Genomic DNA, 72089 nt, shown 5'->3' with positions numbered 1-72089 from the left:
GAGGAAGGAGCCCCATTACCGGCGAATCTCCGACCATTCGTAGGCGTCAAGGGCCCCTCGAGCATCTCCTTTCACGAAAGTTGGGAGGAGCGTCACCAGTCTGCACCCCTCTGCGACGGACGTCTCCGGCCACCGGAAAACCACCATAAGAGGTACGGGTCCCCTCTTGTGAAAATGGGTGAGAAATCGAATTCAGGTTCGATTTTGTGTTTTTTTTTTTGGGATTTTCCCTGGGTTAGGAAAACTACAAACCCAGCCGACTAGGATCGACTGGGCTTGATGGATACCCCAACCGACTGGGTCTATTTGAAACCCCAATCGACTGCGCCTGACTGGGCTTGGTGGAAACCCTAGCCAACTGGGTCGGCTAGGTGAAAAAAAAGGGATTTGGCAGCTTATGGGGTAGGGTCTATTGTGTTGTTGAGGGGTATCGTCCAAGGATAACATGGTTGCAATACAACCCCTATGAATGGACTACAGTTGTGCAAAACCTTGGTTCGGTGTTTACTGATTATCGAAAAAGTTTTTTTTTTATATATTGATTTTTAAGAATCCCAAATTTTTATCCTCTGCCCATTCCATTGGAGTGTGCTGGACCTTGTATGCATAATATGGATTACTTGATTTTTTTTGGTCTTGCATGTTCGGTTGTTTCAAGTAGGCTGTAGTTATATGTTTCAACTGCTGTCGGTGAAGAGATGGATAATAGTGGCTTATGATTATTATGCTTGTAAGCTGAAAACCTGATTGGTATGCTAATGTTCACTCTTACTTTTGCTCATTGGGTTTGGAAGTTTAAATAACCTGTTTTTGAGCTGTTACATTAAACCATATAACCTGTATATTACATTCCACCAATCTAGTTAAAATACAACATGTTATGTAAATCCCTCTAAGTAAGAACACAAAACACTTTTGTTTTACTTGTAAAAGAGCATGTGAGATGTCCATTAGGTGAAAGCAAGATTTACCTGTTTAGTGGTCGGGGTTGGGATAAAAATCAGTCTCTATGAAATTCTTTTCAAATGTGATAGTTGTGGAAAAACTAGTTGCTACACAAGGTAACACCTGCCTGAGTTTGACTGCTTCCTGTGGAAGAGCTGTATGACATATTAAAGAAATGTCCTTCTTTGAAATCGGTTGTGGCATGTAGTCAAGTTAACTGCTGAATGACCAATGGCTGGTAAAGAGCCTGGTAGCCACAAGGGTGTAGGAAACAGTGTGGTTTTATTACTTGGATGGGTCGTGTGCATGGGCATATGATAGGGGTTGTTTGATACAAAAAAAAAGAATTTCATAAAAGGGGATTTTCTCTATGCTGTAGGTCTTGACAGCATACACAGGCCCAGACCGGGCCTGTGCATATGCTGTCAGACCCAGCCGACAGAGTCGGCTGGGCTGGATTTGTTTATAAAAAAAAAACACATGCTTATGATTGACCTTGTTTTGTATGGGTGCACATACATTTAGCACAATAGTTTGATGTTATATAACACATCATTTTGGTTTTGTTGTGTGATGCATCTATGGCCGTATGAATCATCACCGGCCTGAAGAGCCGTGAACTTGGTTGTGTTCTTATATGTTTAAATTGCACTACTTTAACCACACAAGTTGGTAGAGCACACTACTACAGTGTTCCCGTTGTCCTCACGGGCTGGAGTCCCGTAAGGGTTCTCGCAAGGGAGGATGCGGGTTTTCACTTTACTTTTGCATATGGTGTTGCAAACTTAAAGAATCGACTTTAATAAAAATATAAGAAATAAGAACAATGTAACTTATATTCTGGGATCTTCCATCTGGAGAATTGAGATCTTAGAAATCCGGTCTTGGGGAGACTGTGAGGATACAAAAACTCTGTGTGCTTAAATTTGGTCCCCTGAACCCGATATTGAGGTTCCTTCTCCTGGCCACGGTGGTGTGTTTGTCGCAGCTGTGATTGTTATGGTACCAAAGAAGTGGCACTTGTGGGCGTGGGGTGTCCCTTGTGTCCCCGACATTAGATGTGGAGGTCTAATGTTCCGAAGGTGATTCGGTTGAGGGCTAAGTTAGAACCCAATAATAAAATACCAATTGTGTGCTAAGCTACCCTGGAAACCTAACTTGACTTCGAGGATTTTACCCGTTTGGTGTATCCGCGGGCGATGAAAATTAAAAAAAAAAGCTGAACTTAAATTGTATGTATTTAATAGGGCATGCATATGGAAACATGAACTTAAATGAAAGAAAATAAGGCGTTTATACATTACACATATACCATGCATAACCTTGCTATGCATTAGATCATGCATGATCTGCTTCTCTTCATTGATATATGTTGTTGGATGAGTGATGATTACTCTTTAATGTATGTGGAATGCCCTGCTTACTCAAAGTGAATGCCTGTTATTGATTGAAGTTTTTTGCATACTTAAAAGATGTTGCATGAATGCTTAAGTTGGATTGAGTAAATGTAATAATTGCTTTTCCTCAATGAGAATTTCATAAAATTGTACTTATGTTCTTTATGCTCATTTATTTTCATTAGAGGGATCTGTACTAGGGTTACCGGAAGCGCCTAGCTAAAAGGGGAAGCGCGCTTCCCCGAAGCGCACTTCGGAAGTGCGAAACGTCGCGCTTCCGAAGCGTGGGGGGAAGCGTCCCCCTTTTTTGGGAAGTGCATTTCCCTTTAATGGGGGATGCACTTCCCTTTCATGGGAAGCACACTTCCCATCACGCTTCCCCCTCGCTTCTCCCTCGCTTCCCCACGCTTCCCCCTCGCTTCCCCTATTTTTTTCAATTTTTTGTATTTTGTATTTTTATTTTTTTCGCTTCCCCCTCGCTTCTGAGACGCTTCCTAGGTCGCTTCCGAGACACTTCCCGAATCGCTCCTAAGTGGTCCCACGCTTCCTAAAATTTTGAAAGTGCCTCGCTTCCCGCTTCTGCTTCCTCAACTGGCAACCATGATTTGTACACAGAAATCCTTCGGATTTTTGTCCCCTCCTTTTTATGTTTTTTCACAGGCGCAGGAACTCAGTGAAGCGACTGGTGTCTGGGCAAGTCACGGGTGTCACACACTTGCTGGATAAATCACAGAGGGACTTCATGGCTCTACTTTTGTTTTCCCTTTTTGTTTATTTAATTGTTATTGCACTCTGAATAATTCATTTATGCAAGTGTCTCTAGATATATTTATTAGTATTTCAATAAATGAATAATGAATTGTTTTGGTATGGAAGATAAGTGTAAGCTCTATTGTGGTGTGTGGTTATTCAGCGATGAGTGGAACCGTAAATACCCCAGGTCTTTGGGAATATTTTCACATCTAGAAAAAAAATCCGCATTTTCGAGGGGCATGAGTTGGGGTCGTTACAGTTTCTTAAATAACATTTTTTTGTTTATCCACTTAATATTGGTTGACATTTCGATTCGTGATTGAAGGCTCTATAATTGCATTATTTGATGGTTTCCTTGGCTTGAAAATTTTTGTTTTTTCAGTTTTATTTCTTACAATGTGTCTTTTAAGGTTTTTATTATTTGGCTTTGTAAGTCCATCACTCTTCTTTCAATACATCCATTATTATTTGTTTGGCCTTATTGACATTATATATATATATATACTATGTCACAGGGACTCGGCAAGGTGGGTGCCGCACCCGCGTCGATTCAACACAGGTGCGGCACCCAGTGCGGTCAACCTGACCCTGGGTGTGTTGACCGCACCCAGGGTCATTTATGTCCAACTTTTGGACTATATATATTTATATATTTTTGCCGCACCCCTGCACCCAAGTTTTTTGAAAGTGCCGCAGCCCCGCACCCGCACCCATGTGACATAGTATATATATATATATATATATTAAGATTGATGTTTGGTCCTTTGTGTTTATGCTCATTATATGTTGTGTGAATGAATCCTAATGAGTTGTGATCTGTGAGATTGCTCTTTTTCATTACTATGTGCATTAAGTATGCTTTAATTGCATATTGGATATATGTGTTTCATATTAATTATCTTGTTCACATGAATTTAATTCTCTCTCTTTTCTTGAAGGCTCTTTTGAATTGCTATATTTTATATGCATGTTGTCAGTGATAATTTGTTATTTCATTCGAAATGCTTTTCTAAAAATCCTTGGGATATTATTTATGCACAATTGTTTATCTTTTTTTTTATGATTTATAAGTCCTTTAGCGATCAAATTCTCTTATATTCAATATTTATGTTTTTTTTGAAAAAATATGTTGATTTTGGGTTTATAATTCGATTTCATAAAAATTTGTCCTTGAGGTATGCTCCTCTTATTTTTCTTAATGATTTTCTAATGTTTCTCTTGTTCAAAAATATATTTGTTTTAAAAACTTTATAACTATTAGGTTAGGATATTTTTCTTTGTGTAGTTGGAACCTTTTGTTTTGTTCTCTCTGTAGGTTCTTAAAGATGCGATGGATTTAGAAAGAAATATCTTAGATGCATCATATCATAAAGGCATTTGGGAACGATCACCAATGAAGACATTCATAGACTTTTATTTGCAAAATTCTTTGATGCGACATAAAGATGGAGACTTTCAATGAAGACACTTGAAGACTTTAGTCCTTCCCGTTGATTCTTTTTGTATTTTAAACTTACGGTATATCACACCGTAAATTCGAGAAAGTGTGTTAAGTTGTACATGTGTATATATATTATTTATAATGATGTAATAGGTAAATATCCATTAGGAGCATTTTGGTCATTTCAGTATTTGTAATAGGTTATGCCCATTAGGGGGCACATTAGTATTTTTACTTTATTCTTTTTCTTTTTTTTTTGTTTTTATAGGGACTATTTGGTCAAATACCAAATAGAGTTGTTGGGTACAGTCCAACAACTCTATTGAGGTCTTGATCTCTCTTGTATGTGTATAAATAGGGGGTTTTATCCCTTTCCATTTTCTAATGCTTCTCTTAAGCATTCATGCTCAATAAGATGTATTTTTTTTATATTTTTGTGATCTTCTTTTAATTCATTTATGTCTTGTATGCACTTAGTGCTTATGTAGTGCCTTAGTGCTTTTGGATTGTCTCTTAGTTGGACTTGTGTATATGCATGTACACTTTGTGTTTATGATCATGAAAGCTCTTAGAGGCCTTTGTTTTGTATTTTTGTATATTTCATTACAAGACATACCACTAGTTTTGAACAATATTCTAGAATAGAAAATTTTGAACAAAACACTATTTGGAAATAAGAAAGAATATATAGGCCTCTAAATAGGTTTGTATCCTATGAAAAATTTACTACTCAATATAGAGTTTGTCTAGCCAAAATTTTCTCATACTTTAAACCCCTCCCCTACAAGGAGGCCAAGAATTATTTTGAATATATGAATGATTTGAATGATGAAATACTAGCCTTAAACTTGGATATAAAAGATCTTACTCATGGAAAGAAGACGATAAGCCACAGATGAATGTTTAAAATTAAAATCAAAAGTAATGAAAATTTAAAAAGGCATAAGGTTAGATTAGTAGCCAAGGATTAATTTCAGGAGTATGGCATAGATTATAATGAAACTTTTGTTCCAGTAGCTAGAATGACTTTTGGTAGAACCTTTATAGCTATAGCTGTGCCTATTTATCAATTGGATGTCAAGAATGCCTTTCTCAATGGTAAATTGAACGAAGAAGTTTATATGGACTCACCATCTGGATATGAGGTTCTTGTTGGAAAGGTGTTTCATTTAAGAAAAGCCGTGTATGGTTTGAAACAGGTGCCTAAAGTATGCTTTGATCGTTTTAGTTCTGTTATGGTTAAACTTGGCTTTACTTCCTTTATTCTGACAATGCTATGTTTATTAAGAGATTTGATGTAGGTATTGTTATCCTCCTCCTCTATGTTGACATGATCATCCCTGGTGGAGATAAACAAGGAGTTAGTTTTATTAAAAATGTTTTGAAAAAAAGCTTTGAAATGACTGATTTAGGTTTTCTTAGATATTTTTTAGGGATTGAGGTTGTATATCCCGTTTGTGACTATTTTCTAACTCAATCCAAGTTTGCTTCTGACATCATAGGCAGGTGGACATTCCTGAAGTAATAAATGCAAAAAATGAAGATAGATAATGGCACACCACTGGATGATCATACTCCTTACCACCAAATGATTAGGGTCCTCACATACTTGACCATTACGAGACCTGATATCTCACATGCAGTTCATACTGCCAGTCAATTCCTGCATTCCCCTACCACCGTACACATGAGTGTCGTTATACATATCATTACATATTTACAAAATTTTGTTTTTAAGGAGATTGTTTTGTCTTTTTTCTCCCCACTCGAATTAATTGCTTATATTGACTTTAGTTGGAGAAGAGATCCTAATGATAGACACTCAACTACAGGTTTATGTGTGTTTGTAGGTGAGTCGTTAGTGTCTTGGAAACGCAAGAAGCATGAGAAGGTGTCGTTGTCGTCCAATGAATCTGAGTATTGTGCCATGCCCACCATAACATCTAAAATCACGTGGTTGAGAAGATTACTGAAAGACATGAGGGGTGCATATGTTCTCACCCTCAAGGTTATGTTGTGACAATAAAAGCGCCATTTACATAGTTGGCAATCTCATGTTTCATGAGTGCACCAAACATATTGAAATGGACTGCCACTATGTTCGTGAAGAGTATCTGAAGAAGACCATCATCCTGCCTTATGTAGTATCAAAATTTCAATTGAACGAATTCTTTGCGAAAGCTCTTCCTTCTCCCTGGTTTCATTTTTTGCTAGACAAACTTTTTGTGATTACACTCTCAGTTTGAGGGGGTGTTAAAGTATATATACATTAAGTAATTACTGGTGTTCCTAGAGGGCACTTTAGGGTTTTCTTTTTTAATGTATTTTTTTCAAGGGCATTATAGTCCTTATAATGCCCTTGGAATATAGCTCTTGGGACAACAGTTATATTTCTGGCTGTTGGAAAGTGCTCCCATAAGTTATATTTTAGTTGTTAGGAGCACTTCCCAATGACTCTTCTTTGCTTCCTTTTGTGTATAAATAGGGGGTGTAACTCTTCTTGTATGTTAAGCTTGTTCACAAGCATTCTCTTAAATAATATTTTTATATTTTTTACTTGTGTTTTAGCCCTTAAATCGCTTGTGTGGTTGTGCTCTTGTATTGATCCATGAGTGGTCTTGATGGTGTATGTTTTTGTGCCATAAGAGGCACCCACTTGTACTATTTTTGTATTTTCGTTACAATATTGTCTACTTAAAGCATCAATGCATATATTTATATTAATAAACAAAAATGATATTCAGTCCCACAAACCAAATATGAAAATAAACAGTCAAATGGAAACACAAACCAAATTTACCTAGAAAAAAATATGACATAGTAATAATGCATGCCTATATGCTAGCAAAAGAAATTTTTCAATAGTTATGATCCGTAACAAATGATGATTAAGGTAGCTCCCTTAGTTCTTCAACAACTTTGCATACAGTTTGATTGTTGATATTTATGAAATACAAATTATATTATAGCCAAGAGTAGAGAATTTGCATGGATGAAAATTCCAAAACACCAGCCAAAGGAACCATAGCAGGACACTTACCGGGCCAAATTTCTAGATCTGGCATATCCATGATGCATGTATTCCATAATGTATTCACGTGTTCCCAATATGAACACATAAGCCAGATGGTTCAAATTTGCAATAATCATGATAAAAAAAGGCCTTACAATATTCGGATGGCTTTGGATTTTAAATATATAACAAGCACAAACAACATATGTGCATATCGAAACAAATATATGCACAACTAGGCCGATGAAATAACATATTAAATAAAGGGATGATTCTTCAATGTTATGCAAGTATTGTCAACCCATTACAGATACCAGCACTAGTCCCCACAAGGAGTTCACATATGTTAAGCAGACTGACATATTCAATTAAGACTAATCCCTACCAAATCCCATAATGCATTCTCAGGTTCAACCTTCTCCAAGCTTCATGGCATGTTGAATCATAAGAACCAAAATGAGCATTGAACCTTAATGTAACATAATGTACCACATTGTAGAGACTATATTATAAATTTCTAAACAAGCAATTAACAAAAACAAAAGTAACCTAATTCAATCATCATTAATCAGTGGATAAGTGAACCCATAAGATAATATGTATTTTAAAAAAATAACACATGAATCTAACAATAATAATTAGTTGTTGTATACATTACTCAATCTCAAGCAAGTACTTTATAAATTCCAAGGATATGGTTTCACTATTGCCATTAGAACGTACAATATTGAGTTAGTAAAATTTTTGTTCTATGTAGGTTTGTAGAAAAACTCAATTTCGACTTCCCGAAGTGTATCCAAGAAATGGGCACAAATTAATAACACATAACACGTGATATCTTGGGTTATGACCCTATACATCACCCAAACATTCCATACAAATAGGAAACCCTTCTATGAACGGAAAAGAATGTTCATGGCTTTCACACATGCAAAAATCAAGAATTTTGACACCATTATGTAAATCAGAAAAATAATCATGGCGACTTTTTTACTTTTTGAAGGTAAAATAATCATCACAACAATTACCCAAGAGAATAACTCAAATCATCAATTTGCTCCCCCTTAGTTAATGGATCTCTTTGCTGGTTTGCTACAATAAATAACTTTGCATCCTCTTTCCTCTGGCATTGATCATTAGAGTCAGAATAAGAAAACACCTATGAAGCAAGGTTCATAGTCTCAAATCAGTAGATCTAATGTCTATTCCCACCTCTTCTTTGCCCCTGGAGCATATTGGAAGTCAAGTTAGTCTATATAGGGAGACTATCCTACTCCTCTCTCTCCCATTACCACTTTCTTTCCTCTCAGACCAATTTCCTGAAACATGTTGTTACTCAACTCATTAATATGTATACAAGAAAGCAGAATTTTTCCTTAGTAGCTTAGCAGTAGAGAGGTATGCTGTTAAGAGACTGATCATAGGTTCAAATCCTAATTCAGGAGATTGATTCAAGGCTTGTTGCTATTTTGACCAAACACATGCTCAGAAGAATGTAAAGCCTTCCTGCATGCAATGCCTAGCCTTTGTCCACTATGATGCAACTTGCACACCATGAACCTCAACATGTGCAATCTATGCTACGCAAGTTGTAACCACAAGTGATAAGAACTCTTCTACATCTGACATCCTACTGATACACAAGCTTAGCATGGACATTGAGATGCACACTATTCAAGCGGCAATCTAGAAAGAAAAAAGCACAAGTAGGTAGTCAAACAAGCACTAGAACATGTATGTATCCCATTGAGTAACAAGAAACCTCACTTAACCAAGAAGGATAGTGCCACAAAAAAATGTTTTATTAACACACTAACATGGAAAGCTAAATGATTAGACAGATTCAAAGGCTTTCACATTTAAAGCAACCACATCATCCAAGGCAGAGAGTTCACATCTCTTTCCTTCAACAAACATTTATTTTACGCATAGATCATGCACAAATATAGTCACTGGACAAAAAATAATATTAGACTGGGTTTAATGACATAAAAGCTTAAACTAAGTTACACTTAATTTGTGGCGTAAATAAGGTATTGACCACAATTGTTTAAAATTAAAATTTTAATTACTGACTTTTCAAAGAATTTTTTAATAAAATAAGGGTGAAAATATCTCCATAAATTGGGACAAGAAAAACTAAGCTTGCCCTTACTATTATCCCAACATTTTACCAAGAAATTTGCTTTAATTTTCAATTTTTTATATGTAAAGAATTTTCGAAGTGTTACCAAGAAAAACCACTTGCTTTTATATTTTCTTGAGAAAAGGCTTTGCCAATATTGTCATGAGAACAATATTGGTGACTATGAATAAGATATTCTTTAGTTATTTGAGAAGACTACATGGAAGAGCAATTGCATATCGAACATTAGAGATTTGATCCAACCTCACTTAAATTCACAATGGCATATACAGTACGCAATAATCTCGAACATTTTCACAGGGGCAATAGCAAAGGCACCATAATTAGATATAGAATACATATTTTAACATCAAAATCAGATAGGGGTCTACACCTATTATGACAATCGGCATTTTGGAGCAATGATATCAGACATGCAAGAAACTTAGAGATTGATACTTCTTCAGTTACCCCCACCTCAAAAAACAAAAACATGCTCGTTCAAATGCACCTATTTGAAATAGGTTTCCACATAGAGGTGGAAAAAAACATCAAGTAGATTTAAGAATCCGTCAGACACGCTAAGCACAATTGGTGGTTACAATACATTTTTTGCATTGTATGATTTAACACACTTTGCTATACAAAGATCAACATATAAATATGCAATATCATTGAAATCAATCACAAGCATTGTTCTATAAAAAATAGATCAAAGAATCTTAAACTTCAATGGAGATTGCATTTAATTATAACCTGGAGTTTGCAAGAGGAAAATTCGCCTTAGTCCTGATAAATGGATGAACAATACATGTTACTTATAGTACACTGCTCCAACCCCATGCAGCCAGTGGGATGCATCAAATATACAAATTACCACTTTCCCTCACAATTTGACAAAGATGAGTCATGAAATTCAGTTATGGTAACAATCATTCTACGACAAAATTGATTTTCTGCTGAATGAGCAGGTCGTATTCATACTACACCATTCCCTTGAGAATTAATAATTTAGTTGTGTGTATGGGAAAGTTGGGTGGGGTAGCTTAGCAATCTTGAGATTCTTATTTTTTTACTTTTTCATCAGCAATTTTCTTTATCAAGAATTTGTATGTTCGAGGATCTTGTGGACAACCCTTTTTCTCCATCATACGTAACATATCAGAACATCTATCTACATGTCCTCTCTTAATCATTCTATCAATCAAAATTGTCCACGCAATCTCATCTTTATTGTATTCGCTTTCAAGCAAACCACAAAACAACATTTTGGCTGTATCAATATTCCCTTCATCACAAAGACCACAGATAAGCAACTTGTATGTTAGCAAATGTGGCAAATGACCAAATGCAACCATCTTATCCACAAATTTCAATGCTTTGTTGTATAGTCTAACTCCACATGAGCAATTGATGAGAGAGATGTAAATATTTTCATTGGGAGACAAAGAGTTATCAGTCATATGACTCACCAACTTTTCTTTTAACCGACCCTCACCGCAAAATCCTACTACGAGGGCACATTATCGATATTCATCGTCTACCAAAAGCTACCTAATTCTGTGGCATCCAAGGTAGAGGAGTTGTCAAACATATGCACCAGTGCATCACTTAGCAATTTGTGGAAGAGATGTTTGATGAGAAACTCATATGTCTGATGAATAGGCTTGCATCTAGCTTGCATCATATTTTTTAGAGAAAAAAAAGCATGATGGATCAAACCCATTTTTCCATATCCATCTATTACGGTGTTATATCATTCTTCATTTTAAGCATCATGTCCTCTACTTCTTCCACCTTTCGTTCATTGAAATATGCTGCATCTAGCTGGCATCCTCTAGAAACCAACAAACAAAAAAATCCTAATGCATGCTCCAATTTACCTTCTTTGAATAACTTATCTATAAGGATAGTATAAGTGATGACCATAGGCTTTTTACTTAAACCCACCATCTTTTGCAATAACGCATAAGCATCTTCCAGTTTGTTTTCCTTGCACAGTCCACCTATCAGGACATTGTATATATAAGAGTTGGAATACAACCATCGACGATCATTCTCTCTAGCAGTAGTAAAGCATTAACTAACTTATCCACCTTACTGTTGCCATCAATTAGTGCAGTGTAGATCACTTCATTCACCTTTATATTTTTCTCTGGCAGAGAAAGAAAGAGACTGTGTGGTTCTTCCATCCGTCCAAATTTGCAAAGAGCATCTATCAATGTAGAGTATGTCCACTGATCAGCATAAATGCCATTTCCAGCCATCAAACTCAGCAACCGGAGAGCACTATCAACATGACACTCCTTACACTACCCATGAATTAAAGAGTTAAATGTCACTGCATTGGGATTCAAGCCAATTTCAAGCATTTTACTGAAAAGACCCATCGCCTTGTGCACGTTTTGCACTTTGCATAGTCCACATATTAAATGGACTCACAACCATTCAATCCCATCATTTCAAGAATCTTAAATGCCTCAAGTCTTGCTTCCTGACAGTAACCATAGATCACATCATTGTAAGTAACAACGCCTGGTGTCAAGCCATTCTTTGCGATCGCATCTAATAATTTTCTTGCATCATCGAGTTTATTATCCCTGCAAAGGCTATCAACAAGCATCGTATACATATGAAGATTCGGTTTGACTCCCTTCTCAACCATTTTTTCAACAATTCGAATGGACCATCCGTCCTCGACAAATCACACATTGTTGCCATGAGAATCGTATAGGTTCTAACATTGGGCTGGCATCCTTCTTCCACCATCCGTGAAAATAAAGTAAAAGACTCATTGATTTCACCCGCATCGTATAAACCGTGAAAATAAAGTTGTCTCCCTTGCCAAAAAAGGCCCAAGCCCCTTTTCGATGATCTTCTTGGCGCTCGATGATGAATCGGGCTCTAGTAGGATGGATTAGGGTTCTGATCGGGTAGATCGAGGTGATTTCTTCTCGATTTTGTGATCTTGTGGATTTTTATTGCAATGTAGGGGATTTTAGACCGGTTCTCAGTTTTTTTCTTTTGTTCTGTGTTCCCCCTCATCTCTCGCCAACGTCCGATCATTTTTTCTGTTTTTTTTCTCTCTTTCCCTCTCTCTCTCTCGGCTGTTGTTCTTTCCCTCTATTTCTTACTTTCTGACGATGGTGGAAAGATGAAGGCAGTGTGCGGGTGTTATCTCTGTTTCTTTGATTTTGGGGGATCTATTGTGGATTGATACTAGATTAAAAAGGAAATTTCGAATTTTGTCAAGAATCATCAGTTAAGATTCAAAAATTTCCAGTTAGACATTCTGTTTTTTTTTTTGGCAAACTTACAGAATTTCAGTGGGAACACGGGCTTAGAAATTGCTCAAATTTGTTCTGCTGAATCTTGAAAATATTTAGATGCTTTCAGAACCAAAATTTGGATATGTGATATCTGGATTAAAATTTTGGGTTTTAGTTATAATTTGGACTCATATTATATTAGGTTTTTCCAATTTGCTCTATAATATTCATTGTAGAGATTGAATGAGGATGGATGATTGAATTATTGAGTTATTTTAATTTAGTTTTCTGCCATTTTCATTATTGGATTTTGTATTTTCTTTTTCAACTATGTTTTTCTTTTTTGGCCTTTATGCATGTTCTTGCAGTTCTGATGAAGTTTAGAAGTTACTGTTTGAAACATGGATCGATTTTATGTTAATTATTGTGTTGCTTATTTGCTCTGATGGGGAATCCTTATTTCTTTGATTTGGTTCCCGTGGGACTTCTCTGTTGGGAAAATGATATTGATTAGGTTGAATTTGGAAGTCGTTGGTGGATGGGAATCGAGGAGGAATTCGGCTTGACAGTGGTTCAGTGAAATGTTGGTTCAGCTGGGATGTATGATAATTGTAGTTTTGGTTGTTAATCTTTTGATGTTATAATTGAAAGTTTAAAGGAAACACTCGATATTCACTTGTCTACCGTGAATCGAGTGGTAATAGATATTCTCAATAAATACATGTTTACAGATTGAGGTGTCTCTTATGATAGACGTCCAGCTGTATAACTGAAAAAAAGCTTACACTTACATTTTATGGAAACGTGATCGCATGGATCATTTGCCCTTGCGTTTCCTAACAATCAGCTGAGATTGTTGAAGACCGCGTGATGGCCTCTCTTTATCACACACGTTATTGATTTGGATAGAGGCAACTGTGGACGTTGTTCCTTCTTTGTAGGGTGGATCGGATCCTTCTGTGGGGCATGGATCAGTGCCCTTAACAATAATGTTTAAGTAACGAGAACTTGGTTGAACTATTATCGAACTCATACTTGTGTTATTTCTAAGCCCATAAGAGGCATTTCTTATGTGTTATCCTTTAGTTGTTTAAATCGATTGTGCCATCATTTGATTATGTCCATATAAACATTGAATAATGTTAGCTTGATTGGCAATAAGATGAAAAATAACATCTATTTGTGTCTGATGGTGTTACTCTCATCCCTCAAGGGTACATGTTACTTTGTGTCTGATGGTGTTACTCTCATCCCTCAAGAGTACATGTTACTTTGTGTCTGATGGTGTTACTCTCATCCCTCAAAGAGTACTTGACATTAAATTTGATTGTTTCTTTTGTCACTTTTTTGTGTGATGATACTCATTTCTCCAGCGTACATGAAATTGAATTTATATATTTGAACAGAAACAATTTCATTTGAAAGTGATGATTTTATCACGTTACTCATTTCTCAAGTGCATCTCTCTCTCTCTCTCTCTCTCTCTCATTGGATAATGGTGTGCATTGTTAGTTTCTGTCATGTAAACGAGACAGAACTTAGCCTACAATGAAATAGAGAGAATACAAGTGGAGAAGTATGTGTGCCTTCTTCCCGTTGAAGTTTTGAAAAGCAATCATTGAGCCAATTCAAATGGCGTCAAAATTACTTTATTTTCTTTCTTTTTTATATGAAACCACTATGGGCGTATTTGCATGTCATGAAAAAGGACGTTTTTCTGTGGAATGGCATTAAAAACCCACGCCTTTTCCGTGGGTTCGTGATGCAAACACATCCTAGCTATATGGCTTCAAAAGATAGAATGCCATCTTTCTTGGCTACTAATTCAAATTCTAATAAACCTATTTTCAATGAGACTTAAGTTTGATCAATTCATGTCCAGTTTGAAACATCTTTAGCAGTATGGTGAATCAGAAAATGATTGGAGCCTGACATTACAAGACCAGCTTGAATAGTATGGAACACACGATTTTCAGCCTGTGGTTGTATTTGGTTAGGGCATCATGAATCAAGGAAGCATAGTGCTCTTTCTGGAAGTTGGATGCTTTGGACTTAGGAAGATGCATAATCTGTCAAATGACCTATTATGGAAGTTGAATCAAACATAAGGACTTGATCACTTGACTCAAATAATACATTTTCATGATCATGCGCATATGATCTTTCAGCTACCATTGCTAGCACGCTTGGGCAAAAATCAAAGCTGCAACAGGAAGACGTATACCGATCTGCAACGCCAAAGCCTAATCTAATCACCATGAATTCTGTATTTCTAGAACTATTTTCACTTTATCTTTCACCGAGTACATTTGGGCACCTTTGTAACATGTAAAAGAGTCTGAGGGGTCAGAAACGAAATAAGCTCAATAACAACTGACAGCAAAATAACAAGAGAGGTCAAGCATTAAAAGAGAGAGAGAGCTAAAAAAACTAGCATCGCAGGATCAAGCTTTATTTATTTCACCAATCCATCAATATGCATTCATACCATCCATCAATATGGATTGATGGTTCATTTCCATCATGTTGCTGCATCGCAGGATAGACATCATTTATCCAATCAGAACTTGAATCATGCATTCATACCATTCAAGGGATCAAACTGCAGGCATCTGATGCGAATATCAACATACACAAGTTTGAATTGTCACGTGGCTACCATTCAGTGAATTCAACCGGTCATTGATCTCTGCGTAATAGCATAGGCAGATCAATGAATGACCACCATATCCGACTTAGTTAGAGGGTGAAACTGTTCCCGGGGCTCATTTCTGCAGTTGCCTGTAAGCTGTTGGCCACCATAATTTTCATGTATACTTAGTCTGCAATTTTGTGGAGTGGAGACACTGGTGGAGCTTGGATATGTTTTTAAAAGAAATACCATAAGAATTAAGGCCCTTGAACAATTAAGGGGACTGCAGCCTTGAGGTCCCATTCATGGCCTATACAAATATGATCCACCCAACATCATCTCTATGCATCAATAATATCCAAAATCCCCTACATTGCAACAAATGAATGAGCATGTCTAAAAAACACCAGAGGAACCGACTCCCAAATCACCAACAACAAAAAAACACAAATGAATGATGGCATCTGGTCTTGGGTAAGGAGACGTCCTTCCGATGCAAGGAAAAGAGTGATGGCAGCCCTTGGATAGTGAACCTTGCACCAAATGAATGACATGAGAAAGTTTAGGGTAGTGAGAACGACATACTTGCCAAGTTGTCCTGGTTGAAGCTGAGGAAGAAACACCCAATGATATGGAATCTTGAACATCATTTTGGAGCAGCGAAGAAGTGAGATGGAGCCCAACATTGATAAGAGATTGAACCACATTTTGGGGAATATCCAGGTAACTATCTGAGTCATGAGATAGGACATCATCAACATGTAGAGAAAGAAGGAATTGAATCAAGGATTTGGAGACCGGCATAATAAGTTGCTCAATCAAAGGCTTGGGGTCAGCCCATGGATCCAACCAGAAAGAAAACTGTTTTCCATTTCCCAATCGCCTGGTACACTTTGCAATCCATGAGTTAGGGCTCTTCCATCCATGAGAGCTTCTGGAGACAACTTTAGGAAACCAAATAAAAGTATATTGGAGGTACTTTCTATGAATGAAGTGAAACCAAGGATCTGGTTCCGCCTGCATGACCTTCTATCCATGTTTGTAGAGTTGTGTTTATACAGAGGTTTGATGCCAAATTCTCTCTTTTTTTTGTCCCAGCAAGCAGATGGATGTGGTTCTTAGTGGGAGAGTAATACCACAAAAATTGGTTCATAATTTTCTCCATATGATAAATCACAGAACTCGGCAAAATAAATTATGACAATCAATAAATAGGAAAAGAGGCCAGAACAGATTTAATGAGGACTAATCTGCCTGCCACAGAGAGAACTCGACTATTCTAGCTTGCTAAGTCCACTGCGAAATTTGGCCAGTAAAGGATTGCAGAGGGATTTCTTAAGCTTGCCTCGAAAAAAGGGAAGACCCAGATATTTAATTGAGAGAGATGCTCTTTGACATCCACATAATTGGTCAATTTGAAAAAAGACGGCTTAGAGATAAATTAAAAAGGATTTTTAAAGATTTACCTGGGCTCACAGATAGGCCAGATTTGGCTTCAAAATCCTGAATAATCTCCAAGAAAAAAATGGAGAGAGTTCCTCTTGTCTATCCAATTAGGGAATGACTAATTAAATTCTTTATCTGGGAAGATGGCTCCAATTTTTGTTAGAAAATCGTGTGGGCCTATATACGTTGAACCACACATTATAAGTCTGTACTAAGTTTGAGCCCAATTCATGTGATCTAATCTAGATGGGTCATTGAATATCTCATATGTATGTGGAGAGACTTGCCATGTCTACAACTTTGCAATGGGTTGAGTTGAAGACAGACTCTTAAATACATTAGGTTACGGTCTTCAATCCTTATATAAAGACCCTCTTCCCTCTTCAGACTCTTCATTATTATAAAAAAGAGTTTCAATTCCTCTCATCAGGTTTAGAGAAAGAAAAATGACTAGATATATATGTTCATACCATCAACGATCAACCGAAGCGCTATGGATTCAGGTATCGCTTTCGCTTTTGGTTTTATTCTGTTTTTTATTTCAACGATTTAGTGACAGTATGTATTCGATCCTGTTTTAGTTTTCGGTGGATCATTAAATCCTACAATTGGTATCAAAGCACTTGTTTTTTGTTGAATCGTTGAAAATATACGATTTCATGTATTTTTATATTACTAATTTTCTTATTTTCTCTGTGATATCCATTGTGGATCACCGCGGGGCGGCATGGGGGGTTTTGTCCCCGTTAAGATTAGAGCAGGAATGGCCATAGGGCTCTTCATTATGCAGATGATCTGACGATGATAGTGTTTCTTTCTGATCATCGGATCTCCGTCAGGTGGAGCATGGGCTTGCCCCTATTCAGTCCACCAGACTGCCGCTCATCTGATCTGATCACCGGATACAACAACAACAACAACAACAACAACAACAACTACGCCTTCATCCCAAAATAATTGGGGTCGGCGATATGAACCAAAAAAGAAAATCATTATGGGTCTTCCACATGAATCCTTCTCCTCCAATCATTTTTATCCAATGCCATGTCCTTTGTGAGGTTCAAAGCATTCATATCCTTTCCTATCACCTCCATCCATGTCTTCCTAGGCCTACCCCAACCTCTTTTAACTAATATATTTTCCCATTTCTCCATCCTTCTAACTGGAGCATCATTAGGCCTTCACCGAATATGTCCAAACCACTGTAAACGATTCTCTCTCATCTTATTTTCAATGGGTGCAACGCCTACCTTCTTACGTATCTCCTCATTCCGAATCTTATCTTTTATTGTATTTCCACACATCCATCTCAGCATGCGCATCTCAGCTACACTCATTTTTTGAATATGATGTCTCTTGACTGCCCAACATTCCGTACCATATAGTAAAGCAGGCCTAATAGTCGTCCTATAAAACTTTTCCTTCAACCGCAATGGCATTCTACGATCGCACAACACTCCAGTTGCACTTTTCCATTTCATCCACCTAACCTTTATCCTATGATTTACATCTTCATCAATTTCTCCATACTTTTGAATGATAGATCCCAAATATTTGAAACAATCATCCACCGGTATTTCTTGCTCACCAAGCTTCACTACACTCTCATCATTACTTCGTTGCTTACTAAACTGACATTCCATGTATTTTGTCTTAATCTTACTCAACTTAAAACCTCTTGCTTCCAATGTCTGTCTCCATAATTCTAACTTAGCATTAACCCCAGCTCTAGACTCATCAATCAAAACAATATCATAAGCAAACAACATACACCACGGCACATTTTCTTGAATTGATATCGTAAGCTCATCAATCACTATAGCAAATAAGAAAGGGCTTAAAGCAGATCCTTGATGTAACCCAACCGTTATAGAAAAATTGGTTGTCACCCCTCCACCCTTCATATACGTATCTTTAATTATTTTAATGTACTTAGAGAAACACATAATCAGGATAATACCCATTCAAGATTCATATATAAGGGTTTTCCCCTTCTTAGTTCTGGAGTGGGCTATTACTGAACTAGTATGCCGGATGACGGATGGGAGGATTATCATTCTGATCGAGTTCATCGGCATCCGGGGCCGATTTTAGCCATCGCCGAATGTGCTCGACCCACCGTCCTTCTTGTCAGGTGCGCTTGTTTGTCGGAATAGTCAGCATCTGGGGCCAGATTTTGGCATCCGCCGAACTCAATGGAGTCATCGATATTTTAGCCAGTGTCGGCCATCCCTTTTGCCAGAGAGGGTGGTGTATGTTCGCCCCCGATGATTCACTGAATCCCACGCCTGTGTTCGGGGCTTTGAATGAGCACCACGTATACAAGCACATGGGGCTCGTATTCCTGTGTATGTTGACATAACTTTGCATCGGACTCTGGTGTTGTTGCAAAGACTTAAGTACCCTTTATTGCTATTCTTCTCATAAAGTGATGGTTTGAGAAAATGACAAAAATGCCCTTCATTCAAAAAAGAAAAAACAAATAGTTCAAAAAAAGGACAAACATGTTCTCCATCCAGAAAGTCGAGGATGATGTTGACTCTTCAAAGTCTTCTTCTTTTTTTGTTCAAAAAAAGGACAAACATGTCTTCTTCTTCTTTCTTCGTAAAACACTGTAAAACTCTTTCTCTCTCTAGAGAAGAAATCAAGGGAAACAAAGAGTTCTTCCTGGAGAAGGCCATGAACATCAACCCTCTCACTCTCTCTCCCTTCTCTCTCTACTTCTGTGCACATCCAACAGATGATCCTACATTGCTCCATCGTCATCTTCTTCTTCTTCCTTCTTCGTAAAACACTGTAAAACCCTCTCTCTCTGTAGAGAAGAAATCAAGGGAGGTAAAGGGTTCCTCCTGGAGAAGGCCATGAACACCAACCATCTCACTCTCTCTCTCTTCTCTCTCTACTTATGTGCCTGATTTAGAGTTTTTGCCCTTACAGGAGGGGGGTCCGGGGGCTCCCCCCCGGCGCGGATCCCCCAGGCCTTCCAACAATGATTTGTAGTATTATTGGGCTTTCCTACAACAATTTGTAGTATTTGTAGTGTCTTCCGTAAATCGCGAAACGCTATAGCGATTTGTAGTGTCTTCCGCAAATCGCTATAGCGATTTGTAGTCTCTTCCGCAAATCGCTATAGCGATTTGTAGTGTCTTCCGCAAATCGCTATAGCGATTCACAAATCGCTATAGCGATTTGTAGTGTCTTCCGCAAATCGCTATAGCGATTTGTAGTGTCTTCCGCAAATTAGGACCAACTTGTCAGAGCCATATCTCCCTAACCGGAGGTCATATTCCAAATCCGTAAAAAGTGGTGTCTTCGTTATTGAGTCTAGTTTATTTTTGTAAATTTTCAGCAATTTCTATTGTCATTTCATTCCCCATTTTAACTTCAACGATACATTATAACCACAATCATCAAAAGAAAGATTGTCCAAGCTAAGAGTCACCGTTCTCGCCCTCCTCCTCGACAGCAACCCAGTCGGTGCAGTCGCGCTGAGGATGGTCAGCAGAAGCTCCACCACGTCGTCTTCCTCTTCCTAGCGAGGAGGTCTCAGCGGAGCCGTCGTTCCGGTGACGGGTGTTCATCTCGTTCCGGTGATGGGTGTTCTACGAAATGTAAATCCCCTCTTCTGTAAGGGCAAAAGGCCATGAACACGCTGGGAGGAGCCCTCAGACCCCCCTTCTGTAAGGGTAAAAGCTCTGAATCAGACTTCATAACTCTTCAAGTTGAATGATGCTACCCACACTGGGAGGAGCTCTCAGACCCCCCTTTCTGTAAGGGTAAAAACTCTAAATCAGACTCTACAACTCTTCAAGTTGAATGATGCTACCTACGCTGGGAGGAGCCCCCATGCCCTCCTCCTGTAAGGGTAAAAACTTTGAATCAGGCTCCACAACAGTAAATGTGCAGGTCAGTCGGTGCTTGATGGAGCAATGTATGATCTTCTAATGGATGTGCACAGAAGCAGAAATAGAAGGGAGAGAGAGAGAGTGAGAGTTGAATGATGCTACCCACGCTGGGATGAGCCCCCAAACCCTCCTCCTGTAAGGGTAAAAACTTTGAATCAGGCTCCACAACAGTCAATGTGCAGGTCAGTCGGTGCTTGATGGAGCAATGTATGATCTTCTAATGGATGTGCACAGAAGCAGAAATAGAAGAGAGAGAGAGAGAGAGAGTAAGAGGGTTGATGTTCATGGCCTCCTCTAGAGGAGATTTCTTTCTCGGATAATCCTGCAGTGCAGAGACTGGGTCTTAAATAATCATCTTCGGGGCACTTAAGTCTTTACAACCACTCATTTTCAAGAGCCGTCATTTTTTTTTGCACCAATGGAGGAGAGGGTACTTAAGTCTTTGCAATCGCATCAAACTCCAACGCTAATTAATGCTGACAAACATGGGGATACGAGACGCACATGCTTACATACGTGGTGCTCTTTGGGACCCCCGATCATGAGATGTAGCTAACTGCCCTGTTCGGGGGGGGGGGGGGGGAGATATAACCTGCTTTGGGTTGGCACTCGTCTGTCCTCAGCCATTAGGGTGGCGCCAGGGCCTGTTCTGCCTTCCGACAGGAGTACCAGATTGATTTCGTCCATCAGGGTCGTGGCAGGCCGTCTCCGACCATCATGGAGATGCCTGACAGTCCTCGGCCTGTCGGGCAATGGCCTGGTCGAGACCATGAAAAGGGTCAAATCGGTTCAGTTCCCATCATGACAAGGGAATCGAACCGGCTCAGGTGCCAATTTGACTCATGCCGGGTCAGGTTCGACCTGATCCGTGGGTCAAGCCCAATCGACCCCAACCTGATGGATTAGACCCTAGTCTTTACCGCTTTGACCATCTGTGTTTGGTCATTTTTCAGTCGGCCGGGCCACAAGTGGTTTGGAGTTTAGCTGAACCCGAACCACATTTTTTTTTTGATCGGGAGGGTAGCAGACTCGGTTCAGGCCCCATTTGGCTGAAAGGACTGAACTGAGTCATGTGAGGGGTGGGACTATTATGGCATGACCCCATGGCTTGCTACCCACACATGGTTATTGTGGGTTGGATCTGACCCGATCTAAAACAAACCAACTTTTGGACCCGTTGGTGGGTCCGACCAGATCAGATTGGTCAGACCCATGCCCTTAGCCTTATAAAAAAATTTGATTGAAGTTTTTTTTATAGGAGAATTTGGCGTGCATTATGGGTCACTTTGATGGGTTGATATTCAGTTACTTTTTGACCCATATATGTTATTATGTTTGTCTTATTTTTCATGTGCACTTATTGACATATTAGAACATTGGTATTATTTTTTATTCCGGGTTCAATATTTTAAATTGAATTAATATGTTGTCAAAGTAACCTCTGTTGAGTAGGTTAGTTCATTTTAGAATACTGTGATGGCTATATATTTGTAGTTGTTGTTGTTGTATATATTTGTGGTTCATGCGAATAGTGACCGACCCAAAGAAAGATTGTTATTTGGCCAAACCCAAATATATACTTTCATTAATAAATATGGGGAAATCATTCAGTTTTTTATGTGAATAACGAATCGGTCCAAAAAAAGACTCGTTGTTTGACAGAACTAACTATCTATATTTTGATTACTATATTGAGAGTACCACTTACAAGTTGACACTTCTGTCCAAAGACTAAGTGTCAATGTTGTACTGGGTATCATGTAATGGGGTTCACCATTGTTTAAATATGTTATTTTATGTTATTGCATGTGAAAATGTATGTTAATCGTGAGTTTGTTTGTTCTTTATTCAGTCAATACCTCTGCTTCTATGATATCTGCGAACATTAATTTCATCCTTCTTTTGAGCGGTTCAAATTTCAAGAACTGGAAAGAAAATGTTATGATTGTGCTTTGTTGCATGGATCTGGATCTTGCACTACGAGAAGATCAACCACCTGCTCTTACGGATAAGAGATCTATTGAGGATAAAACGAACTCCAAGCTGTGGGATCGATCTAATTGCATGACTCTTATGATCATGAAACGTGCAATTCTTGAATCCTTCAGGGGCATCATGTCTGAAGAGAAAAATGCCAAACATTTTCTTGAAGAAATTGAGAAACATTTTGTTAAAAATGAAAAGGCTGAAACTAGTACTCTTCTTTTGAGTCTTGTCTCAATGGAAACATTCAAGAGTATATCATGAAGATGCTTCATCTTACTTCAAAACTCAAAGGACTAAGGTTAGAGTTGTCTAAGGACTTACTCGTGCACTTAGTTTTGATATCCCTTCTTGCACAGTACGGCCAATTTAAGGTCAGTTATAACTGTCAAAAGGAAAAATAGAGTCTTAATGAGCTCCTTTCACATTGTATGCAAAAAGATGATAGGATGAAATAAGAAAAGACTAAGAGTGCTTGTTTGACAATAACCTCTAAAGACATGTTTAAGAAAAAGAAGAAGACTAAGGAAGCTGCAGTTGACCCTCAATCGCAGAAAAAATAGAAAAAATATCATGACCCAAAGTCTAGCTGTTTCTTTTGCAAATGGAAGGTTCACATGAAGAAGGACTGTACCAAGTATCATGCATGGCGTGAGAAAAGGGTATGCTCCTTACTTTGGTTTGTTTTGAAGTTAATTTGACTTCTATGCTCAAACACACTTGGTAAATGAATTCTGGTGCTACTACTCGCATAAGTGTGTCTATGCAGGGTTGCTTAAGTTGCCAACTACCAATTGATGCTGAAAGATTTATCTATGTGGGCGATGAAAAAACAGTTGAAGTCGAGACAATAGGGACATTTAGGTTACTATAAAAGACTGAAAATTATTTAGATTTGAAAGAAACATTTGTTGCACCATCTTTTAGGCGTAATTTAGTTTTTATTTTCATTTTGGTCAAATACAATTATTCTTGTTTATTTAGAAATAATGAATTTAAATAGTTTCTTGATTTAAATCTTATTGAGATTGGTTCTTTATTTACAGTTGATAACCTTTATTTACTTGATATTATTGCCTTATTTAATGAAACCTTGCAAATAAGTTCTTGTGGTACAAAATGAAAATTAATGAATGAGAATTTAGCCTTGTTATGGTATAAGCGCTTAGATCATATTTCTAAACAAAGAATTGAAAGACTTGTATAAAATGAAATCCTTGATTTTCTTGATTTCACTGACTTTCAGGTTTGTGTTGAGTGTATAAAAGGGAAACAAACAAACATAAAAAATTAGGTGCCGAAAGGAGAACAAACATTTTAGAACTAATTCATACAGATATTTGTGGATCCTTTCCTACGGCTTCTTGGAATGATCAAGAATATTTTATTACGTTCATAGACGACTATTCTCGTTATGGGTACCTATATTTAATTCATGAAAAGTCTCAGTCTCTAGATATTTTCAAATCCTTTAAGGCCGAAGTTGAAAACCAACTTGGCAAAAGAATTTAGGTGGTCAGATCTGACCGTGGTGTTGAGTACTATGACATATATGATAGATCAGGTGAACAACGTCTAGAGCCTTTTGCTAAATTCCTAGAGGAATGCGGGATCGTCCCTCAGTACACCATATCAGGCACCCCTCGCATGAATGGTGTTGCTGAAAGACAAAACATGACTCTTAAGGATATGGTAAGAAGTATGATTTCTCATTATATTTTACCAGAGTCTTTCTGGGGAGAAGCATTAAAGACTCCAACCTACGTTTTGAATAAGGTATTATCTAAAGCAGTAACTAAGACCTCATATAAATTATAGACAGACTGAAAGCCTAGTTTAAAATATTTTTATATTTGAGGATGTCTAGCTGAGGTTAGGCCGTACAAGCCATATGAAAAGAAACTGGATTCCAGAACAGTTAAGTACTATTTTATTGAGTATTCTGAAAGGTTCAGGAGCTATAAGTTTTATAACCCTGCAAATAAGTCCTTTTTCGAAGCAAAAAATGTTTGTTTCTTTGAGGGTGCTGAGTTTGGGGGAAATGATAAAGTAAAAGACATTGCTTTTGAAGAAGAGTCTCTTTCTCTTCCTACAGTTGTGGATTACAATGATTAGATTTCTATTCCTGACATTGTTCTCACAAATTCGAATAAAGGGAATACTTTAGATCTACCTATCCAAAATTAAGCTTCTACTCCTGAAATTCAAACTCAACAACCTCAAGAACCTATGCCATTAAGGAAATCTACTAGAGAGAGAAAAAAAACAATTTCAGATGACTATATTGTCTTTCTACACGAACATGAGGGTGATACTAGCGTAATGGAAGATGATTCAATCAACCTCTATCAAGTCACACAAAGTTCTAACTCTCAAAAGTGTATTGAAGCAATGCATGAGGAGATTAAATCCATGAGTGACAATGACATGTGGGATCATGTCCCATTACCTGAAGGTGTGAAACCCATTTGTTGCATATGAATATTTAAAACTAAAAGGGATTCAAAAGGTAATGTGGAAAGATATAAGACCCATCTTGTTGCAAAGGGGTTTATTTAAAGAGAAGCCATTGATGACACAGAGACTTTCTCTCTAGTTTCTAGGAAAGACTCTTTTAGGATTATGATGGCACTTGTGGCTCATTATCACTTAGAGCTACATCAGATGGATGTTAAAACTGCATTCTTTAATGGGGACATTGATAAGACAATATACATAGTCCAATCAGAATATTTTGTTTCAGGCAATGCCAAGAAAATGGTTTGCAAATTAAAAAAATCCATCTATGGTCTTAAGCAAGCTTCCTGTCAGTGATATCACAAATTTTATCAAGTTGTCCTCTCGTTTGGTTTTGAGATGAATGTGGTTGATGAATGCATATACCATATGTTCAGTGGGAGTAAATTTATTTTCCTGATTTTGTATGTGGATGACATATTGCTTGTCAGTAATGATATAGGTATATTGCACAAAACCAAGAGATTTTTAACAAAATTTTTTGAAATGAAAGATCTTGGAGATACCTCTTTTGTATTAGGGATCCAGATACATCGAGACTGTTCTTGAGGTATTCTTGGATTATCATAAAAGAGCTATATTGAAAAGATCCTAAAAATGTATGGCATGAAGGATTACAAACCAGGGGATACTCATGTTGTTGAAGGAGACAAGTTTAGTCTCGTTCAGTGCCCCAAACATCAGTCTGAAATTAAGGTTATGTAATATATTCCCTATGCATATGCTATGGAGTCATATGTATGCTTAAGTATGCACGTGTCCGAATTTAGCATATATTGTTGGAATGTTAGGCAGATATCTTAGTAACCCAGGTATGAATCATTAGAAAGTAGTCAAATGGGTTATGCTATATTTGCAAAGAACGAAAGGTTACGTGCTCACATATAGAAAGTCAGATCAGTTGGAGATCATTGGGTATTCAGATTCTGACTTTACGGGATGCCAAGACAGTTGCAGATTCACATCAGGCTATGTTTTCTATTGGACGGAAGAGTTGTTTCCTAGAAGAGTGCCAAGTAGACACTCATTGCTTCTTCCACCATGGCAGAAGAATTTGTGGCTTGTTATGAGACATCCAATAATGGGATATGACTATGTAATTTTGTCACAGGACTGCGGATTTTGAATATCGTTGAAAGATTGCTAAAGTTATTTTGTGACAATAATTCAGTAGTGTTATATTCCAATAATAACATGAGCTCATCAAAGTCAAAGCATATTGACATTAAGTTCCTTGTTAAAGAAAGAGTGCGAGATGGTCAGATATTGATAGAACATATTGGCTCAAACTCCATGATTGCGGATCCGCTCACTAAAGGTTTGTCACCCAAGGTTTTTCACGAGCATACTGCTCACATGGGTGTTTTATCATTTTATGATATGGTGGTTTAGTGGAAGTTTGTATTTGGATGTTTTATGATATAATAAAGTTCACCACTTTGGTATAAAGTTAAAGTTTCAGTTTCATTTTGTACTCATTATGTTATGATCTTACTAAAGTTTTTAGAAAGGACCAGTTGGAAATAGACATGTTTGATCACATTGCATGTAATTTTCATGCTTCACATCTATGCTTGATCCATATCATTTGGTTATGTCGATATACGTGATCATTGATGGGTCTAATTACGTTGTTTGTAATGAAGACCGTTTTGGTTCTATGTTGACATGATGACCGAATTAGTAGAGATATCAATTGATGAGACAACACTTTTGAGCTCATAAGGTTATAATGTGTGATTATAAGGTTACTTATGTGGCCCAAGTGGGAGATTGTTAGAAAATTGTGTGGGCCTATATATATTGAATCATACATTATATGTTTGTCCTAGGTTCGGGCCCAGTTTATGTGATCTAATCCGGATGGGCCTTGAGGTATCTCATATGGTATGTTACACTATGTAGAGAGACCTACCCTATCTACAACTCTGGAATGGGTTGAGTTGGACACAGACTTCTTCCAAAACCTTATATAAAGGCCCTCCCTCTTCAGACTCCCCATTATTATTAGAAAGATATTCAATCCCTCTCATCATGTTTAGAGAAAGGAAAATGGCCAGATATACAAGTTCTAGAAGATCATACCGTCAACGATCAACCAGAGCACTATGGATTCAGGTATCGCTTCTGCTTTTGGTTTTATTCTATTTTTTATTTCAACAGTTTAGCGAGAGCGTGTATTTGATCATGTTTTAGTTTTCGATGGATCTTTAAATCCTACAATTTTCTCTACAGTAAGGAGACAATAGTCGAGTCTCCATCACAAGTAAGAAGAGGAAGGGGATAAGGGATTACCCTGACAAATTCCTCGACTATTATGAAAATTAGGTCATGGTTCCTGTTGATCACAATCAAGAATTTGGGAGAAGAAATACACCTCATGATACGTTGGATCCAAGTATCCGCAAATCTAAACCTCTGTGGAGAGATGGGTGGGAGATAGGTGGAGAGGTGGTCGGCAACCAGAAAACAAAAAAAAAAAGAAGCGGTACCATCTGATTATGCACAATCAGACGATTCAAAATCAGTTGTAGATTTTGGAACACACAATTCCATAGTTTTACATGCATTGCAGTTTTGGAAACCCATGCATTTTTCAGTTTTTTGCATTTAAGACCAGCTATTATGGAGGCTAACCACGTTTTACCAAGGCTGATCTATAAAATGTAGGCACACGTTGCTATGATAAATTTGCTTTCCAAAAACTTCCACGCCTACCTAAGAATTTGTCTCACTATACAAATGGCATGCTCTTTTTTTTTTTTAAAGTTTTACTATGGTATATATAACTTATTATTTTATTTTTTCCATTGGATAGTTAAATATTTGCTCAAGTTTATTTACTTACAAGTTTTCAGTTTTTTTTGAAAGGCAAGCTGGGGTTAGGCAGACCCCTACCAGTTATACAACGATACCATTGGGGTTTGAACTTGCAACGTCCCAATACAAGGTGACCTGCACTAGCTGCTCCTACCAGACAAGCTGAGCCAAGTTTTCAATTTAACATATAGTAAGTTGTACAAAAAGAGCATGTGCTTTAACTCTTTTTAGTCATATGTTTTAATTAAAATATGATATAATTTGTTCAAATAAGTAAATATTTTAATATTTTATTCATCTTATTGTCCTAAAAATGCTAATAAAAACATGATTTCTTTAGGCTTGGCAAACTACATGTAATCGCACCAATGGGGCGCCGCTTGTTCGGTAGGAGCAGTGAGTGCACGTCACCTTGTGTTGGGACATTGCAAGTTCAAATCCCAATGGTATGGTTGTATAACTAGTAAGGGTCTGCCTAACCCTAGAATTTTGAACAGAAAGGATAAGGTTAGAGGCACCTTGGTTGTTGTTTATAACGAAAAATAATAGTATTACCCTTAAAATAATTATATTTTACATAATAATAACTAGAAGATATCACAATATTCCTCGCGTATCCACCTGCCTTATTTTCGTTGAATTTGAGGGCATTTATGATGATTTTGCCCTTCCACTAAAACGTAAAAGTGGCTTTCATTGTCACATATTCAACAAAACACAATTTCAGCAAAACTTGACTTTGCCATAATTTCAATGAAACTTAACTTTCACTAACCAAAATGAGATTCAATTGTGAAACTTAATCGCCACATAACTAATGAATCTTAATTGTGATATATATATATATATATATATATATATATATATATATATATATATTCCAACTACTTTTCTTCCACTCCACCACCATAATTTCCATATCCACCACCACCACTATCATCACCATTGTCATCACCTTTATTACCACCACCATCATCACCATTGCCACTACCTTCATTACCGCCATCATCTCTATCAACTATTACCTCTACTACCACTAGGTTTCGCTAATCCTATAGCAAATAAGTTTCACAATTGATTTTCATTATTCTATTGCAATTGAGTTTCACCGGCAAAAGTTTTGATAAAACTTTAAGATTTGGTGAGTAATGTTGGTGATAGAAATGGTAATAGATGATGGTAGTGGTAATGGTGGTGGTGGTGATGACAATGATAAATGATAATGGTGATGGTGATAATGGTGGAGAAGTGGTGGCAGTGATGATAATGGCGGATAAGTGGTGGTGGTGGTGAAGAGGATGATGGGGTGGAATGGAAGAAAAGTAGTTGTAAAAAACTAAGTCTCACAAGTTACAATTGAGATTCATTAGTTCTATTGCCAATAGGTTTAGTAATTGAGTTTCGGTATTTCAATATATAGATAAATCTCATTTCATTGGTGAAAGTCGAGTTTCATTGAAATTGTGGGTTTTACTAGATCAACCATAGCGAAAGCCTCTATCATGATTTAGCGGAAGGGTAAAATCGTTAGAAATACTCCCCAATTCAGCAAAAATTGGGTGAGTATGCAAGAAATATTGCAATATATTTTGGCTATGTTGTAAAATACCATTATTTTTAAGGGTAATACGGTTATTTTTTGAAAAATGAACGACACCATTAAACAGTGAAAAATCTCATTGTGAACTGTTCATTCTAAACCATCAAGCTGCTATCCATCGGAAACATGAACAATACTGGAAAAAAAAAAGTGGGACCCATTCAAGTGATGAGCATCTCATTCTAACAGGTTTGGATGCGGTTCATCTTGAGATCAACGGCATCTAAAGGAACTCCACAATCTGACCTGATCCCATCTATTTTTTGAACTGATTGAGAATCCAAAAGTGGTTTTTATTAAAACTGAAGAAAATTGTCAAATCCCACACCAAGGCTCCCAACTGATGGGAGCTTGCTACCCAGCTTAACTAAAAGGAAAAAAAACAAACTGGAATCCCTCCCTAATACTCTCCCCAAAATATGTACATGGAAGCATTTTGTACACGCTGAAAAAAAAAGCTGTGGTTCCTGGAAAGCCTCCAACTGTCTCCCAAACTCAGCAATTTAGGGCAGTCAGACCACAGAAACTAGGGCGGCTTTCCCAATTCTATGCATGCATGGAGGAAGCGAACCGATACATTCAGGTAAAACTCATCTTGCAAGATTACATTTTCTAACATATTTTTTTATATTTACAAGGAGAAACTGCCCCCAAAAACAGAGACTTAGCCTCGCTGACTCTCTCTGCAGTACTTAGGGTCACTGTCCTGGCAGTGTAAAACTCCGTGAGCTTACCCCTTGCCCTCAGGGAGTCACCATGCTTCATCTTGTGCAAGGGGTGATGCCATGAGATTTGAACCTAGACCGCCTGCATAGTGGCCTAGGAACCATCCCACTAGGTCAAACCCCTTTGAGGCCATTTTTTAACATTAATCAGTTAATGGCAATGCTATCTTCAAACTGAAATTTGCTGTTTATTTAAGTTAGCTTATGCATCATGCTGGACCGAGCTAACTTCAGCAGAAACCGCTACAAGGCCCACGATTAAGAAATTCAAGACCAGTTTATGTAGGTTAATTGTCTGGCCAGTGTCTTCAGGATTGCAATTTCTAAGATCTTCCAAGTTCCTGATCTAACGAATGTAAGAAAATGCATAATTTAAAACTCATACCAGTTGGATCATGGATGTTACAATATCACGTGTTTAAAGGCGATAAGTGCTCTGAATGAATGTTGTTGGTAGGATAAACCACCTGATTGGTTTCATTCAGAATTTTAGTCGCTGATCATCTCATGTATTCTGGTCGTAACACCATTCCCGCGAATCAGAACAAAAAAAAAGGGGGGGGAGGGGGGGGGCTCAGAATGCCGATATTCCAATTGATAAGTTATGGCACTTGAAACTCAAATTCCTTGTTACATTCACATGGCTGGCCAGTTTTGGAAAACATCTGCTCATGGCTCGCATGGGATCCACAGATCACAACGCAGAGATCTTAGATAAGATGGGAATGTGCAAGTCACCTTGTGTTGGGACGTTGCAAGTTCAAATCCCAATGGTATTGTTGTATAACTGGTAGGGGTCTGACTAATCCCAGCTTGCCTTTCAAAAAAATAAAGATCTGAATGTGCCCGGATCAAGTTTAAACTGATATGACCGTCTTTTGTGGAATCATAAAACTATTGTTTCTAACCTTCTTGCCGAATTCAATATTTACCAGATAAAGCTTCGGATCTAGGTTCAACTCTGCTATATCCAATCTAGATTAATTGGCTTCAGATATGAACTTGATTCTTTAATATGATAAATGGCCCATCATAGAGAGCTGCTCATGCTGCCCGTGATACATGGCATATTGACTACTACCATTTTCAGAAACACTACAATTGTCATACTTAATTCAACATCTAAATTTCTGGACCTGAACAGTGACAAAAAAAGGTGCAGAAATAAAAGAAGACACATGAAACGGTCGTGCATATTACTTCACAATGCACCGAAGTACCAAATGTCCTAGTTCTGAGAGAAGCAGCGAAGAGAGAAAAGTGCTCTGGAGATAAACACAGAAACAACTATACTAGCCCTAAACGACCACTCGCTATCCTTCACTAATGTCCCCCCAAAAAAGGCCAAGGAGAGGCTCTGCTGAATCAATGGGCAATACATGACCTGCAGATTGGAAGACCATCATCTTCAATAACGCTCCTCATAGGATGGTGACCGTCCCCATGCAGGCCGGTCATACGGACCTGCCCGGTCTCTGTAGCTTCCTTCATTGCGTGCAGGACCTCCACCCCCATAACGATATGAACCCCTTCCACCATCCCTATCATGGACCCTGTCCTTGCCATACCCATTTTGAGGATATCTATCTGAAGCACCAAAACGGTCCCCCCCACCCGGGTATCGGTCACGGGCATCACGGCCTCCATATTTGCTATCCCTACCATCAGTTCGGTCCCTATTATCATAGCGGCCCCCATCATAGCGATCATCACCATAACGATCACCTCCAAAACGGTCACCACGGCCTCCAGAATACCTTGATCTGGATGAGAAACGCCCTCCACCACCACCACTGACAGAGGGGCAGTCACGGGCCCAGTGGCCTGGGCGACCACATTTGAAGCACTCATCAGAATGTCCAACAGGTCCCCTAGGCCCCCTATCTCCCCCTCCATAGCTTCCACGACCACCAGATGAGAAACCCCCGCGATCATACCCTGAACCATCATCCCCAAATTTGGGCTCAGCCCGGTTCACAGAGATAATTTTCCCATTAAGTTCCCTGCCATGCAGCTCATTAATGGCTGCTTCCATTGCACGCCGATCTGCAAAGGTCACAAACCCAAATCCACGAGGGCGATTTGTACCCCTTTCCATCATGACCTGCAAAGTAGAAGATACTTGGTTGGCAACCCATACAAAGAGGGTAATGAATGCACACAGGATCAACTCAAGTTCCAGTAACTACAGTTACGATACCGATACGCTATTTACCAAATGCACCACATATGCCAAAACCTCAACTCATGAAGATAAACATTTTACATATAACAAACATTTTCACCAAATGTTTTTTTAATTTTTTGTCGAATTTCCCTTTCTAGGCCCTTATTTGAACTCTTTCTTCCAACAAAATAGAAAAGCCAACTAATGGTAAAATTACAATAAAGACTCCATCAAATGCTTTTACCCTAGATACGTGTTTCACAGCTCCCAACTGTTGCTTTAGAGTGCAGGCAAAGGTTTAAATAATCGTGCAAAAGTTATACCATCAAATAGTGGCAGGGCAAGAACCAATAAGAAGAGGGAATGGGCAAAAAAGAAAAATCTCAAAACCTAAAACTACATTTATTTGAGCAAGCTTGCTAGATTAGGAAGTGAAAGCGAGAAGTGAAACGGGAAGCGTAAGCAACACTTTAAAAATTTTAGGAAACGAAATTGGGAATCCTTTTTGGAGGCAAAATAGGAATCAAATTGAAAATGAAATGAGAATCAAACTGGAAGTGAAACAAGAATTAAAGCAGAAGTAAAACAACAAATCAAAACAAAAGTAAAAATGAAATTAAATGGAAAACAAATATATTTTTTAACTAACTAAAACATATAATCCATGTTATTAAAATATGAAATTAAAAGCATTATAATTTATACAGCTATAGTACAAAATAACATCAACTTTTGGTTTTTAAACAAAAATAGCACTTGATGATGTGTTCCATTTTTCTCTGCACTCCTACTTCAAAAATGCTTAGAAGATTAGCATTCATGAAGTTGATAGAGACGTAGAAATCATTGGATGCCTAGAGAAAAAGAGGGAAAGAAGGGAAGGATGTAAAACCATGTAAGTCAATTTAATTAACAGTATTATTTAGCTCTTTCTTAAAACATCTTGCAATATTTATTTTTAAACTAAAAACAGAGTTCTATTATTGAAAATCACGATTATTTGGTGTAAAAATTAAGACTCCCAAGGAAAGTACGGGAAAAATGTGAGGAAACACGTCAGGAACACAAAAGGAAGTGTGCAGAAAGAGCAAGGGAAATATAGGGAAGCGCAAAAGTGGAGGAAGCATGGTTCTCATGGCCTTTTGGAAGCAAAGCATCTCATGCTTTTGAAGCATACTTATCCACCTCTTTATGGTGCTTCTCGTAACTCTAGTCAACTACCAAACAATCAATAGGAAATGACACCCTAGTTCAAATATGATGAGTTAACTAGCAAGAAACAACAATTTTTTCTGCCTTTTGTACATGGAAGGGAATTAACTTAAGAAATTCAATAAAGAGTCACAATATAATAAAATACGCCAGATTTAAATAGCTTAACATCACATTTTATTCTAAGCAGCAAGAAAAACATGCTGCCAACACAAACAAACTGCTAAAAATTATGAACCAAGTAGGAAGAAATATACCTCAGCTAAAAAAACACTATTAATGCATGCTAGTTGGTACTATTACCTATAAAATGCAGTGCCTTGATGTTCACAAAAACTTGCAAACTGCAATAATTGGAAACAGCTTATATTTCCCAAGAATTACATCAACATAACACATACCTAGCACTGGCTGCTGAAGATAAATGACAAATAGATAATACTTAAAAGAAAAAAGGAATGAATTGGTCTCTATAAGAAATGGACAGAGACAAGCTCCTATAAATGCCCTTGTTGACATGACCACCTAAAGAAAAACAAACTTGAACAGAGATCGGAAATGTTACTAGTACTTTCCAAACAGTAGCAACAGAACTCATAGCATTTGACAAGTAAACTCGGCAAATGATCCAACCATGAATTTGAACTTCTTACAGTAGGTAATAAGGCTCTAATTGAAATGGAAGTAACATGTACTAGTTAAAACCTAAAACTGATAATTAAAAGTTTACTCATTCAGGGGAGACAAGACAAAATCTCACATAATAGACAGTACTAGATCCTAATTTGCCTAAATAATATGAACAAATTGACTTTTGATGAATAGAGTTAATAATTGAAGTTGGCTTTTCTGTACAACTCTACTTGTCATGATTAGAACATCAATGTTAGCACAATCATTCCACAATCCAATGTTGACAATGTTGTAGTTTGCAAAATCAGGTAAAAAATCCTAATACACATATCCTCCTCTCCTAATCTACATCTTGTACTGTCTCATGTCTAATCCTAGTTGCACTATTTAATATATAGAACAAGAAGCATGAAATGCATGAACACATACACACATATGAGTGTGCCCACGCACACCACTTTTCACTAGTTCCAGTAAGAAAATATTCAGTCACTCACTTCACACAACCTGCTATTCTCCGATAACAACATCGAAAGCAAATATTTTTATCAACCAGTTGTACACATATGCATCACAATGAAAAATATAAAATAGAAACATATATTTCCAATAAGAAATAGAAAGGAATTGCTGCCATAGATAAACTTACAGCAAGAATCAAGAAAAATTTTCAAACAGAAAGCTAAATGTCCATTATCAGATGACCAGAAATTTAAACAAAAGCATTCAATCTAATCAGTAAGTTCAACCATACAAATCACTTGAAAATTAAATGAAAATTGCAATCATGCTTGATGAAGGTTTTGGTCATCAGTAAGAGTTCTTACAAGTCAGCAGCTTCTGAACTTGTGCAAAACATTGCTTTCTTTCCACTCAATCTCATCTCACACCATAGCACAAGCAAGATAAAGAACAAAAAGGATCTTTGCTGACATTGCACAATGGAGATTCTCCAGCAAGTTCACCCTTCAAATACATCTTCAATTTTTCACCAGGACTGACTAAAACTAAAATTAAATAAGTTGGCAATCTTTTGTATCATTTGTGGAAGGTGACTTTTCTATTGAAGCAAATGGTTTATTTCCTCTACATGACATTTTTTCCCTAAACCACATTGCAAGCAGAGTCTGCAGCTTCTCAACAGAAGCTACTAAGAGAAGGTAGATCATCAACTTCATAGACAAGCACCGTCAAACTTATGCAAGACTCGAGAAGATCATCATGCTCTTATGAGTTATGCCTTCCTCAAGTTCCACTGTGAGGACTCTAACTGCAGCTGGCATGGAGGGGGGTGAGATATATTATTTGCTTTCTGACAGAAAAAGCAAAAAGAAACGGGGCCTCTACTGAAATCAAAGCAATGTCATTGATGTGAATACTAACACAAATCACTACTAAAATCAAGCGAAGGTGAACATTAAACCAATGCTTTTTAATACTACAATTCCTGATCCAGAGACTGCTTTCACATATCATTTCTTTGAAAACTGCAACATATGACATATCATTCTAACTTGATTTCCACAACTTCTATGTATGATTGTGCAATATAATGCACTAGAATAAACCGCCACTTGTTTTTGCTTCATGCACAAGATAGAAGCAACAATAAGATTATCGATCTGGCCTTTATTCTTGATCACACTGCCACCAATATGACCCAACATGAAGAGAAAAGTTTGGATTCATCATGGTACTAAAGCATGTATAGAACGAAAATGCTTCACAGCAAAAAAAAATCCTCAGGATGACCCCCTCTGAAAAATGTGCCCACTTCACATTATCAGGAACAATCTGAAGCTAAAGATCACAAAATATAAGCATTTTATCCAGCACACTGTTAGATTTAGTTCATGATCCTTTTCAAGTCGCTCAAAACCAGATGAACGGATGGAGAAAACCTATACAAGAGCGGAATCAAATGCAAAAAAGGCCGACGCAAGCAAGCAACCCAACTTCATATTCCCGCCAGCATTCCAGGGTTCCAAAATCCACCAACCCAAACAGGAAAAAAAGGAAAAAGTTAATCAAAGTGAAAAAGAATAAGTAAAACTGGAAAAGACTTCGATCACAAACCCTAACCCTATAATAAACGCAAAACCTTCAAAAAGAAACGAAAACCTCAGAAAAAAAAGGCAGCAACTCGGAAGGAGAAACATTCAGACCTGAATCACCAGTAAAAGAGAAAACCTATAAAGACGGAAACCGCAGAAAAATCGAACGCATGGAAACGAGATCGCTCAAGAAAAACCTTAACCCTAGCCGTACCTGGGCATCGAGAACCTTGCCGAAACGGTTGAACGCGTCCGCGAGCAGCCGATCGGTCACCTCCCACGCCAATCCTCCCACGAAGATGCGCGCCTCGTCCTTCCCCGCCATCTTCCTTTGAAAACAAGAAAGAAAACCACCGAAACAGAGAAAAAAACTAGGATTTTTGGGAGTAGAAGAGGAAAAACCCTAGGGAAGCCTGCAGGAAAAAAAAAAAAACTAGAATTGCAGAGAGCGAGGGAAGAAAAAGGGTAAGGATGCAGTGTGTCGCGCGCCTACGGAATTTAAATGAGAGAGAGAGTTTCTCTCTCTTGACGTCGACCTAAGAAATGAAGATGAGGAATTACCTGAAATGCCCTTGATTGGGTTTGGGTAGACGGATCGGGGATCATGGTAGATTCGAATTCGAAGCTGGATTTTTTTGCACAAGACCCGGTTCCTATTCTGGGTCTGAATAAGAACCGATGATGTAGAGTTAATCTAGAGTTGAAATTTATACGGTAATACTGGATCCGGTAAAATCGGATTGAATCGAGTTTTCACAATAAAATTTTGAATTGGATCATGGATTAAAAAAACTATGAGGTGAACACCATGAGGTGAAAATACAAGGGGTGAAAACCATGGAGGCTTTGGTTTGGGTTGGGTTTATTAATTAGATCCAGTCTCCACGTTAATTAATATTTGATAAATTAAATATTATTAATAATTTGATAATATAATTGATTAAGATTATTAATTCTTAAAAAATCAATAATTAAATATTATTTAATCTTATATAATTATCAAAATAATTCATTTTTATCTATTAAAAATCTTAAAAAATTTGCAAGTATTACATAAACCCTAATAATAATATATAATTGTTTTTTTACCATTTCTAAATAAATATAAAGGCTATTGAAACTTGAAAGCATGCATTTGAGAAGAAATTGCATTTTAATGTTCCTTGCTTGCACGTAGAATTGAAAAATTACTGATAGAAACAAAGTTATTGTTGTCCTGTGACTGTAAGATTTTGAAATAATAAAGGGTTCCATTAAACAAAATGATAAGGGAATCAACTGTACAAATAGACAAAATAACTAAGAGAGTCATGGCTATTACAAGTGATTAGATTAAGAAGGTTTACATAAATGAATAATAGAGCATAAATATTTTTTTCATAATGTTAGAAGAAAACATAAATAACAACCACAAAGCATCCTCAATTTCGATCAATTTTGGAAGCACCATTTTTTTTTACCACCATCATCAGAAAGAGAGAGAGATGCACTCGCCGTCACCCCTGCCTCTCCTCTGTGGTGATGCAAGAGAGAAGAGGGAGGCAGAAGTCAATTGTGGGAACGGTGGTAATACATGAGAGGAGAAAGAGAGGTGGAAGTCGATGGTGGGCATGGTGGTGGTGCAAGAAAGGAAAGATATGTAGAAGTTGATGGTGATGAAAGCTGTCGAAAGAGAATGCTACGGGAAGGCGTCTCACCTAGTCTGCAACAAAATGAAAGAGGGGTGAGAGATGGGCTTCATGCCCTAACCCAGAAAAACTTTGATACAGGTGAAGAAATCTTTCCTATAAAAATGCATTTTTAGAAACTTTCTCATGGAGAAAATTTTTCTCATTTGAAAGGGTCAAAAAAATCATATGAATTTTTCACTTTGTATCACTTTTCCTACATCTTTCCCACTTCCAAACGTGCTTTCATGAAAAAGTAACAAGGAAAATGAAGAAGGAATAAAATGAATATTCAAGAATTGTTTTTTGGGTTTTTGGAATCAAGGCTTACAAATTAGGAGGGAAGATTATAATAAGAACACATTTAATAAATTTTCTATGATTCTGAATAAGTGAAAACAAGTATAGATTTTCAATCATAAATTCTTTTTATTGAATTTTATATATAAATAAATATTTATATTAACAAGGTTAAACTGCCTATTTTCTTCTTATTCTAATGAAATTATTCCTTTGATTCTTTTTTGCATAGATTACAAACAAAATATTTAAATTTAGGTTGTAAGATTAGGATTTTAAGGTTAATTACATTGAATATATATATATCAAGAGAGAGATATATAGAAATGATTACTACAAATGTTTATGGGTACAAATGCCTTTGGATCACCATCGTACATATTGTTTTGATCCAATCGGAACTCATAAACTTGTTCTTACTAAAATGAGTTAATAGATATATACATTATAGTAAATGAATATTAAAAACAATGATATTGATAAACAATAATGGAAATGCAAAAACATACTCAAATAATCAGTAATTAAACATTTTAGTTTATCATAAATCTTGGTGTACAGTGCTGCTTTTCTGATATAAAAAGGATTGTACACCAAATAAGATTTATGATAAACTAAATGTTTAATTACTGATTATTTGGGTATGTTTGAAATCTCCAATATTGTTTCTTTTAGCATTTAAAACTTAAAATTTGAGGCTATCAACACTCCACTTTAAGTTAGCAATTAGATACTTGATGGTAAAGTATACAAATATTATCATATGTTCAAAAGTATCATTAGAATAATTTGATAGTGTTACTTATTCTAAAATAAATGTATATTAACTTAAAAACATATCATAGTAGTTTATTAAATAAAAACTTATAATTTTATCGTGATATTTGTGTTTTTTAGTTAATTTTAAAATATATAATTTTTAGATTTACTGCTATTCAAGGCACAAAGCTATTGAGCTGATAATCTTGGTTCAGGCTTTATTGACTCAGTCTAACTGCATGGTTGTATTCAACATGGTTCCTTTGCTAAGGATAAAACCTTTGATCATATTATTTAGAACTAAATATCTAATATTTTGAGTTTTGCATTTTAATGCATTGTGGGCTCTTGATTTTTAAACCCTTAAAAACCAATTTACATGTCACAATGACATGAGTATATTTTTTTTAATTAAACAAACCTTTTATATATATATATATATATATATATATATATATATATATATATATATATATATATATATATATATATATATATATATATATATATATATATATATATATATATATATATATATATATATATGGGAACTAAAGTGTGATATGAGTTTTTTTATGGACTTTTTGTTTTTTGTTTTTAAATCTAACTATATGAATGTGATCTACATCTTGATTTTAAAGGAACTAGTTCTTGAATCATCAGATTGTGATGCATAAGCCTGATGTTTTAATGCTTGAAAATTGATGACTTAGAATATTTCATAAATATTTAAGCATTTAAAAGTCCTTTTTTTCTGTCAAAAAAAGTATGGCCGTCAGTCGATTCTTAACAAATGAATCATGTTGAACACATCTACAAGGTCATATTTGCAAACAAAAAAACTGTCTCGTTTATACTGTGGTTATCATATTTCTATGAAACTATGTAAATGTGATCTATATGTCTTACTTGTAAGAATTGGCTCTTAGATTGCCCAATTATGAAAAGTTGGCAGTTTTTTATATGGTTTTAAATAATCAACTAGCAAAATGAGAAATGTTTTGCTGGATCATAAAATCATTTTTCTTCAAAAATTAAAAGGTTTACATTGAATAAATAATTTTTAATATAGTCAATCTCTTTATTTGTGTGTTTATACACCCCTCATGCATAAGGAACCCCCTAGTTAGAACTCATAAATGGAGGTCATTTTGACAAAATATGATTTTATGAATGTGTTAAACATGGTCAAAATAGTAAGAATTGGCTCTTGGATCATAGTTTTTTTGAAATAAAAATATATTTTTGAGGTTTCAAAATTTGGTGCATTTTAGGCCGTTGATTTTTCAACAACTGTAAAATATGACATATCTATCAATAACATGATCCAAAGGTCAATTTCTATTAAACTTAATATGTAAATCACATTTGATATGTAAAAAAAAACAGATGATTACATTTTTTAGTATCGGGTTCCTTACCCATGAGGGCAGCAAACATTATTACCCTTATATATATAGAAAGAGAGAATGGTGACCGTCCAACCAAAGGACAGTTCAAAATCTACAATCGATGATAATTGACGGCGTTCCTTCTCAAATGATAGAGTTTTTCATCGATTGAATTTTATATATTAGATTTTTTATCATTCATTTAATGAGCGGCATGCTTTGGATTATGAATATTTGATGTTTCTATGCATTTTTTAAAGCACTAAAAATCAAAGGCCTACAATAATTTGTATTGTAAAGTTTTAAATGCATTGTGAGCAATTGATTTTTTAGTTTTGGAAAAATATATCTATATATCATAAAGCCTTCCTATAAAGCATGTTTCTTATTAAATAAAATATAAAGAACAAATATATGAAGTTCTAATGATGAGATGTTCAAGCATTGTAGAAGAGGAGTCATCGATCATCATTGATTGTAGATTGTAGACCTTCTTTTGGTTGGACGGTCCTTATATATATAAACTTTAAAATCCAAGTGACTCAAACCCTCTTTGTACCCAATGTAAAAAAAGTAGTTTTTTTGAAATGTCAAAGTTTTTCACCATATCTCTTTTGTTGTAGTTTACTTCTATTTAATCTGTATTAAAGTACTTGAGAGTTCCTCTCTCTCCCTCTTCTTGATATCTTTCTAAGATACCAGCATTTTCTTATATTTAGTGTTTTTTTCTATTTTTAATGCCTCTCTCTTTCTCAATACATCATATTTAATGCCCACCCTTTAATATTTTATACAAATGTTGCAGTATCGGTATCTGCCCTGAATCGTTTGGAAACTGATTCCGCTGTATCAGCCGATATCGATTACTCAAGTGAATCGTTTTGTATCAGTTCAAAAACAATAAAAAACTATTATGTGCCAATCATAAAAAAAAATATTGTAATAGTTTTTATATTTATTAGAAATAGTCGATTCAGGCTTGAAGAGTAGTATCCATTTTCTACAGATACTATGGGTATCGGCAGATACAGGCAGATACTGATAACATTGTTTTATACAGCTCTCCCTTTATGTCTCTCTCATTCCTTCCTCTTCCAAAGATAACATGATGAAAGCATTTAATACCTTTTACTATTTTCTACCACACACTTCCCCTCCCTCTCTCTCTCTCTCTCTCAGTTTCCAAGCATGTGTGTTCTTTGCGAGAAGGCGGTAGAGGACACGACTCACCTATTTTGGTTTTGCCCGGTCGTTTTAGACCTATTCTTTCAAACTTGGGGTGCACCGCCGGTTCAAACGCGTTCGAGTTCTGTTATTCGGGACCTCTTGTTTGGTCCCATGAGTTTACGAAACAAAAAAAAAGGGAGATTATTGTGGCGGGTATGGTTGTTTTCAGCATGGTGGGTGATATGGACTGAAAGAAACAATATCTTTTTCAGGGGCATCAAATTCAATTTTGGAAGGCTACGTCAACGGGTTATGTTTGATGTGTATCTGACTCTTAAATTACGTAGTAGAGACGGGGGTTTGTATCTACTTGTACTCTGAACTGCGCACAGTCACCATCTAGATGGTGGATGTCTTACTCTTATGTTCCTCTCTCATCCAATATTCGGTTGGATGTATTTTGGTAATGTTGAATGATAAATGTTTTCTCTCTCTCTCTCTTTACTTTTGAGTTTCACGCAACTACTGTGTGTGTGCAAAATGCATGTCTCCACAGGCGCTTCTTTATTGTGTTAATATTTTTCTATTTTATGAAACCTATTATAAAGAAGGATCACAATCTAAGGTCCTGATCAGGTCATTTGTCCAATGAGATCTACTCTCATTCCTGATCATTAAAAAAGCTCTCAAGATCTTGACACATGGCACACACTCTTTTTCGCCCAAACAACAACTACATTACTTCGTTAGATTTTGAAATTCAAAACAGTAAAAAAAAAAATAGAAAAAGAGAAAGTCGATTCCTCTCTCTCTCTCCCAACAGTGCTATTTCCATTAATAGTGAGGTTTTAGTAAGACTATGTAGAAGCTACGTGGTCCAAGTGGTGGGGGCAGAAATTGAAAGGTCCAAGCTCCTCTCTCTAGCCTCATTTCCCTTGTGGCCGCTACCAAGGCCATTTTTTTTTTAAACCCAAGCTAAGGTTAGGCAGACACCTACCGGATATCTCTTAGGCCCCCATGTGACAGAGGGATTGGAACCTGGGCCTTCAGCTTGGCACAGGGCCCCGCTTACCACATGGGATACCACCTGGGTGCCCAAGGCCATTTTCCTCTGGCCTCTGAAACCCAACTTCATTTCTGTTCGAATTTTTTGAAAGATTTGATAATAAATCTCATGACATGATTAGCAATATGGTTTCCAAAAGAATGATAACCAGAGAGAAAGTGACTTTGGATGAAACCCATATTTAAATATTATGGTAGTGATAATAAGCATTTACACTCCCCATCAAATTTACATGTTTGCTTAAACAATTACACTGTTGTTTTTGGGATATTTCAATCAGATGTAAATATTCTTACTTTCAAGATTACAAAATAAAAGATCTTGGGCTACCTCTCCTATGGCTCTTAGCCTACTGTGTATCTTCTATGTTGCTAATTGCAGTTTGACACCGCTACGTTCTCGCCTTTTCATTCTAATCTTCAAATGGGAGTCCGAAGGAATCCCACGAGATTAATGAATATGGCCAAAGGTTGTGGCAGTCTGTGACAATCGAACATCAAACACTATTATTGCACAAAAGGGAAGAGGGATCCTAAGAAGATGCAACGTGGTGATCAAACACTAACTCTTTTTTATCAGTTTTTTTTTTTTTGAAAGGCAAAAAATAAATCTTGTTACTATCATATTAGTGAAGAACTTGATGATCTGGTATGTAGAAATGAGATGAAATTTTTTTTGCCACATACCCAAAAATTTTAAATATATATATATATATATATATATATATATATAGAGAGAGAGAGAGAGAGAGAGATTTTCAAATATCATTAGCATCTAGTGATAAATGATAATGACATTAAAACCCAGAATAAATCAACAAAAAAAATCTTAAAAAAATCAAAATGGGCAACCTACAATATTGGAGACAAAAAATGGGAGCTTTTGCATCACACCTTCATGGATGCATTTAAAATCCTTAGAGGTATAGTTCTCAAATCCTTATCAAGGCTTGAGATACGATACCCCTATGCTTATCGGGTTCCTAATTATGCAAGGGGTGCGTAAGTAGTCACTATAGATACATTTAAAATTCAAAAATAGTCCTTTTTATGTTCGTATATTTGTTAAAATATTTTAATGAATATATATATATATATATATATATATATATATATATATATATATATAATTTTAGAGGTCCGGTAGGCCTAAGAAGACTTGGATGGAGATGAAAGGAAAGGATGTGAATGCTTTGAACCTCACCGAGGACATGACATTGGATAGAAATGATTGGAGGAGAAGGATTCATGTGAAAGACCCAGAATGATTTCCTTTTTTGGTTCATATCGCCGACCCCAATTGTTTTGGGATGAAGGCGTAGTTGTTGTTGTTGTTGTATATATAATCGTAGAATCGAATTTATCCGAAACATTTTGAAGTATGTTGTTTTGTAGTTTGAACTCTTAATATAAAAGGATAAACTTGGCATATATTGTTAATTGACTATGAGTAAGGGTGGATCTTAAGTGTACGTTGTGTACGCGTATGCCAGCGAGGCATACACATTAATTGAATGTTTATGATGTGTATTGATACATATACAATTATGACATATGTACGTAAATATTTGTTTGTGCCTATGTGTCTGGGGTATATATCTCCATTGTACTCATTTCCTGAGGTTGTGCTTTTATTATGGCTCATTTTCCTCATGAATTATGTCTTAGAAAGCCAATATACACTCACGCTTGCCCTTAGGCGGTCCCCTAGTGCATAGTTTGGTTGGTGCATCATCATGAATAAGACTCGTATCATAGAAAAAAATCGAGTGAATGGAGATATTCACGAGGTACATGCAATTAGGGTGGTTTGTAAATATTGAATATCATTATGATATGATACGTATGTATGCAGTTGAGGCATACATATGATTGTCGATGCGATGCGATTTGTACGCATGCAATTGAAGTATATATATATATGAATGTTATTGTATTGTGATTCATACGTGTGCAGTTGTGATATATATATGAATAGTGTGTTGTGATTTATGCGTATGTAGTTGAGGCATACGTACAAATGTTTACTTAAATTGATATACATGTATGCAACTGATAGAGTTACGAATTAATATGATGCATGTTTATTATTATACGCAATTTGTGGGGTAATGTATGAAATGGGACATAATGTATGAATGCATGCATTATAAATTAACTGATAGAGTTGTTTGCATGCATTAGAAGATGTCTATTTAGGGTATATCATATATATATATGGGTGGATGACATATCTGTATGATTTGATATTTTTACATAACGGGTATCAACCCCTTACAATGATTTCAAATATGAAACCTTGTGATGTGTATTTGACATTTGTGAATGTGGCAAATGGTGGGTCACAAAGATGATGTATGTTCTAAAGACATGTTTCATACTTGGTAATGATCCCAACATTTATTTTGTATAGCAAAATTGTATTCTATGCATTAAATCTTGCAAATATGACGAGTTCGATCTATGCACGAGGTGCATGATCAAATAACATGATTTTATAGGTGTTGACCCAAGTTATTGTTTGTTGTGTTAAATTTTTATTATTTATGTTTTAAACTGTAATTCTGATATATGTGGTGCATAATATATATGATTGAATAATATAAAATTTATGAGTATTGATCTGAGTGCAACTATTGATAGAATATTAGCTAACATGTATGTTTAGTTTGTCAAATGACATGCATTGATAAAAAAAAATCAAAAATTAATAAAGTTACACTACGCATCACTATAAAAGATGGGGTAACATTGCCTCATACTATTGAGGTTGAGCAAGTGGGTCAAATGTAAACCTGTGTCTATACCAACCTTACGAGAATTACAATCCCATTGGAGGTGGACTATGACAATTTTGTCAAATCAAATGTGAACCCTTCTTCTACCACAACTGTTTACAAAGACTTTGCACTCTAATAATATGGCTAATTTTGAGCTACGTATATACTGATAGTAGTATGCCTACGATATTCCAATCTGAAAGATGATGTGACAACGTGTCTCAGACTCTAGTGCTAGTCTCTTGTTTTTTGGGGGATTAAAATATGAAACACTCTTGTTCTTTTGGGGATTAAAATATGAAACATTCAAATCATGTGAATGAATACCTTCAGAGAGGTTGAGTACCCATAGTTGGTCGGGTGTGGTGTCCTGAGGTAACAATATGAAATTTAAGTTTGATGTTTGCAAGCATTGCATGAATTACAAAAGAAAGTTAATTAAAAAAATAAAAACTACTCATGCATGCTATAAGTTATGGCATGACTATATAGTTGTATACATTTAAATTGTTTATGAATATGCTCGTATGTTTAATTTGATATATGCATAATTGTATGAATGAAATATGTGTGAGCATGATTGCATGCTTAACTATTTGTATAGATTGGTATGCGAGCATAAGTTTACACTCGAATGACCTATGTGCATAACTGTATGTACAAATACAAGTATATTTAATTATAGGTTTAAATTGTATGCATACTTATGCATAAAGATATGCATAAGTTGTATACTTTATTTACACATAGATGTTGGTGTAAGATTGTATGCTTAAGCACGCATAAATAAATGTTTATATTGTATGTTTGATATACGCACAAGAGTGTGCGTGAATGGTTTGTTTGTTGAAACCTAGTAAGGGTCTGCTGAAATGTGCTGCGATATGACGTATATCATGCTCCATTTATTTTCTCTCTACAACTCCGTGGGAATAGACGAACGAATGTCGAGGGACATGGGGACTGTTGTGTTGGACCTGACTGTACCCTTTTATTTTATTTTGTATTTTATATACAAACTATGGAATTTCACTATATTTTAAAGGCTAATAAGAATGGTGGTGCATATTTTTTGTTACTAATTTTCTATTTTATTATTCTTTACCAATATTTGCTAATAAAAAAAAATTTAATTGTACGCTAGATTTTTGCTTATGTTATTTTCACATTTAAAAGATGCCGTGCCCAATTTCCTCACTATTTGAACTCCGTATTGCACTTCCCAAGGCCCAAGTTTGACCAAATGTGTGGCCAAATTTCGGTTATGTATATGGTTGGTATCGATCCAAATGGTTCAAAATGGGCTGACCAATCGGGTCAAAAGAGCCGTACGAAGCCCTAAATAATTAGCTTTGACAACATTCTTGAATTAGACGCGCGGGGCAACCCTCCCCAGCAAGATGGATCACTCTAAAATATTTATGTTGGTTTAGGTCACCAGATCCATTATCGAACTGACCCGACATGATTAGGAAGATCCGATTGAGCCATCGTAGGTCCAGTCCACGCTCATGAAAGACCTGAACCTACATTAGACTCGGGAGTCCATCGCTAACCCTTTGAATTTGACTGATCCGATCATTAATTCCGATATGATTCCCGATTCGGTTCACCGTATCCTTTGATTGCCACCGGTTCGAGTCAAATGCATGGTATTGCGTTGCTTGTGCGGCAGGAAATGCCGTTTATGTGGCTCCCATTATTCTGATCTTTTAATTGGTATTAAAAGACTAAAATAACCCTCTTTATAAGAAACAATACAAAAAAGTTAAAGTTGACCCAAGCTAAAAAACTAGATCAGCCCAACTCAACCACATGCAGCCATGAACCCAGTCAACAATGCCAATCTCAGATCCAAACTTAGCCAAAGACCAAACTGGCAACACGTACCAAACCGTTTATATACTATGCCATGGACTCAAACTTAGAGTCGAGCAACACCGGACCACCGGTCATCAATTCAAATGCCATTTGAGCCAAAGTCAACTTCCCACACTTCTCTATTCACAATCGAACCCATCTGGCTGTGCTAGAGTCCGGGTCAAGGTTCAAAGCAAATGTGTGTGTGTGTGTGGTGGGGGGGGTGTGGGGTACCGTCCTTGACCGAAAACCCGTGTCCATTTTGGTAACTGAAAGCCGAACCAGCACTCTAGCGTTCTCCGGACTCCAAAACGGAATGTGGGTCCCACAGAAATCATAAGATTCCGAGGAATCTTTTCCCACCGCCATCAACCTTTATCAACCCTCTGCAACTTCCCTTTCCCCCCCAGCCCCAAACAGAGCCCTCCGGAAAATTTCTTCCCCACTCTGCCCCCGATGAAAACTCTAATTTCTAGATTTGTCCTCATGGACATCCACAGAGCTCCCTCCTCCAGAACCCGAGCTCATCTCAACCCTTCATCATCATCATCTTCTTCGTTCAGACCGTCTCGTCTCCGGCGATCCCTCCGACAGTCGCCGTCGAGGGTCTTCCCGTCATCGCTGGTTCGAAGGCCGGACGATCGGTTCGGGAATGGGAGCTTGGCCCCGGCGCCGATCGCTTCGCCGGGACTGCAATGCGATCCGGCGGCGTCGGAGCTGGAATTGTTCCTAGAATTGGTGCCCGATCGGATGAGGAGGGAGGTTCTGGGGCATCCGGAGATCGGAGATCTGATCGAGGTAGTGATGGATCTCGGGAGAAAGCCGCTAGCGAGGTTTCCGTCGGGGGATTGGGTCATCTCGCAGCAGTCCGTCAAGCTCGAGGATCTGAGGCACGCGATCTCCAAGGTATAATGGTTTTTAGGAGTGAATTTTTTATTTTACTTAAAATTCTAGCGAAGTTCTTTTTCCTTTTTAATTTTTGTTCGGATTTCAATTTTTCAATCGTGATTTTGTTGATTAAAGCAACGCCACAAATATCGGTATCTGATTTTCTAGGCAAGGGAAATCTCGCGATAAATTAAAACATTTTGTGTTCCCGACAATTATCGGGAAGTATCGGCATATAGTAATGATTGGCAAAAAAAAAAAGTATAGAAGTGATCAGAAGGAAAAAATGCTAAATTATAAAAAATTAAAATGTGGGTTTATGCGCTAATTACTGGGTTGATATCACTCTATTCTAGGTATATTGAAAATTACCGCGATATTTTTGGCATTGTATGCTTATCTGAAAATATCGCAGTTTCAGAATATCGGCGATGTTTGTTGCATGGGTTTTAAGATGGTCGTCGTGGTATGGCTGTGATCTGTTCAGTGTTGTTGTTTGGATGCGTTTTTTTAATCTTGTTTATTTATTTTTGTGGTGCATAGTGCTTGGTTGCATGATTGGATGATATATCTTTAATAAGTTCGTTAAGCGTCTGTAATAATTTAGTAGAAAGGCGATGGTTGGTTTTATAAAAATGGGATGTAAAGAACTTGGGCATATTAAAGTACGGCTGGTTCGAATGACATCCCCAATTTTGGTACTATTTGGATTCTTTTGAATGGTTACGTTTGCTCTAATAAAATCATTTAGCTATCCATCGAATGACGTCCAATTTCTTTTGAATGATTGAATGGTCACATAATATGCACATGTAAACTCGTCCACGAATATTCCGCGTGATGCAAACGCGCCCTTAGCTCCCACGTGAAAAATAGAAAAAAAAAGTGAGCCCACCATGCAAACTAGGCGTCGGTTCCCATTGGGATGATATAGTTGTCTAAACTGTTCGGATTCTGGTTGGATCTAGGCATTACCAAGTCCGATTTAGTCGGGTTTGGCCTAATTGGGTTGGGAGTCAGATTCAGATTAGTATTCGGATGAAAAAGATAAAACCAAACCCTGATCTGTTTAGCTTAAAAACTCAGCATTTACATTTAATCGGGTTGGGTTTTTAGTAGGATGTGGGTTTTACTCGGATTCAGGTTCGAGTTTGAATGCAAAACTTAACACCAAACCTGGATCCAATTCAGATTTGGCTACCAAACCCGCTTAATGAACCCAGATTTGGGTTGCACCTGAACCGTTTACATCCCTATTTGTCCCAACGGGCGATTGAAACACATTTTGCTACCTCAGTTGAGTCAATTCTTTCCGAAGAGGATAGGGTGCAATGTGATTGCACACTTTTAGTGTGTTTTTTTTTTCAATTGGTCGGGTTTGACCCTGACCTGACCCGTACCAAACCCTATAGGGTGTGATAAATAAAAAGGTCCGATTAGAATTTGGGTTGCACCCAATATTGAGCCGGGTTATGGTTTGTGAAATTTCATACCAACTTTGGGTTCCAACTAAGATCCGCAATTTTTAATGGAAAAAAGCTAAAAAATATTATTTTATCGGTAATGGTACGAGTCTGTGGTTCATGTAATTCTTATATGTCCGGGTATGGTATCTGCTTTGGGGGCATCCAGACGTGGAAGGATGACTATGATGATGTTACTTTACGTTGTATCGAGGTTTGGAATCGTATTCTAATCCTTTTTTTTTTTCAAAAAACAAGTTGAATACAAATTTCTTTTGTAAATACAAAGCATGGGTATGGGATCGGCTTTTTCCAGTTTGGAAATCTTTGCGGTCATTCTCATGTTGGGGTACATATGCAGGTCGGTGATTTTTCAGATGACAACCGATCTGGCATTAATAAGTCTCTGCATCGCATCAGTGCTATTAGAAACCGAAAGATGCAAATAATTGGTCTCACTTGCCGAGTTGGCCGTGCAATATCTGGAAGTGCAGAGATGATACGAGACTTGGTTGAAAGTGGGGGTTCCATCTTGGTTATTGGACCCCCTGGAGCCGGCAAGACAACCTTGATCAGGTTCTAATCTTCGTAAACTATCTCCATAAATGGTGTCGTTTTGCAAAGATTGCTTATGAATGCCATAAATGCTGGTTACAAATGATGTTTCATTAAGTGCATAACTCGATTCTTTTCTTTTGTCCATTATTTGCCTTTTCCTGTTTAGTTTTCGTTCTCAAATTTCTTCTAGTTAACATGCATCTAGATTGAGCATCTCACTGATTAGTATTATAGCTGTTCATGAGACCTTTCGTCCTCTTTTAATGTAAATGAAATGATAAGCATACTTTTTGCTTCTAGTTGTGTGATTGACTGCAGCTTCTTGCATGCCTAATCCTGTTGAACAATTCTAGGGATGTACACGTTTGTAGAACACAGTTGCACATGTGTTTTAGATTCTGCATCTGCATGACTTAATCATGTCTCCCATGTCATATCAGACTTCATCATCCCCGTGTACAAGATATTGTGCTTTAACTTTAGTAAACTGTTGTGCAGGGAAATTGCTAGAATGCTGGCAGATGACCACATGAAGAGGGTGGTCATTATAGATACGTCAAATGAGATTGGAGGTGATGGAGATGTCCCTCATTCAGGAATAGGTCGTGCAAGGAGAATGCAAGTTCCAAATGTCAATATGCAGCACAATGTGAGCCTAATCTTATCATTTCTCTGTATTAATTTAAAGACCAGGCTTTTGGTTGTGAAATTGAACTAATTGACTTTTTCATTCTTTGATTTGTTCCAAATGTGATGGCTTACAATAATTCTTCTTCCATTTTTGTGTAGGTTATGATTGAAGCAGTTGAAAATCATATGCCAGAAACTATTGTTATTGATGAAATTGGTACTGAGCTTGAAGCATTGGCAGCAGGTACGATTGCTCAGAGAGGTGTCCAGCTAGTTGGAACAGCACATGGAATAACGATTGAAAGTATAATAAAAAATCCTTCTTTACAAAGTCTTGTTGGAGGCATAGAGGTATGCTTACGCCTTTCTGTAACTATGACTATTTAAATTTGGTTTCCATGGAGAACTTAATCTGTCACCTGTACGAGTCATGTCTTGGTTAGGCATCATTTGGGTGTGGTGAATCACGATGAGATGTCTATGAAAATGATCCAAGTGATGCATTTCAAATATTATTGTGAACCACAATTTATCTCTGCCGCATTTGACTTGGATGCAGAGTGTGACCCTTGGTGATGATGAAGCAAAAAGAAGAAAAGTTCAGAAGACAATTCTTGAGAGAAGAGGTCCATCAACATTTACCTGTGTGGTTGAGATGATGTCCAGGACAGAGTGTCGAGTTCACCACGACTTAGAAGCAACTGTTGATGCTATCCTTGCAGGTATTTGAGCTTTGGTTGTTTTGCAGAGTGCTGTTGCTTGATGAAGGTCATGATGATGGAAGTATTGGTTATTATTAATTAAATTCTATATGCCAGGGAGGTCTCCTCTATTTGAACTGCGTCGCATGAATGGCAAACCTGATGAGCATGCAAGTTCTAGATTGGTTCCTGAGAATTATCTAATTGAAAGTTCCAGCACTACTCATACTCAGGATGATGAAGTGGCAAATGCAGACTCTTCTACTAGACGTGTTAGGAGAAGTACAGCTAGGTCTGCAAGCTGTCAGTCTACTCCTGTTTGCTTGTATACTTACAAGGTATGAAATCTGAGACAACATAAAGCACAATATTAAATGGCCTTTTTGTATGATAAACTTTTTCTTTTTTTCTTCCTGAAGCTTATTATTTGTGAACTTCATATATTATAAATGTTGTTTTTTATTTCCTTTAAAAAACCATTGAGAAAAAAGAATGGCATATTTGGTAACTTCTCATGAGATTCAGAATCTCATGCAAATGAGAGAATGAATATCATTTGCACAACTAACCAAGCATGAAAATGAGAAATGGAATGTGATTTGAAATCACATTTGGAGTGAATCACAATGTGGAATATGTGATTTGAAATCACAATACTTTCTCAAGGTTAGTGAAACATGAGAATAGTACAAGTTGTGATTGTGATTGCCAGCTATTGATTGTTTCCATCTTGAATCTTGTGAAAGTTGGTCACAAGAGTGACCTTGTGACCAACAATCACAACTACTTTCTGAGCTGCGATTGTTGATCCGCACCTGTGACCAAAGTAAACATGCCTGAGATACAACCGAACATGCCCTAAATGTATTTTGAAGCCATGTATGGTGCCATACATTTCATACAGTACAATTGGAAAAAATAAAATGCACTTGACTCTCTATGAGGTTTCTCCATCATCATGGGGAGACAATTGAACTGCATGTTAGGTCTATCCTAATATGTCAATTTCTTCACAATGCAGATATTGGAAGCTGATCTGTTACAAGTAACACAAGTAATGGGACTGGAGAATGAGATAGAGATAACTGATGATATTGGATCAGCAGATGCAATTCTAGCTCTAAATTCTGAAATGAAGCAGAATCCATGGATCCGTGATGTTGCTAAATTTCATCATCTGCCAATATTTGTAATTAAGGTATGTCACTTTTTTGTATCATTGATATTCATGGGATGCTGATTTTTTCAACATGCATCAATTTCTATTCATTGAACTGCAGAAAAATACCATGGCTCAAATGGTCAAGGCAATCCGCATGATCCTTGGGATGGACATTTTGAAGCTGTACAACATAGTCCAGTTGATCCTGTCTATGGAAGTATTGAAGTTGAAGATGATGCACCAGCAAGAAGACCCTCATTGGAGGAGATTGATGCCTTAGAGGTGCGTGTATGACTCTTGATAGCTCTTGTTATCTTCATTTTCATGTCCATTGATTGGTTGCTTGTACAAGCCCATGCATACACTTTGTCTTGGTCATTCATGAGATCTTAAACTAATATGAAATAGGTTCCATGGAAGATATTTTTGGCATATTTTAGCAGTTGAAATAAATTCCATAGAAAATACTGTTACTACATCTTGTTGTGTTTTGTCTCAATTATTGGGTTAGAACCTGTCACATGGGTACGGGTACGAAGGGTACAACACAACAATTTCAAAAATTAAGGGTACTGGGGCACGGTATATATATATATATATATCTATATATCTATATATCTATATATATATATATATCACAGTCACCTGTATTGTTAAATGTAATTTCTTGGAGAGATTTTCAAAAGTTGATAAATATTGAGATTTAAAAAATTTAAAAAAATATAAATAACAACAAAAAAGCTTAGAAAATAATAAGTTTTGCATTATTTTTCTTTCAAAAATATAAACAAACATGTTTTAAAGGTTTTAAAATGTAAAAGAAACAAAAAAACAGGAAATGCAAACTAAAATAAAATTTTTTTTCTCAAAAAATATCGCGATATTTTGTTTCTGGCGATATTTTGAAAAGTTTCTGGTGAAAATATCTCGATAATATCGCAATATTTTGTTTCTGGCAATATTTTAAAAAGGTCTTTTCATGACGCTATTATCACTTTGCCTACTCATTTCCCTATATTTACCTAAGTTGATGAGGTTTTGACTTCTTTGAAAAGTTTAGTTCTGTAATGAAATGGTAGTCTTCCACGAATGCACTTGAATCTCTCAAAAGAAATTATCTAAAAGATACTTTATACAAGACCCAAAAAAGGGTATAAATAGAAAAACAATAAATAAATGATAAGCTTTATTTATGAGAACAAATGCTTTAAAAGCATTTTTTGTGAATGATTTTACAAAGGGTGATGCACCCCTATTTATAAGAGAAAAGGAGGAGAGCTCATAAGGAGCTCTCTTCTTAGCCATTGGAACTAGTCCTAACGGCTCGAATTCTAGTCATTGGACTAGTTCCAACAGCTAGATGCTTGGTCAAGTTTCAATCGAAACTTGACCAAAAGCAAACTATCTAGTTCAAAATAAACTAGATAGTTAAAAGACAAAAAATAAAAAAATATATACCAATTTATATAATAATAATATTATTATATAAATATGTATTTTACATTTTAACACTCCCCCTCAAACTTATGGTACAATGAGTGAAAGTTTGTCTAAGAGGAAGTGAAATCGAGGAGTTGCAATAGGTTTGGTGAAGAAGTCTGCTAACTCGTATTCTGACGTAACATATGACAGATCAATGGTTCCATGCAAGTACTCCTCTCTGATATAGTGACAATCCATCTCAATGTATTTGGTGCGTTCATGGAACGTCCGGTTGCTTGCAATGTAGATTACACTCTTGTTGTCACAACACATTCGTGAAACTTGTGTTGCTTCAGCTTCCATATCAGCAAGTAGTCGTCTGAGCCATACGACTTCCATTATAGTGGTTTTCATGGCTCTATATTTAGCTTCAGTGCAGGAAAGAGAAACCTTCTGCTACTTCTTACGCCTCCACGATATTAGAGATTCACCTAAAAACACACAGTTGCCAGTGGTTGAGTGCCTATTATTAGAATCACTTCTCCAATCAACATTAGTATAAGCAATTAGATCTAATGAGGATGATGCAGACAAGAAGAGTCCTTGTGAGAGAGAGCTCTTTAAATATTTAATAATACGTAAAACCGCTCCCATGTGAACAGAAGTGAGAGCATGCTGAAACTGGCTAACTGTGTGTACATCATGTGCAATGTCTGGCCGAGTGATGGAGAGATAGGAAAGTGTTCCAACAAACTGTCTAAATGGAGTAGGATCATCAAGACGCTCTCCGTCATCAATTTTCATTTTAATATTAACCACTTCTGGGGTATCCACCTTCTTATCAATCATAATGCCCGACCTAGAAACAATATCAAGGGCAAATTTAGATTGAGACATTAAGTATCCACGAGGAAAATAAGCAACTTCAATTCCTAAAAAATATCTCAATGATCCTAAGTCAGACATTTCAAAATGAGTTTTGAGAAGAGTTTTGATATTGACAACTCCCTGTTTGTCGTCACCGGTGATGATCATATCATCCACATAAATTAGAAGAATAATGATACCTGCATCAGATTTCTTAATAAATAAGGCAGTGTCAGTCAAGTAAGAGTGAAATCCAATATTATTGTGCCTGACCTCGTGCTATTGTGCCTGTGTTGCAGCTCGGGCCTGGTTCGTAAGGCCCCAGCGTGATGCTGGGCCAGGCTGCTGGCACATCAGCGTCAGCCAGGGCTGGGGCTGATTCACCCCACTTTCCCGAGCCTGCGCGTGGGGGCGTTGTTGCAGTCCACCAGCGTGCAGGGGGTAACGGGTCCTTGTGGATGGGTCCGAAACCGAGAGGGTCTGGACCGGACTTTGTGACAACGGGACCCAAACCCGGATCTCAGGGTCCATCCTTTGGGTCCCAGTGAGCGGGTCCGAGTCTTGAAGCCCCATACCCAACCTACTCAGTTGGGTTTGGTTCGCGGTTCGCCCCGAATCAGCCCCAACCCACTACTTTTGAGCCCCAAAATAGATCCAATACCGACCCAAACCTATATCGGACCCGAACGAAGCTCCAGTTTGAATTTCAGCCGGGTCAAAACCAGACCCATCTTGTTACGGATCGAGTTCAAACCAGACCGTCTCACACCACAACTCGATCCATGATCTCACCTACCCCATTCTGGGTCCGACGAATAGTTTAGGACTTGACCCGATCCAGATCTAATCAGGTGAATCATCCCAATACTACACCAACCAAATCCAATACCCGTACCAGACCCAATCCGTTAACCCGTCTCCGATCCAGAACCTGGTACCATACCCAACACATTACCCCTGTCCTAACCCAACCCATAACCCGAACCCACATTATCTATTTCTCACCAACCCATAACCCACCACCCGAACAACCCTTCCACCTTTAGTAGGACATCCAGTCATACCGGTGCCACAACGCCGGCCACAGATGGTTCCCACTGACGGGTGAGCCAGACCGAGGCAGTTTCCAGCAGCCGCCATGCAGATTCAGCAGGGACCAACGTGTCCTGAGCGCCGACCACACGTCGTAGGAGTTCGTCAACACCAGCCTCCAGGTGAGCAGTACTCTGAAGATGGTGATGAAGCCGTGTTGGATGATGACACTTTCTGGAACGAGTATCCTGCAGGAATGGTGGAGGCTCATCAACAGAGAGCACCAGAGCACCCCTCCACATACGGGATGAAGCTAGACCTTCTGGAGTTCGCAGGACGATTCGATGCGGAGCAGTTCTTCGATTGGGCTTATGCCGTACATTTTTTCTTCGACTACCACACTGTAGCTGAGCACCGTCGTGTCTCTCTAGCTTCCACTCGGTTGAGAGGCCTAACACAGACATGGTGGATTGAGCTGCAGAGGTCAAGGGAGTGGCAGGGACTAGAGTGCATACAGGCATGGGAGGAGATGCAGAGATTGATGCAGTCAAAGTTCGTGCCTTCAAACCACGCTGAGAGAGCCTACAAGGAGTACCTGACCCTTTGTCAAGGCACCCGTACTGTGGTGGAGTACACTGCTGAGTTCCATCGCTTATCCCTGCGAGTGCAGATCAAGGAGACCACCCACCTTGGTCTCCGTTCTGCTATTTCTGATGATTTCAGTTGTGTCACAGTCGAGTCATTGGATCAGGCAAGCAGTTATGCCATGAATGTGGGGGGAAAATTGAAAAGGAGGCAGAAATATAGGACCTCCCGTAGTTACCAGCCCAGTTGACCCAAGTCGAGTTTCCCAACCAGAAGAGTGAGCTCCCCTAGGAAGGAAGATTCAAAGTCCACCCTTAGAGTAGATCCCGACAAACCCGACTAGTCCGGACCCACGTACCATACCATATCCAAGGCCAAGCCTAGTGAGTCTACCATCCGTTGTTTTAGGTGTCACGGGTTAGGACATGTTGCATCCAAGTGCCCCACCGTGAGCAAGAATGCCCATTTCGTCGACAGTATTCAATCAGCGTCTGATAGTGAGAGTGAGGGTGAGTCGTTGGTTGAAGGAGATGACAAGAGGGAAGTCGTAGAGTTCGACGGTAACGTCGAAAATTTGTTGTCTATCCGTCATATTTTGACCGTACCCCGAGAGTCTGCCCCTGGAAAATGGTTGCGGAATAACATTTTTAGAACCCGATGCAACTGTGAGGGGCATGTCTGCGATGTCATCATCGACACTGGGGCTTGTGAGAACATGGTTTCCAAGAGTGTCGTGTCCACCCTGAATCTAAAAACTAAGATATTGTCCAAACCATACAAGATGGCATGGTTCAAAAGAGGAAACGAGGTTCCCATCACTTAGCGTTGTCTAGTTCGGTTCTTCATGGGGGAGCATTACCACGATGAGGTGTGGTGTGATATAGCCCCTATGAGTGCGTGCCATATTCTTTTGGGATGTCCCTGGTATTTTGATCGCAAAACTGTTCATGATGGTCGTAGGAACACGTACTCATTTATTTTTAAGGGTCATAAAATAATCCTTCTCCCTATCAAGGAGACCGATTTTCCCGCTATGGATAAGCCTGAGCGAGTTTCTCGACTCGCGGGCCTATTATACCGGACTTTCTCGAGCCATTGTAAGGAGGATGATTATTGTTATGCCCTGGTGGCTAAGCCGTCTATGAGTACGTTGTTGCCCGTTCCCGCGGACATCGCGCCTCTTATTGCGGAGTTTTGGGATATTATGCCAGACGACCTTATCGATGGTCTACCTTCGATGAGGGTGGTACAACATGCCATCGATTTTGTCCCGAAATCAAGTTTACCTAACCTCCCCGTGTATCGCATGAACCCATCAGAGCATGTCGAGTTGTTGAGGTAGGCTCAAGAGTTACTGCAAAAGGGTTTTATTCGTGAGAGTGTGAGCCCTTGCGCAGTGCCCGCCCTGCTCACTCCTAAAAAAGATGGGTCCATGCGCATGTGTGTTGACAGTAGAGCGATCAATCGCATCACAGTCAAGTACCATTTTTTCATTCCTCGGTTGAATGATATGTTTGATATGTTGGTCGGTGCCTCTATTTTCTCTAAAATTGATTTAAAAAGTGGGTATCACCAAATCCGTATCCGGGAGGGGGATGAGTGAAAAATGGCATTCAAGACACGTGATGAATTGTATGAGTGGTTAGTCATGCCATTTGGGTTATCAAATCCTCTGAGTACTTTCATGAACATGATGACCCAAGTGTTGCGTCCTTGTATAGGGAAGTTTGTCGTTGTATATTTTGATGACATTTTGATTTATAGTTTTTCTTTGTCTGATCATTTGAGTCATTTGCATCATATCCTAGAAATTTTAAGGAGGGAGAAGTTGTACGTCAATGCCAAAAAGTGTGAGTTTATGATGTCAAGTGTGGTCTTTTTGGGTTTTATTGTGTCGTCTGATGGAGTGAAGGCGGATCCCGTCAAAGTCCGTGCGATTGTAGAATGGCCTACCCCAAGGACTATAAGAGAGATCCGTAGTTTCCACGGGTTAGCCACTTTCTACCATTGTTTTATGAGAAACTTCAGCACCCTCATGGCCCCTATCACAAAGTGCCTAAAGGGTACTAGTTTCCATTGTACGTCGGCGACGGGAAAGGCCTTCACACTCATCAAAGAGAAAATGACTAGTGCCCCCGTCTTAGCCCTTTCTGATTTTAGCGCAGTCTTTGAGGTTGAGTGCGATGCCTCTAAAGTGAGAATTGGTGCAGTTTTGAGTCAGAACCGCAGACCCGTTGCTTTCTTTAGTGAAAAGCTGACTCAAGCCAGGTGCCAGTACTCCACTTATGGTGTTGAGTTTTATGCCGTGGTACAAGCCCTTCGTTATTGGAGGCATTATCTTATTTATAAGGAGTTTGTCTTGTACACGGATCATGAGCCGTTAAAGTATTTGAATAGTCAAAAGAAGTTGAGTGCTCGTCATGTCAAGTGGGTCAGTTTCTTGCAAGAATACACATTCACTATTCGCCATCAATCAAGTACTCTGAACAAGGTAGCTGACGCACTTAGCAGGAAGAATAGTCTTTTGATGACTATGTCAGTGCAGGTTATTGGGTTCGAGCATAGCAAGGAGTTGTACCCAATAGACCCTGATTTCCAGCAAGTCTGGGAAGGGTGCCTCTCCTCTGATAACACAGCCGACCCACGGTTTAGTATACATAACAATTACCTTTTTTGAGGTAATAAGTTATGTGTGCCTGCATTTTCTCTTAGACTCCAGTTGATTTCCGAGTTACATGAAGGGGGACTAGCTGGGCATTTTGGACATGATAAGACGTTTATTCTGTTAGATGAATGCTACTTTTGGCCCAAAATGTGCAAAGATGTTGTCAAGTTTGTTCAGAGTTGTCGAGTGTGTTAAGTGTCCAAGGGTCGATGTCAGAATAGTGGTTTGTATACTCCGTTGCCCATCCCTGAGTAACCTTGAGAACATGTGTCCATGGATTTTGTTGCGGGTCTTCCCAGAACCTCGCGTCGTTTTGATTCCATTTTAGTTGTGGTTGACCGTTTTTCCAAAATGGCTATTTTGTCCCGTGTAAGCGAACTACTGATGCCTCGTTAGTAGCTTCATACTACTTCAAGGACGTGGCCCGCTTTCATGGATTGCCTCACACGATCACCTTAGATCGTGACACGCATTTTATGAGCCATTTTTGGAAATCGTTATGGGTCTTATTGAAAACCAAGCTCCAGTTCAGTAGTGCTTACCACCCACAAACCGATGGCCAAACCGAAGTTGTGAACCGCCCTTGGGAACTTGTTAAGGAGTCTAGTGGGGGAGAATGTCAAAACATGGGACCTAGTCTTGCCTCAAGCCGAGTTCGCGTATATCAGCTTCATCAACCGGTCCACGGACAAGTCTCCTTTTCAAGTGGTTTATGGTTGGTCACCCACTCATGTTGTAGATCTAGCACCTGTGACCAGTCTCTCAGACCTAGCCCTAGACGCGTTTGATGTCATTGAGTACATGCATGATATACATAGGCAAGTCTGAGCCAAGCTTGTGGAGAGTTATGAAGCTTACAAAGCTTTCGTAGACCAAGGTCGTTGCGATGTTCAGTTACAAGTTTGTCAGTTGGTATGGGCTTACCTGCGTCCTGAGCGTTTCCCAGTGGGTACTTACGGCAAGTTGAGTCCTAAGAAATATGGCCCTTTCAAGATTATTCGGCGATTGAGACTGAATGCCTACCTCCTTGAACTGCCCGAAGATTGACACATTTCGCCTATCTTCAATGTGTCTGATCTATATGCTTACTGTGGAGACAACAAGTCGTCAGAGCCTACTTCTTCCCAACCAAGGGAGAATGATGCAGAGCAGGATCGACCTAGATCCATACAGCCTGACCCAGGCAGAGGACCGTACTTGCATGAAGGGATCGAGGATCGGACCCAAGTAGTGGATCCGACCTAGATCACGGTACCAAGACGCAGGGATGATGTACCTCGACGTACCTACTCCAAACGAGCATAGGCCCGGACGTCCCAGATCCAACAACAAACATGAGTCGTCTCGGGTCCAGGGCCGGACCCGACACCCGGATCCAACTGAACCCTTTAAATACCCATCCTAGGGTTGCGTGTGAGAGAGACGATTGGAATTTTTTGAGTTTTTCTTTCATCTGTCGCAGTATGCTACAACCTGCATTTTCTTATTTTGTGATTTCTTTTATTCCAGTTGATAGTTCATTATTTGCTCGTTTCCTTTCATTCTTCATTGTAGCCCTTACCGAGTTCTTAATAAACTTTTGATCAGATCGATTGATCCAATTCCCTGCGTCACATTTCCATTAAGATTTTGTTGTTGCACGATTGTTCGTGCATTGGAGAATCAACATCAGCGTCAACCCCATTATCTGACCAGCGTCGGTTCCTTCGCTGCATCAAAGAGCGTCAACGTGACACCCATTAACGTGTAGCTTTGATTCCCTCACTGCATCACTTTCTCTTGAAGATTGCATACATGTGCAATATCTTTAAGAGAATACATATTTCTAAGGTATCCCCATGCTTTATCGGCATGTTCAAACTTAGCAAGGCTAAAACATTTTTTAATGTCTACGCTATTAATAAGCCATGTCATTATTTTAGCATGTCCCATCCTCCACTCTTTCTATTTCTTTTCATATGAGGCTAGAGCCTTGATTTTCTCCTCTTCCGTTAGAGGAACATCCTTATCACCCTCTTTCTTAGTGAGGGATAGTTTGGGTTCCGAATCAGAACTGTTCACGATTCCCCATAAACCTTTTCCCCATATGTGATGCTTCATAATTGAAGCCCACATCACATAATTAGTATCATTCAATTTCATGGGAATGATGGTGACTTTATCATGGTCATCCATCTTTTACAAGGGTGTAAAGTAGAAAGATAGACGAGAGAAAAGGAAAGGAATAGAGAAATAAGAAGGAAGAAATACAATACAATGTTGTTCAAGTCCTTCTCTCCAAATGAATCCTCTTGTAGCCGATAGATAAGTGGTAAAACACCTTTTCGGCAATTGATAAAACACTTCTTTCCAAGTGACGAAACACTTTTTGTAAGAACAAGGTGGTAAAACACCTTTGCACAAGAAGCACAAAAATCGAGGCGGAAGCTTTTCAAGATCTAACAATTCCGTAGCTTTGATACCATGTAATGAAATGGTAGTCTTCCACGAATGCACTTGAATCTCTCAAAAGAAAGTATCTAAAAGATACTTTATACAAGACCCAAAAAAGGGTATAAATGAAAAAACAAGAAATAAATGACAAGCTTTATTTACGAGAACAAATGCTTAAAAAGCATTTTTAGTGAATGATTTTACAAAGGGGGATGCACCCCTATTTATAAGAGAAAAGGAGGAGAGCTCATAAGGAGCTCTCCTCTTAGCCATTGGAACAAGTTCCAACGGCTAGAAATTCCAATGGCTAGAATTCTAGCCGTTGGACTAGTTCTAACAGCTAGAATTCTAGCCGTTGGACTAGTTCCAACAGCTAGATGCTTGGTCAAGTTCCAACCAGAACTTGACCAAAAGCAAACTATCTATAAGACAAAAAATATACTAGATAGTTAAAAGACAAAAAATAAAAAAATATATACAAATTTATATAATATAATAATAATAATAATATTATTATATAAATATGTATTTTACATTTTAACAAGTCCTACACCGAAGAGAAGAGGGAAACTCACAAGGGTTTATATACCGTAGAGTTGCTTCTATGGCAAGGCCCATTGGGGGCATGGTCCAGCCTGGTTTGGCTCGATTTGGTTTGGTTTGGTCATGGTAATTTTTTGACTTTGACTAATCTTTTTTGCTCTTGGAACAATTTTATTCCCAAGACTTTGGCCGACCATTTTATGGGTTTTGACTGTCCGTTTTTTACCTAGACCAAGACAACCCTAACATTGGAGCCACTGTTAACCTGGTTCACATTCATCCTTTTATAGTCTAGCGTTTCTAGAACCACCCTCTTTATTTCAAGCCTGTTGATTGTGTCTTGGATTTTGGACTTTCTTGACCTTGGTAGGGTCATTTTGGACTGGGGTTTTACCCATTTTGTCCGTTGACTGCATCTAGCCAGTACACCTTCCTTGATTAGCCATTTGGCCAGCCTAGGCCCTTTATTGCCAGTTGTTGGGGTTTAGGCTTATAGATACCCCAACCCTCTCCCATTCTCTCCATCGCTCTTTCAAGCTCTCCTCTCTTACCCATGAGCTCTCTACTCTCTCCTCTCTTTCACATGAGATCCTCTCTCTCTCTCTCTCTCTCTCTCTCTCTCTTTAGTGCTCATCCTCTCCTTTTCTCTCTAGTAATTTTAGGCTGACTTAGTCAAGAGTCTGCCTTGTAGAGACTAGGGTGTGGCCTGTCCTAATTGAGTCAAGAGGCTATTCAAGGTGGTCCGTGTCAAGTTGTTCGATCTTACACAGTGCAGAGCATGGGTCAATCTTCGTGAGTAGGTGAAAGCTCGGTTGTATCCTGGAAGTGAAGTTGCATGAATACCCATTGCATTAAGGAGTTGATCATAAGTGGGGCAACTATTGCTTGAAAGATAGCGCATCTAACGCGTGCCTCCAAGCCTACTTGGTTCAAGCTCAATTGCCATACCCACTGAGTGAATTTCTCAAACATCTTACTGTTTTGAATAATACTTTTACAATCTATCTTACTATGAATGGATTCTAGATCCATGCTTGCTTGTTTCTCTCACTTTGGACAATCCCCTACTAAATCTTGTTTCAGTAAATGCATAAAGTCATGAAAAGACCTTCAAGATGCTATACAACTTCACATCAAACTATATGTTGACAGTATATCTGCCATCGTCCATGTAATTCAATAAAATAACCTAAAGTATCTAAGGATGCAAAACCAAACATCATAGTGGCATAGGTGGTAACAATCTTCATGAGCACTGTCTACAAAGACAAGACCCTGAATGCCTGAAGCATCCTTGTGAAGGGAGGGACTGTTTACAACCAAGAATCCTGGTGGGAGATGAGTTAGTATCCACTCGTTGCAAGTGGAAACTCTGGTGAGTCTAAACTAGACTGTTGATTGTGGAATTTATAGAGAATTTCTCACTAAATGCTCTAATAGCAATGATAAATTAGTAACCAAGGACCAAGTGACATCGATTGTGCACAAATCATTTTTCACATCATGTATCTTTCGAGGGTCTATTCAAGAATTTCTAGGATCTTATTCTTGGCAACATGGCTACTTTGTTATAATAACATACGTTCCATATGATCATGTGATCAAATGCAGTGGACCAATATTTAGCCTAACAGCTCCAGATATGGGTTTTTTTATTATGTCTATAGATGCTATCTAAACCTTCATCATGAAATTAAATTTTCTACCTGAGCAGCATTGAAATTTATGTCTTCGTTATTGTCTAATTATGTGCACATGAAATCCTAAATGCACTCCATCTCAGTCTTTGTAAGTTCTTGAGCTAGACTTTCATAGCTTTGAGTGTGTTCAAAGTGCAACACATCTGGCTTTTCCGATAAACTTTTCCTATATGATTGGACTTTTTACTATATCTTTGATCAAAAAAGACATTTGGCTGTCATGAAGACTTTCTAGGGTGTTAAATTTTTCTGGAGGCCTACATGGTAGCGATGTCATCGAGGTGCAGAAATATTGCAAAAATGTATGATAGGCAATCTTGATGTGTTTGGTCCTGATTAAATTCCTGACTTTCCTTACTTAATTGTGAAATGTGGTTAGGCATACAGAGCAAAGTAGTAATTTTGGGCAATGCAGTATAACTATGTTGCAACTGCAATGATATGTCTCAGAGGCAGGGAATGTTTAGGGAGTCGAGTAATTATAGGCTCTCTAAATATCACTCGTTCATTTTTTTCACATTTGTTGGTTAACAGTCTAATTCTTTTAATCAACTAAATGATATTAATTTTCTCTGAAGTGAAAAAACAAAAGTTACCCACCTGTTGCCTGAAAGTTTATAACAGTTTCAATGTCCATAAATTTGCTTTGAATTGTCTCAGGCTTCACAGTTTGTAACCACTGAAATTGGTGCTTGTATATTCCAGTTAGAAATGTTCTGGAAAAAAAATATTCGCCGTCATATATACAAATTTTATTTCATGTTATTTGTGTTGATTTAAGTATTAATTGTCCACATTAGGAGGTTCGGCTTGCAATTGAATATATTGTGATTCCCGGCGGAGAGCCGGTAGAACTTCTCCCAAGGTGCTCTGAGATAATTGCTCGTCAGTTGAAGCTTGTGGAGAGCTATCAGCTAGCTGCAGAGAGGTCAGGCACAGAACTGAACTCAAGACTGCAGATTCTTCCACAGAGGATTAAAAGCAAGAAGTCTTCTGCATCTGTTAAGATCCCAAGTTCTATCGGTGACTGCTTGTTGGGGTTGGACTCACTAGCCAGTAACGGTGGAGGTACGAGTGTTACACGGCTACCTCTACTACCCGAGTAACTTAGCGGCTGCAGGAAAGCTGATTGCCCCTTCAACCATTGCCTCTGTAAGATGTTGTCCATTAGCAGCATGTAAATTATGTCATTCTTGCTGTAATATAATTGTAACTTCTTATAGAAAAATATAATTGTAATTTAATCCAATTAGCAAATAAAATTCATTTAACTCTCTCTCTCTCTCTCTCTCTCTCTCTCTCTTTCTCTCTCAAGAAAGAAATCCATCTCCTTGAAAGTCTTGACAGTATAATTCCTGACTTCAAGCTGAAAATGTAGGCCAAGTCGGACCAAGCTTAAGACCCAAGCTCTAGATTGTCACATTAGACGTCAAAATCTGCTGGACCAATCCTACTCAACATAAAAAAGAGTAGTGATACACTGACTGCCTATTCAAGTCAAGTAAGCAACCTGGTTTATAGTGTGATGCAATACTAGTGTATAGTTAGGAAAGAGTTAGCAGAGAATGTGAAGGTGGCTTGCCATTTAGGGTACAGTTAGGAAAGTTTAATAGAGAATGTGAAGGTGACTTGCCATTTAGGATATGTTTGTGCCTCACAGAAGAAAGCCACGGAATGCAAAGTGCGTGCCACAACGATATTGCGACAGCCTTTTCTAAATTACGGATATGATGGTAACAAGATCATTTGTTACACTCCCATTCAAGGGAAGCCTCTTTTCCTTGAAAGAGACACTTTGGAGAGAAATTGCTTCCCCCAGGGGTAGATATGAATCCATTTTGACAGGAAAGCTGTTATTTTGCATTTATTATGTGGTTCCCACTATATATTTCTCATAGACATGTTTGTTTCACTCTTTGTAGGAAAGATGTCTTATTTCCTATGAAAAATGGCATCTTTCACACGAAAGGGCATGAAACAAACACCCCTGATGCCATCATTTGGTGCAAAGTGTCTATGCTGTCTGCATGGAAATGCAGGTTGAGTCTTGAGCAACGCCGCTTGATGCGAAAGACAAAAGGTTAGAACCATCTCCTATCTGCTTTTCATCGCACTCTAGAATCCATGCATGTAACTAGTTGTCAGCTGAGTCTTTGCTCCTCCATTCAAAATTGGATATGAAGGATTTCAGGCCTTCCCCTCTTTCAAACATTTAAAAATAAAAAGTATTTTTCATTATGCAAAACTATGCTCGAGCGTAAATAACTCGAGCTTTAGCAAGTTTAATCGAGTTGAGGATTGAGTTCAAGCATGGAGCTTAAGGCACCAAGCTGATCATGAACTGCCTAATTAAGCCTGGCTGCTAAATGTGCACCCTAAGTCTGGTCAAATGGTTACTATTTGTTGCTTTTATATGAGAAAAGATAGAAAAACACGTCGATTTAGACACAATTTTGACATGGATTCACCAAATTTATATGTTTGCTACTTGAATCAAGGTTCTGCTTGGATTTTATCATATATGTTCTAGATCCGGAGTGAAAATGGTTATTGGCCCCAATATCCAAAGATACGAAAGCATCGCAAAATCCAACACATCTTGAAAATCCATGCATTACTGGATTCAAGTCCATCTCATTGAATCTGATTCGGATTCAGATTTGGGTATAGGCTTATTGGTTAAAATTTTGAATGGGATCAGCTTAAACCATGATCATGCCAGTATATGACCTATTTGCATAGAAGATTGAACACAATTTTTTATATCAACCATGTTTTCTAGGTGCAACTTGAAGCAATTATAAAAAATACGGGAAATAACCACTGTACGACAAATTTGATACATTTTTTCAAATGCCCCACAAATTTCAAAATCCGTCCCATGTCCAATTTCACAGGTTTTAGGACCTTTTAACCTTTAGTTTGTGCAAATTTCTCTCAATTTTTGCGTGTTACATCACAACACTCTTCCGTCTAAAAATTGTATGCCATTTCCATAGAAAATACGAATTTCGTACAATAGTATGAATATCACGATGCTGCTTGCAAAAATCTCGTACAAATTTCGCCAAGATTTTTGCGTTGGTGGTTGTGAAAGTCTGCTTTTTGATGCAGAATTCATAAAAAGTTTGAAAATTCATGGACTTTTGCATGCTCTCGACTTATAGCGATGCAAAATTCTGTTTTAGCATGCAAATTTATGTGTATATATATGCGATTAGAGTGAATTTTATCAAGAGTTTCACGTTGGTTGTTGCAAAAGTCTACTTTCAAAGCAAAATTCATAAAAAGTTTGTGGTATTCATGAACTTTCACATGCGACTTTAAGAGATGTGAGATTTTGTTTTAGCGTACAAATTTACTTGTATATAAGCGATTAGAATGTAAATTTCATCATGAGTTTCACATTTGTGATTACAAAATTCTTGAAATTTTTGCAAAATTCTTAAAATTCTTTTTCAACCTGAGAATTTCATAAGTATTAAAAATGACATTTCCGTATGAGCACAGTATAAAAGCAAAACTAAGATTTCACAAAAACTAGGGTTTTTGTGGTCTCCAACTAGTGAAAAATTATAACCATTTTCTTAAGGCCAAGCATCGACAATGAGAAGATCAATGATACTTCATTGACAGAGTTTTTCCTGTAAGTGTGTCTTATGGTATGGGTGTGATAGAAAACGAAAAGTACGCAAGTTCGAGAGTGCTGCAATTGATCATCTAAAAACCCATTCTTATCATAGAGGACATGAATATTGATGTAGAATCGATGGCATACTATATTTTCTTCACATTAACATAGAGTCAATGTATATCAAAATTAGCATTTGATCATATGGTATGGGTCGGATAGGAAAAATCAAGAGAACAACACAGAGTATTGTATGAACGATAGTATACTCTTTTTTCTACCCATCAAAGATGCAGTGATATGCAACATTCTTGAGGCCCAAGAGATGGAGGTACCTCTGTACATACTTTGTATTCTCCCCATCAAAGAGGCCGTGGAAAACAATATTTTTTTGAAAGAATGGAATGAATGCAATGTATGAGAGGATTCATTTGTAAAAGAATAAAATGACTGTAATGTATTACCGTTCATTTATTTTGTGAAAGAATGATATGAATGCAATATATAAGTGACTTTATTTTGTGAAGTAATAGAATGGATGCAATGTATGAGCAATTTTATTTTGTAAAATAATAAAATGAATGCAATATACGAGAAACTTTATTTTCATAAAAAGATGAGAAATGCACATGTATACATGCAAGTTTCCTTTAAAATAAACAATTTTTCTCTTCATGTTCGAATTTTTGCAAAAAGATAAAGAATTTGCACATATACAGAACATATCACACATATACAAAACATGTGATTTTTTTCCTAAATATGTAAATTTTCAACTAAATATGAAAATTTCCTATACAAATACGCACATATGTGATTTTTTTTATTTGCAAAATTTTGTAAAAGAATGAGAATTTTGCATGCATACAAAAAAGATTGCATGTATACAAAACATGTGGATTTTTCTTAAATTTATGAATTTTTAACTAAATATGTGTTTTTTATGCAAATTCGCATATATACATGCAAATTTCTTATACAAATTTGCACATATACATGCAAATTCACACATATATATAAGATTTTGCTTTAAAATATGCAAATTTTTTACTTAAATGCAAAATTTCATCAAATATATATGAATTCATAACCATCATGAACCACAAGAATGATCTGGATCCATCAACAAGCAAACATTAATTAGTATCCATTTAAATACAAAGCTTTCAAGTGGATTTGGTTTGACCTAATTTTAATCTAGGTTTAATATGTATCATTAAAAGTCCAATCTCATCCAAATTTCTGCTTGGGCCTTGGTAAGTATAAATTATAATAACACTAGCATAAAGCACACATTTAGAAGCACCAATCGCCAATATATCACCAAATCAAGCACTAACATGCAATTCTAAAAGCTAAAACAGGTTTTGCAGAGAATGGTTGATCAGTCTTGTGTTAGGGTTTCTCTTTTCCACTAACACAATACTCTAAGTAAGAAAAAGGGCTTTGTCTTAAATAGACAAGTGTTCTTATCTATTTTCCTGATATTAATCTTTGACGGAATATGAACACTCAAAGGTGTCAATTTTAGGCCCTTTGTGTTGACCAGGTCGACTACTAAAGGGGCTAGGTTTTTTTAAAGCCTCTGGCTCTTCTCTTTAGGATGCTAGATTGTCTGTAGTTAGCCTTATTGCTTAACTTCTTTGCAATCTCAAATCCTCTATACTTATAACATGTGAAGAAGGGCTGGACAAGTTTACACCTCTTGGCAAACATCCCTTTCCATGGAGGGTTGTACCCTTTCAATAAGTGACTCTATAGGGAGATATATTCAATGTTCATGACCCTTTATCAAGGGTTATGTCTTAGGGCCACATATCCTTACACTTAAGGCCTATTTAATTGGTTGTATAGTAATGGCTTGTATATATAGGTAGTCAAGGATGAGGTAGTCAATTAATAATATATGAGTAGGTGTGTATTTAAGAGCTATTTAATTGTCTCATAACTCTTAATGAGATCCATTGGCCAATTTGCTAAAGTGGTTTACACAGATCTCCACTTTCAATGTACTAACCTAGTGAGTGTGAAGGTGTGTGTAGCCTTTTATGATATTTAGGTTATCTCTAGAGCACTCATGAAAGGAATGTGTGTGAATGATCCTAAGATGTTCATAATGAAGACTTAGTTCAAAGCTTAGCTAGTCAGTTTCTTAAACAATTTGAATCTTGTTCACAATAAGTGAAGATTCAAACTCAAAAGGTATCTTCATTTATATATATGACTTTCATGAGCAACTTCATGTTTTTCCTATTATAATTTTGACCCACATGGAGGATTGTTGTTATTTTGGCTCAAAATTACACTACAAGAAAATTGTTAATTAGCGACGGAAATTGACGACGGATTTTTTCCGTCGCTAATTAGCGACAGATTAGCTAGAGATAGAATCTGTCGCTAATTAGCGACGGATTAGCGAGGAAACAACTTTTATCGCTAATCTGTCGCTATTTAGCGATGGATTAGCGACTGCAATTTTTTGTCACTAATTTTTATTACAAGAACACCATTTTAGCGATGGATATAGAGAGGGAACTCTTTCGTCGCTAATCCGTCGCTAAATAGCAATGGCGTAGCGACAGAATATATTCCGTCGCCTTTTTGGTATTTTGAGTTAGCGATGGCTTAGCGACGGAATGTTTCCGTCGCTAAGCCGTCGCGTAAATCCCTAATCCCATCCCTCTTTCTCTTTTTCCTGTTTCGCTGTATTGCTCCCGCCCGCCGCCCTCTCCCTCCCGCCGCCCGTCGGCTCTCGCCACCGTCCTGCCGCCGCCGCTCGCCAGCTGCCGCTCCCCGTCAGCCTCCCACCACCGCCCGACGACGCGCATGTAATCTTCTTCTTCTTCTTCTTCTTCACGCTGTACGCCCCGACGATGGCATTGAGCACGCTGAGGCTGCCGACGGTGAAGGTGACGGCGCAGGCACCGACGCCTCTGGCCCGCGCGTACCCATCGGCGGCGTACCCGGCGTTGAGCTCATTGCAGCCGATGAACTTCATCCCCTTCACCCATGTGATGCACTTCGCCGCTCAGGTCGGCGTCCGCTACGCCGTCGATAACCCCTCCTCCTACGTTCGCAGCAACGTTGCCGGGCTCGTCACTCTCCTGGAGGCCTGCAAATCGGTGAACCCGCAACCGGCATTCGTGTGGGCGTCATCGAGCTCGGTCTATGGGCTCAATGTGAAGGTCCCCTTCACCGAATCCGATCGAACCGATCGGCCGGCGAGCCTGTACGCGGCGACGAAGAAGGCCGGCGAGGAAATTACTCATGTCTATAAGCATATCTATGGTTTATCGATCACCGGCCTTCGGTTCTTCACCGTTTATGGCCCCTGCGGCCGGCCAGACATGGCCTACTTCTTCTTCACTCGCAACATTCTGCAGGGGAAGAAAATTGTGGTTTATTGGCGGAAAGATCACCGGGAAATCTCGCGGGATTTTACCTACATTGATGATGTAGTGCGCGGGTGCGTAGCTGCGCTCGACAAGGCCGGAAAGAGCACCGGCAGCGGCGGAAAGAAGAAGGGGAAGGCCGACTACAAGATATACAATCTAGGGAATACGTCACCACTTGGGGTGCCAATGCTGGTGAACGTACTAGAGCGTCACCTGAAGGTGAAAGCCAGGAAGAATGTGGTGGAAATGCCTGCGAACGGCGACGTGCCGTTCACGCACGCGAATGTCACGCTTGCGAGGTTAGAGTTCGGTTACATGCCTACTACTGATCTGCAGACAGGGTTGAAGAAGTTTCTAAGGTGGTACCCGGATTACTATGGCTATGGATATAACACTAAGAGCATTGTTCACCACCACTACCATAGCAACAAACAACAACAATAGCAATCGTATTTGGATTTGGATTCTTGATTGAATTAGACAAATTCTTTGTTTTTTTCTCTTTATTGCTTAGATTATCTTGTGTTCTTTCTTCGATTTATGTACTTGATTCAATAGCCACTTGGTGTATAGAATTCTAACCATATATGGCCAACCAATTAGTTTATAAACAGGCGTGTCCTTTTTATAAATCATTTGTTTAGAGTGAGTTTTTTTCCGTGGTGACTTCATTTTAAAAAATTGTTTTTTTGTGCAGATTTCTCAACAGAACTCGCTTGTGCCCCGCCACCCGTGGTAAGTAAGTGACAAAAACAATGCAAATCGGGTAAATACCCGTGGTGAGTAAG

The 72089-nt window shown here is 37.9% G+C and overlaps 2 protein-coding genes, 1 long non-coding RNA gene and 1 pseudogene across 4 annotated transcripts; 3 read left to right on the top strand and 1 right to left on the bottom strand.

Annotated features, from left to right (window-relative positions):
• Nucleotides 1–12503: 12503 nt before the first annotated feature.
• LOC149831601 (uncharacterized) lies at nt 12504–14130 on the top strand. Its single transcript, XR_016433300.1, has 2 exons — nt 12504–12617; nt 13458–14130. It is a non-coding gene; the product is annotated as an uncharacterized LOC149831601 (long non-coding RNA).
• Nucleotides 14131–31654: 17524 nt separating this feature from the next.
• On the bottom strand, nt 31655–37104 carry LOC149831600 (glycine-rich RNA-binding protein RZ1B-like). Of its 2 annotated transcripts, XM_090012137.1 has the most exons (3): nt 36852–36950; nt 35411–35859; nt 31655–32675 (listed from the first exon to the last, which is right to left on the bottom strand). In XM_090012137.1, exon 3 carries the CDS (start codon nt 32670–32672, stop codon nt 31980–31982), a length of 693 nt encoding a protein of 230 aa, XP_089868263.1. In that variant the 5' UTR covers nt 32673–32675; nt 35411–35859; nt 36852–36950; the 3' UTR covers nt 31655–31979. The 2 variants fall into 2 exon arrangements, with proteins under 2 accessions (XP_089868263.1, XP_089868262.1); XM_090012136.1 differs by lacking the exon at nt 35411–35859 and having other exon boundaries at nt 36852–37104.
• Nucleotides 37105–48028: 10924 nt separating this feature from the next.
• On the top strand, nt 48029–65561 carry LOC149831599 (protein SEEDLING PLASTID DEVELOPMENT 1-like). The gene is given in 10 exon segments (XM_090014012.1): nt 48029–48532; nt 50339–50553; nt 51034–51184; nt 51325–51516; nt 51725–51887; nt 51984–52204; nt 52888–53064; nt 53147–53201; nt 53204–53310; nt 65076–65561. Coding segments are annotated over 10 exon segments (2037 nt in total). The 5' UTR covers nt 48029–48082; the 3' UTR covers nt 65382–65561.
• Nucleotides 65562–70779: 5218 nt separating this feature from the next.
• On the top strand, nt 70780–71745 carry LOC149831598 (UDP-glucuronate 4-epimerase 1 pseudogene; annotated as a pseudogene).
• Nucleotides 71746–72089: the final 344 nt, after the last annotated feature.

The sequence above is a fragment of the Nuphar pumila genome, chromosome 7 (assembly GCF_984573655.1).
Source record: "Nuphar pumila chromosome 7, dmNupPumi1.hap1.1, whole genome shotgun sequence".
NCBI classification, from domain to species: domain Eukaryota; kingdom Viridiplantae; phylum Streptophyta; class Magnoliopsida; order Nymphaeales; family Nymphaeaceae; genus Nuphar; species Nuphar pumila.
The sequence above is the reverse complement of the archived record's forward strand: the minus strand, read 5'-3'. Positions and strand labels throughout refer to the sequence as shown.

Coding starts and splice junctions, on each gene's coding strand:
- LOC149831600 (XM_090012136.1), bottom strand. CDS start 36,962: ATGGCGGGGAAGGACGAGGCGCGCATCTTCGTGGGAGGATTGGCGTGG. Junction 32,676..36,851: donor GCAAGGTTCTCGATGCCCAG/GTACGGCTAGGG, acceptor TCTACTTTGCAG/GTCATGATGGAAAGGGGTAC.